The following is a 72,089-nucleotide window of genomic DNA, read 5'->3' on the forward strand; positions in this document are numbered from 1 at the left end:
CTAGTTGAATATCTGGAGCATCAGCATTTCTGGGTTTGATTACAGGCTCAAAATGGCCAGAAACAAAGACCTTTCTTCTGAAACCTGTCAGTCTATTCTTGGACTGTAAATCACAGAACATATATGTAGTGGCAGCTGCAGAGAAGTAGATGGCCATACAAGATCTGACTTCAGAAGAGTTACAGGGTGTGTTGAGTGGTGGTGTCAGGAATAGATATGGTCCAAGTAGTGGAATGGGGAAGTGAGTTTTTAATTTAGTGTAGAGTTATTTAGAATGGTGTTTTATTTTCTATTTTTCCCATTTTGTATTACAGTATAATGGATTTATATTCTAGTCCAGTTGGGGGCGGTAATGCAACATATTGGATGCCAACCGCCGTTAAACCCCAAAGAAGAAGTTAACATTACAGAAGTTAATGAAATGGCTTCGCTGTCGTTCGTTCGAGGCGCTCTACTCGTGTCGTTTTCAGTTCTTTTGACAGTAGTTCTGGGGTTCGGACTCCCAACGTTGCTGAATGCTGTCGCTAAATGCTGTGGTTTTCCTGAGACCAGCGTGACAGAGTGCATAGTCGGGGTGTATTTCATTTTTGTACTCTATGTCGCGACACCACGGATACCCAGAGGATCGATAGAGGTAACATATGTCACTATTGTAAACCACTGGAAATCGAATGCCTTTTATGTTGTTGGTTTATATTGTTTTCCACACTGGCTCTAAGCTATGCAGATTTTAAAGTTGAACAAAGCAGATAAGACATTAAATCATGCGATAATAAGCTATAAAAGTAGCCCACAATAGTCTGGAATTTAAATAGGTCAATTCCAAGCAGTGCAGTTTCTCAGCTTGCCGTTTCAACTTGCACTCTATTCAAACCCTTTCGAATGACACATTGTGTGTTGGGTGATATTACAGTTTGTCCATGTTGCAGGTAAAGGGAAAGGCAGTATTCATCACAGGCTGTGACAGTGGGTTTGGTCATGCCACGGCTAAGCACCTCCACAAACTGGGCTTCACTGTCTTCGCTGGATGTCTGTTCAAGGTAATGTTTATGTCCATGTAAACTGCCTGTTCAAGGTAATGTTTATGTCCAGGTAAACTGTCTGTTCAAGGTAATGTTTATGTCCAGGTAAACTGCCTGTTCAAGGTAATGTTTATGTCCAGGTAAACTGTCTGTTCAAGGTAATGTTTATGTCCAGGTAAACTGCCTGTTCAAGGTAATGTTTATGTCCAGGTAAACTGCCTGTTCAAGGTAATGTTTATGTCCAGGTAAACTGTCTGTTCAAGGTCATGTTATTAGTTTATGTCCAGGTAAACTGCCTGTTCAAGGTAATGTTTATGTCCAGGTAAACTGCCTGTTCAAGGTAATGTTTATGTCCAGGTAAACTGTCTGTTCAAGGTCATGTTATTAGTTTATGTCCAGGTAAACTGTCTGTTCAAGGTAATGTTTATGTCCAGGTAAACTGTCTGTTCAAGGTCATGTTATTAGTTTATGTCCAGGTAAACTGTCTGTTCAAGGTAATGTTTATGTCCAGGTAAACTGTCTGTTCAAGGTCATGTTATTAGTTTATGTCCAGGTAAACTGTCTGTTCAAGGTAATGTTTATGTCCAGGTAAACTGTCTGTTCAAGGTAATGTTTATGTCCAGGTAAACTGTCTGTTCAAGGTAATGTTTATGTCCAGGTAAACTGTCTGTTCAAGGTAATGTTTATGTCCAGGTAAACTGCCTGTTCAAGGTAATGTTTATGTCCAGGTAAACTGTCTGTTCAAGGTAATGTTTATGTCCAGGTAAACTGTCTGTTCAAGGTAATGTTTATGTCCAGGTAAACTGTCTGTTCAAGGTAATGTTTATGTCCAGGTAAACTGTCTGTTCAAGGTAATGTTTATGTCCAGGTAAACTGTCTGTTCAAGGTAATGTTTATGTCCAGGTAAACTGTCTGTTCAAGGTAATGTTTATGTCCAGGTAAACTGTCTGTTCAAGGTCATGTTTATGTCCAGGTAAACTGCCTGTTCAAGGTAATGCAGAAGATGCTAAGGAAATTGAAAGTAGGATTTGTGTCTGTGAAATAATGGGCTGGTGCAGTAGACTGAGTTTGTGCTGATTGTTGAAATATCCAGACAGCCGCTGACTATTGTCAGACAGTGTTCTGAGTTCTTCTGATTTAGATGCCTTTCCAGGAGAAGGGTGGGGAGGGGTCTATGGAGCTGGAGGAGATGCAGTCAGATCGGATGAAGGTGCTTCAGCTGGATGTCTGCAGTGAGGAACAGGTGAACAGAGCTGTGGAGTACGTTAACACACACCTGGACGACTCACAGAGAGGTACAGGACATTAGTCTGTCTCACTGCCACACATCATACCATATACAGGAACTGCATAAATACAGAACTCTTTGTACATTATCTAGAGTAAATGTGCTGATTTTGAATCTGAATTATTGGGTATAGTAAATGATTATCTGCATGACAGTGAAAGCAGATACACAGCCTTCAGAAAGTAGTCATCACACTTTACATATTCAATATTTCGTTACAGCCTGAATTCAAAATAATAAATCTCACTCATCTACACACAATACCCCATAATGACAAAGTGGAAACATGTTTTAAGACATTTTTGCAGATTGAAAATAAAGAAATATCTAATTTATTCACACCGAGTCAATACTTTGTAGAAGCACCTTTTGGCGGCGTTTACAGCGATGAATCGTCTTGGGTCTGTTTCAGCTTTGCACATCTGGATTTGGGGATTTTGGTCCCATTCTCCCTTTACTCAAGCTCAAAGTTAGATGGTGAGTGACGGTAAACAGCAATCTTCAAGTCTCTACAGATTTTTCAATGAGATTCATGTCTGAGCCACTAAAGGACATTCTTGTTCTAAAGCAATTCCACCATGCACAGATTAGAGGTCGACTGATTATGATTTTTCAACGCCGATACCGATTATTCAGCCGATTTTCTTTTTAATTTAATTTTTGAAATTTAAATAAAATGTATTTGTAATAATGACAATTACAACAATACTGAATGAACACTTATTTTAACTTAATATAATACATTTAAAAAAATCAATTTAGCCTCAAATAAATAATGAAACATGTTCAATTTGGTTTAAATAATGCAAAAACAAAGTGTTGGAGAAGAAAGTAAAAGTGCAATATGTGCCATGTAAAAAAGCTAACGTTTAAGTTCCTTGCTCAGAACATGAGAACATATGAAAGCTGGTGGTTCTTTTTAACATGAGTCTTCAATATTCCCAGTTAAGAAGTTTTAGGTTGTAGTTATTACAGGAATTATAGGACTATTTCTCTCTATACCATTTGTATTTCATATACCTTTGACTATTGGATGTTCTTATAGGCACTTTAGTATTGCCAGTGTAACAGTATAGCTTCCATCCCTCTCCTCGCTCCTACCTGGGCTCGAACCAGGAACACATCGACAACAGCCACCCTCGAAGCAGCGTTACCCATGCAGAGCAAGGGGAACAACTACTCCAAGTCTCAGAGCGAGTGGCGTTTGGAACGCTATTAGCGCGCACCCCGCTAACTAGCTAGCCATTTCACATCTGTTACACCAGCCTCATCTCAGGAGTTGATAGGCTTGAAGTCATAAACAGCTTGAAGCATTGCGAAGAGCTTCTGGCAAAACGCACGAAAGTGCTGTTTGAATGCTTACGAGCCTGCTGCTGCCTACCACCGCTCAGTCAGACTGCTCTATCAAATCATAGACTTAATTATAACATAACACACAGAAATACAAGCCTTCGGTCATTAATATGGTCGAATCCGGAAACTATCATTTCGAAAACATTTATTCTTTCAGTGTAATACGGAACCGTTCCGTATTTTATCTAACGGGTGGCATCCATCAGTCTAAATATTCCTGTTACATTGCACAACCTTCAATGTTATGTCATAATTACGTAAAATTCTGGCAAATTAGTTCGCAATGAGCCAGGCTGCCCAAACTGTTGCATATACCCTGACTCTGTCTGCAATGAACGCAAGAGAAGTGACACAATTTCACCTGGTTAATATTGCCTGCTAACCTGGATTTCTTTTAGCTAAATATGCAGGTTTAGAAATATATACTTCTGTGTATTGATTTTAAGAAAGGCATTGATGTTTATGGTTAGGTACACATTGGCGCAACGATTGTGCTTTTTTCGCAAATGCGCTTTTGTTAAATCATCCCCCGTTTGGCGAAGGTGGCTGTCTTTGTTAGGAATAAATAGTCTTCACACAGTTCGCAACGAGCCAGGCGGCCCAAACTGCTGCATATACCCTGACTCTGTTGCAAGAGAAGTGACACCATTTCCCTAGTTAAAAGAAATTAATGTTAGCAGGCAATATTAACTAAATATGCAGGTTTAAAAATATATACTTGTGTATTGATTTTAAGAAAGGCATTGATGTTTATGGTTAGGTACACATTGGAGCAACGACAGTCCTTTTTCGCGAATGCCACTGCATCGATTATATGCAACGCAGGACACGCTAGATAAACTAGTAATATCATCAACCATGTGTAGTTATAACTAGATAAACTAGTAATATCATCAACCATGTGTAGTTATAACTAGTGATTATGAATGATTGTTGTTTTTTATAAGATACGTTTAATGCTAGCTAGCAACTTACCGTGGCTTCTTACTGCATTCGCGTAACAGGCGGGCTCCTCGTGAGGCAGGTGGTTAGAGCGTTGGACTAGTTAACCGTAAGGTTGCAAGATTGAATCCCTGAGCTGACAAGGTAAAACTATGTCGTTCTGCCCCTGAACAAGGCAGTTAACCCACCGTTCCTAGGCCGTCATTGAAAATAAGAATGTGTTCTTAACTGACTTGCCTAGTTAAATAAAGGTGTAAAAAATACAGATTTCCGATTGTTATAAACTAATTAATCGACCTCTAGTACAGATGGTGTTGGTTTTCAGACAGTGTTTTACCTTCAGGCCAAAGTTACATTTTTGTCTCATCAAACCACAATCTTTTGCCTTATGCCCTTTCTTTCTTGCATTTTTTGCAAACTCCATGTGGGCTGTCGTGCCTTTTTCTCAGGAGTGTTTCTGTCCCATGAAGTCCAGATTGGTGACGTACTGTAGAGACTGTTGTCCTTCTGGCAGGTTCTCCCATCTCAACCAATAACTGTTAGAGTGGTCATTGGGTTCTTGGTCACCTCCTTGACCAATGACCTTCTTGCCCGGTTGTTCAGTTTGATCAGACGGCCAGCTCTAGGCAGTCTGGGTATTTCCATATTATTTCCAATGATGGAGACCACTGTGCTCTTGGAAACTTTCAACACTCCAGAAATTGTTTTACACCCCAGATATATACTTCATCACAATCCTGTCTCAGAGATCTACGGACAGTTCTTTCAACTTCATGGTATAGTACCTGCTCTGACATGCACTGTCAACTGTCAGACCTTATATAGACAGGTGTGTTTCTTTCAAAATCACGTCCAATCAATTGAATTTACCACAGGTTGGACTCCAAGTTGTAGAAACATCTCAAGGACGATCAATGGAAACAGGATTCGCCTGAACTCAATTTGGGGTGTCATATCAAGGGGGGGTGTGAATACTTACAGTACCAGTCAAAAGTTTGGACACACCTACTCATTCAAGGGTTTTTCTTTATTTTTACTATTTGCTACATTGTAGAATAATAGTGAAGACATCAAAACTATGAAAGAACACACATGGAACCATTCCATAGGATACTGAAAAGATTTGGCATGGGATCCTCAATGTTCTACAGCTGCACCATCGAGAGCATCCTGACTGGCATCCTACTTGTACAAATTACCTCAACTAACCTGTACCCCCCGCACATTGACCCTGTATATAGCCTCGTTATTGTTACTTTTTATTATTTTTTACTTTAGTTTATTTGGTAAATATTTTCTTTTGAACTGCATTGCTGGTTAAGGGCTTGTAAGTAAGCATTTCACAGTAAAGTCTACACTTGTTGTATTCGGCGCATGTGACAATTTGATGTAGTAACCAAAAAAGTGTTTAACAAATCAAAATATATTTGAGAGTCTTCAAAGTAGCCACACTTTGCCTTTGACAGCTTTGCACACTCTTGGCATTCTCTCAACCAGCTCATGAGGTAGTCACATGGAATGCATTTCAATTAACACGTGTGCCTTGTTAAAAATTTATAAATAGGATTTTATTATAATATAATTAAAAAAAAAGTAAATTTATTTTCCCCTTAATGTGTTTGAGCCAAACAGTTAGATTGTGACAAGGTAGGGTTGGTATACAGAAGATTGTCTTTTACCAAATAGGTCTAAGTCCATATTATGGCAAGAACAGCTCAAATAATCAGAGAAACGACAGTCCATCATGACTTTAATACATGAAGGTCAGTCAATGCAGAACATTTCAAGAATTCTGAACGTTTCCTCAAGTGCAGTCGCAAAAACCATCTAGCGCTCTGAAACTGACTCTCATGAGGACCACCACAGGAAGACCCAGAGTTACCTCTGCTGCAGAGGATAAGTTCAGCCCAAATAAATGCTTCACAGAGTTCAAGTAACAGACACATCTCAACATCAACTGTTCAAAGGAGACTGCCTGAATCAGGCCTTCATGGTCGAATTGCTGCAAAGAAAGCACTACTAAAGGACACCAGTAAGAAGAAGAGACTTGCTTGGGCCAAGAAACACGAGCAATGGACATTAGACCGGTGGAAATATTTCCTTTGTATGAGATTTGTTTCCAACAGCCGTGTCTTTGTGAGATGCAGAGTAGGTGAACGGATTGTGGTTCCACCGTGAAGCATGGGAGGAGGCGTGATGATGCTTTTCTGGTGACCGGGGCAGTATTGAGTAGCTTGGATGAAAGGTGCACAGAGGTGCCCAGAGTAAACGACCTGCTTCTCAGTCATAGTTGCATATTATTATTATTAGTATTGGATAGAAAACACTTTGAAGTTTCTAAAACTGTTTGAATTATGTCTGAGTATAACAGAACTCATATGGCAGGTAAAAACCTGAGAAGTTCCACTTCCTGTTTTGGATTTTTTCCTGAGGTGGCAGATTTTCAACCAAGCTCTCATTGAAATTACAGCGAGATATTGATTTTTCACTTCCTACGGCTTCCACTAGATGTCAACAGTCAATAGAACTTTGTCTGATGACTCTACTGTGAAGGGGGGCCAAAGGAGACAGGAATGATTCACCACTGCCATGAGGTGACCATGCTTTGACCATGCGCGTTCACGTGAGAGGCAGCTCCGTTCCATCGCTCAACTGAAGTCAATGTAATTCTCCGGTTGGAACGTTATTCAAGATGTACGTTAACAACATTCTAAAGATTGATTCAGTACATCGTTTGACATGATTCTACTGACTTATGGAACGTTTGGACATTTCGTCACGTTATAGTGGACGCGCTTTGTGACTTTGGAATTCTTTACCAAACGCTCTAAACAAAGTAGCTAATTGGACATAAATAACGGACATTATCGAACAAATTAAGCAATTATTGTGGACCTGGGATTCCTGGGACTACATTCTGATGAAGTTCATCAAAGGTAAGGAAACTTTTATCATGTATTTTCTGTTGAGTCCAACATGGCGGCTAATTTGGCTATTGTTCTGAGCTCCGTCTCAGATTATTGCATGATTTGCTTTTTCCGTAAAGTTTTTTTGAAATCTGGCACAGCGGTTGCATTAAGGAGAGGTATGTGTAGACTTGTATTATCATCTACATTTATGATGAGTAGTTCTGTTGAATGTGGCTATGCACTATCACTGGATGTTTTTGGAACTAGTGAATGTAACGCGCCAATGTAAACTCAGATTTTTTGATATAAATATGAACTTTATCAAACACAACATGCATGTATTGTGTAACATGAAGTCCTATGAGTGTCATCTGATGAAGATAATCAAAGGTTAGTGATTCAGCGTATTTGAAATCGGACACTTTGGTGGGATTAACAACAAGATTACCTTTAAAATGATATAAGACACATGTATGTTTAAGGAATTTTAAGTTTGAGGAATTATTTAATCATTTGAATTTGGCGCCCTGCACTTTCACTGGCTGTTGTCATATCGATCCCGTTAGCGGGATGCAGCCATAAGAAGTTAACCAGCATAGCTGCAGCGATACGCCATCCCATCTGGTTTGTGCTTAGTGGCACTATCAGTTTTTCAACAAAGGGCTAAGGACTATTTGACCAAGGAGAGTGATTGAGTGCTGCATCAGATGACCTGGCCTCCACAATCACCTGACCTCAACCCAATTGAGAGGGTTTTAGATGAAGTTGAACCGCAGAGTGAAGGAAAAGTAGCCAACAAGTGCTCAGAATATATGGGAACTCCTTCAAGACTGTTGGAAAAGCATTCCAGGTGAAGCTGGTTGACAGAATGCCAAGAGTGTGCAACGCTGTCAAGGCATAAGGTGGCTACTTTGAAGAATATAAAATATATTCTGTTTTGTTTAACACTTTTTTGGTTAGTACATGATTCCATATGTGTTATTTCATAGTTTTGATGTCTTCACTATTATTTTACAATGTAGAAAATAGTAAAAATAAAGAAACTCTTGAATGAGTAGGTGTGTCCAAACTTTTGATTAGTACTGTATGTAAATTTGATTTTCTGTATTTCATTTTCAGTAAATTTGCATACATTTCTAAAAATGTTTTCACTTTGTCATTATGGGGTATTGTGTGTAGATGGGTAATAAAAAAACAAAAAAAAACATTTTAATACATGTTGAATTCAGGCTGTAACACAATGTGGAAAAAGTTAAGGTGTAGACTACTTTTCAAGAAGAAAATGGGATATAGACCCTGAAGGAGACCTATATATATAATCAGTTATATACCCCTCTTTTCCCTGATCAGGTCTGTGGGCGGTGCTGAACAATGCAGGTGTGTCTACGTTTGGTGAGGTGGAGTTTACGACCATGGAGACGTACCGCCAGGTGTCAGAGGTCAACCTGTGGGGGGTTATCAGGGTCACCAAGGCCCTCCTGCCCCTCATCCGTAGGGCCAAAGGTCAGCCACCAACAGACACAACGGTTTCAGATACAAGTACTAAATAACTACCGACTCACATCTGTAGCCATGAAGTTCTTTGAAAGGCTGGTCATGGCTCACATCAACACCATCATCCCAGCCACCTTAGACCCCCTCCAATTTTCATACCACCCCAACAGTGCAATCTCATTTGCACTCCACACTGCCCTTTCCCACCTAGATTCTCACCTATGTGAGAATGCTGTTCATTAAATACAGCTTAGTGTTCAGCACTCCACGCTTGTCACCAAGCTTAAGACCATGGGACTGAAGACCTCCCTCTGCAACTGGATTCTGGACTTTCCGACGGGCCGCCCCCAGGTGGTGAGGGTAGGCAACATCACCTCCGCCACGCTGACCCTCAACACTGGGGCCACTCGGGTGCGTGCTTAGCCCCTCCTGTACTCCCTGTTCACCCACGGTTGCGTGGCCAAGCACGACTCCAACACCATCAAGTTTGCCTGATCACCGGCGACGATGAGACAGCCTACAGGGAGGTCAGTGACCTGGCAGTGTGGTGCTAGAACAACAAACTCTTCCTCAACGTCAGTAAGACAAAAGCGATGATCGTGGACTACAGGAAACGAGCACGCCCCCTTCCACATGGAAGCAGTGGAGCGTGTCGAGAGCATCAAGTTCCTCCGTGTCCAAATCACTAAGAACTTATAACAAACAGTTGTGAAAAAGGCGCGACATCTTTGCCCTCAGATCCTGAAAAAGTTCTACAGCTGCACCATCGAGAGCATCTTGACTGGTTGCATCACCGCCTGGTATGGCAATAGCACCGCCCTCGATCGCATGGCACTACAGATGGTGGTGCGGACAGCCCAGTACATCACTGGGGCCATCCAGGACCTCTTATCAGGCGGTGTAAAAGGAAGGCCCAGCCACCCAACCCATGGTCTGACACCCAACAGGCTCCCGAACAGCATCTATCCCCATAAGACCGCTAAATAGCTAACAGAATTGACCCTTGTATTTTCTCACACTGACACTCTATACACTAACGCACACTGACACACATTTATACTTACTCTACACACACACTCACATACAATCATCATATACACTGCTGCTTCTCTGTTTAACATATATGCTGATGCCTAGTCACATTACCACTCAAGGTACAGGGCATTCGGAAAGTATTCAGACCCCTTGACTTTTTCCACATGTTTTTACAGCCTTTATTCTAAAATATATACATTTAAAGAACTAAATATCCATCTACACACACTACCCCATAATGACAAAGCAACAACAGAAATTCATTATTTACATAAGTATTCAGACCCTTTGCTATGAATCAAAATTGAGCTCAGGTGCATCCTGTCATCCTTGAGATGTTTCTACAACTTGAATGGAGTCCACCTGTGGTAAATTCAATTGATTGGACATTATTTGGAAAGGCACATACCTGTCTATATAAGGTCCCACAGTTGACAGTGCATGTCAGAGAACAAAAAGCCATGAGGTCGAAGGAATTCGAGACAGGATTGTGTCGAGGCACAGATCTGGGGAAGGGTACCAAAAAATGTCTGCAGCGTTGACGGTCCCCAAGAACACAGTGGCCTCCATTCTTAAATGGAAGAATTTTGGAACCACCAAGACGCTTCCTAGATATGGCTGCCCGGCCAAACTGAGCAATCGGGGGAGAAAGGCCTTGGTCAGGGAGGTGACCAAGAACCCGATGGTCACTCTGACAGAGCTCCAGAGTTCCTTTGTGGAGATGGGAGCCTTCCAGAAGGACAACCATCTCTGCAGGACTCCACCAATCAGACCTTTGCGGTAGAGTGGCCAGACGGAAGCCATTCCTCAGTAAAAGGCACATGACAGCCCACTTGGAGTTTGCCAAAAGACACCTAAAGGACTCTCAGACAATGAGAAACAAGATTCTCTGGTCTGATGAAACCATGATTGAACTCTTTGGTCTGAATGCCAAGCGTCACGTCTGGAGGAAACCTGGCACCATCCCTACGGGGAAGCATGGTGGTGGCAGCATCATGCTGTGGGGATGTTTTTCAGCGGCACGGACTGGGAGACTAGTCAGGATTGAGGGAAAGATGAATGGAGCAAAGTACAGAGAGATCCTTGATGAACCTCTTCAGGACCTCTGACTGGGGGCGAAGGTTCACCTTCCAACAGGACAACAACCCTAAGCACACAGCCAAGACAACGCAGGAGTGGCTTCGATCAAACATCTCTGGAGAGACCTGAAAATAGCTGTGCAGCAACACTCCCCATCCAACCTGACAGAGCTTGAGAGGATCTGCAGAGAAGAATGGGAGAAACTCCCCAAATAAAGGTGTGCCAAGCTTGTAGCGTCATACCCAAGAAGACTCGAGGATGTAATCGCTGCCAAAGGTGCTTCAACAAAGTACTGACTAAAGGGTCTGAATACTTATGTAAATGTAATATAATATATGCAAAAATTTAAAACAAACTGTTTTTGCTTTGTCATTATGGGGTATTGTGTGTAGATTGGTAAGGGGTTAAATTCTTTATTTAAAATGTTTAGAAAGTCTAATGTAAGTAGAAAAGGTCAAGGAGTCTGAAGAGTTTCTGAATGCACTTTGCTTCTTCCTGTCTGTCGTGTGTTTGTTCTACCTTGTTGTCTTTAGTGCTACAGTGATATTGACTACTGCATTGTTGGGGTTGGAGCACATGACACAACTTGAACTGTAGTCATTTAGCAGAGACTGGACGGCATTCAAACAAAAGTTAATTCATGCTGAAGTCTGCAGCGTTTACTGTGAATGTGATGTCAAGTAGTGCAATGTTGGAGCCTGATAATATGGATGATGAAATGGGCTCTGTTTAGGCTGCGGTGGTGGTGGTGGTGAGCGGGCTCTGGTTAGGCTGCGGTGGTGGTGGTGGTGAGCGGGCTCTGGTTAGGCTGCGGTGGTGGTGGTGGTGAGCGGGCTCTGGTTAGGCTGCCGTGGTGGTGGTGGTGAGCGGGTTCTGGTTAGGCTGCCGTGGTGGTGGTGAGCGGGCTCTGGTTAGGCTGTGGTGGTGGTGGTGAGCGGGCTCTGGTTAGGCTGCCGTGGTGGTGGTGAGCGGGTTCTGGTTAGGCTGCCGTGGTGGTGGTGGTGGTGGTGGTGGTGGTGGTGGTGAGCGGGCTCTGGTTAAGCTGTGGTGGTGGTGGTGAGCGGGCTCTGGTTAGGCTGTGGTGGTGGTGGTGGTGAGCGGGCTCTGGTTAGGCTGTGGTGGTGGTGAGCGGGCTCTGGTTAGGCTGTGGTGGTGGTGGTGGTGGTGAGCGGGCTCTGGTTAGGCTGTGGTGGTGGTGAGCGGGCTCTGGTTAGGCTGTGGTGGTGGTGGTGAGCGGGCTCTGGTTAGGCTGTGGTGGTGGTGGTGAGCGGGCTCTGGTTAGGCTGTGGTGGTGGTGGTGAGCGGGCTCTGGTTAGGCTGTGGTGGTGGTGGTGAGCGGGCTCTGGTTAGGCTGTGGTGGTGGTGAGCGGGTTCTGGTTAGGCTGCGGTGGTGGTGGTGGTGGTGGTGAGCGGGCTCTGGTTAGGCTGTGGTGGTGGTGGTGAGCGGGCTCTGGTTAGGCTGTGGTGGTGGTGGTGAGCGGGCTCTGGTTAGGCTGTGGTGGTGGTGCGGGGGCTCTGGTTAGGCTGTGGTGGTGGTGGTGGTGGTGAGCGGGCTCTGGTTAGGCTGTGGTGGTGGTGAGCGGGCTCTGGTTAGGCTGTGGTGGTGGTGCGGGGGCTCTGGTTAGGCTGTGGTGGTGGTGGTGGTGAGCGGGTTCTGGTTAGGCTGCCGTGGTGGTGGTGGTGGTGGTGGTGGTGAGCGGGCTCTGGTTAGGCTGTGGTGGTGGTGGTGGTGGTGAGCGGGCTCTGGTTAGGCTGTGGTGGTGGTGGTGGTGGTGAGCGGGCTCTGGTTAGGCTGTGGTGGTGGTGAGCGGGCTCTGGTTAGGCTGTGGTGGTGGTGGTGGTGGTGAGCGGGCTCTGGTTAGGCTGTGGTGGTGGTGGTGAGCGGGCTCTGGTTAGGCTGTGGTGGTGGTGGTGAGCGGGCTCTGGTTAGGCTGTGGTGGTGGTGGTGGTGAGCGGGTTCTGGTTAGGCTGCGGTGGTGGTGGTGGTGGTGGTGAGCGGGCTCTGGTTAGGCTGTGGTGGTGGTGGTGAGCGGGCTCTGGTTAGGCTGTGGTGGTGGTGGTGAGCGGGCTCTGGTTAGGCTGTGGTGGTGGTGCGGGGGCTCTGGTTAGGCTGTGGTGGTGGTGGTGGTGGTGAGCGGGCTCTGGTTAGGCTGTGGTGGTGGTGAGCGGGCTCTGGTTAGGCTGTGGTGGTGGTGAGCGGGCTCTGGTTAGGCTGTGGTGGTGGTGCGGGGGCTCTGGTTAGGCTGCCGTGGTGGTGGTGGTGAGCGGGTTCTGGTTAGGCTGCCGTGGTGGTGGTGGTGGTGGTGAGCGGGCTCTGGTTAGGCTGTGGTGGTGGTGGTGAGCGGGCTCTGGTTAGGCTGTGGTGGTGGTGGTGGTGAGCGGGCTCTGGTTAGGCTGCGGTGGTGGTGGTGGTGAGCGGGTTCTGGTTAGGCTGCGGTGGTGATGGTGAGCGGGCTCTGGTTAGGCTGCCGTGGTGGTGGTGAGCGGGCTCTGGTTAGGCTGTGGTGGTGGTGGTGAGCGGGCTCTGGTTAGGCTGCCGTGGTGGTGGTGAGCGGGCTCTGGTTAGGCTGTGGTGGTGGTGGTGAGCGGGCTCTGGTTAGGCTGCCGTGGTGGTGGTGAGCGGGTTCTGGTTAGGCTGCCGTGGTGGTGGTGGTGGTGGTGGTGGTGGTGGTGGTGGTGGTGAGCGGGCTCTGGTTAAGCTGTGGTGGTGGTGGTGAGCGGGCTCTGGTTAGGCTGTGGTGGTGGTGGTGGTGAGCGGGCTCTGGTTAGGCTGTGGTGGTGGTGGTGGTGGTGAGCGGGCTCTGGTTAGGCTGTGGTGGTGGTGGTGGTGGTGAGCGGGCTCTGGTTAGGCTGTGGTGGTGGTGGTGGTGGTGAGCGGGCTCTGGTTAGGCTGTGGTGGTGGTGGTGGTGGTGAGCGGGCTCTGGTTAGGCTGTGGTGGTGGTGGTGAGCGGGCTCTGGTTAGGCTGTGGTGGTGGTGGTGGTGGTGAGCGGGCTCTGGTTAGGCTGTGGTGGTGGTGGTGGTGGTGAGCGGGCTCTGGTTAGGCTGTGGTGGTGGTGGTGGTGGTGAGCGGGCTCTGGTTAGGCTGTGGTGGTGGTGGTGGTGGTGAGCGGGCTCTGGTTAGGCTGTGGTGGTGGTGGTGGTGGTGAGCGGGCTCTGGTTAGGCTGTGGTGGTGGTGGTGGTGGTGAGCGGGCTCTGGTTAGGCTGTGGTGGTGGTGGTGAGCGGGCTCTGGTTAGGCTGTGGTGGTGGTGGTGAGCGGGCTCTGGTTAGGCTGTGGTGGTGGTGGTGGTGAGCGGGCTCTGGTTAGGCTGTGGTGGTGGTGGTGAGCGGGCTCTGGTTAGGCTGTGGTGGTGGTGGTGAGCGGGCTCTGGTTAGGCTGTGGTGGTGGTGCGGGGGCTCTGGTTAGGCTGTGGTGGTGGTGAGCGGGCTCTGGTTAGGCTGTGGTGGTGGTGCGGGGGCTCTGGTTAGGCTGCCGTGGTGGTGGTGGTGAGCGGGTTCTGGTTAGGCTGCCGTGGTGGTGGTGGTGGTGGTGAGCGGGCTCTGGTTAGGCTGTGGTGGTGGTGGTGAGCGGGCTCTGGTTAGGCTGTGGTGGTGGTGGTGGTGAGCGGGCTCTGGTTAGGCTGTGGTGGTGGTGGTGGTGAGCGGGCTCTGGTTAGGCTGTGGTGGTGGTGGTGAGCGGGCTCTGGTTAGGCTGCGGTGGTGGTGGTGAGCGGGCTATGGTTAGGCTGCGGTGGTGGTGCGCGGGCTCTGTTTGTGTGGAATGTAATGTACTGCATTGAGCGGGTAGTAAATGATGATGAAGTGACTGGCGCTTTGGTCAGTCAGTCGCTGTTCTGTCAAGCTCCTGAAGAATGTTTTTAAGATGTGGTTTTGAGGATAGTTGGACCGTAGAGGCCAGCTGCATGTCTCTGGGATGTTCACTAACAGGCTCGGAGTCATACTGCTTTTCTTCTTGAAATAAAAAGTTATTAAAGGTAGACTCGGCTTTATGTTGTCGCCGTCAGCAGCACCTCAGATATTCCTATGAGAGTGATGGCGTACTTTGCTCTCACACAGAGTATCTGTGCACGGCTTCACACTGCTACTACGTAGTAGCTACGGGACCAACGCAGCAGAGGCCAAGCTTCAACGCTCTTCGTTGTTTCAGAAATCGATTGCCGTTTACTTTGTGCATCGATGAATCTACCTTTTAATGTGTTCTAATGCCACTGTGTTAAATAGGTATTTATCTATGTAATAACCTAATGCCACTGTGTTGCAGGTCGTGTGGTCAACCTGGCCAGTATGTATGGGCGGATGGGCAATGCCCTGCGTTCTCCATACTGTGTGTCTAAATATGGTGTGGAAGCATTCTCCGACTGTCTACGTTACGAGATGAAGGCCTGGGGGGTGAAGGTCTCCGTCATCGAGCCGGGGAACTTCATTGTGGCCACGGGCATCCTGACCCGGGACATTGTGGCGACTACGGCTGATAAACTGTGGCGCGAGGCGCACCCTGGTGTCCAGGAGGACTATGGCCACGCCCACTTCGACAAACACATGGCTCTGATGAGGTCATACTGTAGCAGCGGACAGAAGGATGTCCAACCCGTCCTGGATGACATCACCGACGCCATCACGTCACGCCGCCCGTTCACGCGCTATAACCCCATGGAGCCTCATTGGTGGATCAGGATGCAGGTGATGACACACCTACCGGCCGCCATCTCCGACCGTCTCTACTTCTGAACTCGAGGATCTCTGTCTCTGATCGTCTCTACTTCTGGACTAGAGGAGCTCCGACCGTCTCTACTTCTGGACTAGAGGATCTCTGTCTCTCATCGTCTCTACTTCTGAACGAGAGGATCTCTGTCTCTCATCGTCTCTACTTCTGAACGAGAGGATCTCTGTCTCTCATCGTCTCTACTTCTGAACGAGAGGATCTCCGACCGTCTCTACTTCTGAACTAGAGGATCTCCGACCGTCTCTACTTCTGGACTAGAGGATCTCCGACCGTCTCTACTTCTGGACTAGAGGATCTCCGACCGTCTCTACTTCTGGACTAGAGGATCTCCGACCGTCTCTACTTGTGAACTAGAGGATCTCCGACCGTCTCTACTTCTGGACTAGAGGACCTCCGACCGTCTCTACTTCTGGACTAGAGGATCTCCGACCGTCTCTACTTCTGGACTAGAGGATCTCCGACCGTCTCTACTTCTGGACTAGAGGATCTCCGACCGTCTCTACTTCTGGACTAGAGGATCTCCGACCGTCTCTACTTCTGGACTAGAGGATCTCCGACCGTCTCTACTTCTGAACTAGAGTATCTCCGACCGTCTCAAACTTGTGAACTAGAGGATCTCCGACCGTATCTACTTCTGAACTCGAGGATCTCTGTCTCCGACCGTCTCTACTTCTGGACTAGAGGACCTCCGACCGTATCTACTTCTGGACTAGAGGATCTCTGTCTCCGACCGTCTCTACTTCTGGACTAGAGGACCTCCGACCGTATCTACTTCTGAACTAGAGGATCTCTGTCTCCGACCGTCTCTACTTCTGGACTAGAGGACCTCCGACCGTCTCTACTTCTGAACTAGAGGACCTCCGACCGTCTCTACTTCTGGACTAGAGGATCTCTGTCTCCGACCGTCTCTACTTCTGGACTAGAGGATCTCTGTCTCCGACCGTCTCTACTTCTGGACTAGAGGACCTCCGACCGTCTCTACTTCTGGACTAGAGGATCTCTGTCTCCGACCGTCTCTACTTCTGGACTAGAGGATCTCTGTCTCCGACCGTCTCTACTTCTGGACTAGAGGACCTCCGACCGTCTCTACTTCTGGACTAGAGGATCTCTGTCTCTGATCGTCTCCATATGTACAGTATATCATATTGCATTAGGGTTCCGTTCCACTTTAGAGTCTTACATTGGCATATTCTCCATGGAAAATAACAAGCTATTGATTCTCAATATGTAAATCTAATTTGAATGAATTTAGGGGTCCAGGGACCACTGTTGTAGGGGTCCAGGGACCACTGTTGTAGGGGTCCAGGGACCACTGTTGTAGGGGTCCAGGGACCACTGTTGTAGGGGTCCAGGGACCACTGTTGTAGGGGTCCAGGGACCACTGTTGTAGGGGTCCAGGGACCACTGTTGTAGGGGTCCAGGGACCACTGTTGTAGGGGTCCAGGGACCACTGTTGTAGGGGTCCAGGGACCACTGTTGTAGGGGTCCAGGGACCACTGTTGTAGGGGTCCAGGGACCACTGTTGGGGACCACTGTTGGGGACCACTGTTGTCGGGGACCACTGTTGGGGTCCACTGTTGTCGGGGACCACTGTTGTCGGGGTCCAGGGACCACTGTTGTCGAGGTCCAGGGACCACTGTTGTCGGGGTCCAGGGACCACTGTTGTAGGGGTCCAGGGACCACTGTTGAAGCTAAGGATTGTTTGACACTGAATCTGTGATTTGAGCCATTTAGAACATTATGCACTATTGTCTTATCTACAATATATACGTTATTCCACCCCCTTGGAAATGGGATTTTTTTTCCTTAAGTAATACATTAAGCTCTAATATTCAAGTGATAAAGCCTGAGAAGCCGATGTTTGGAGGATATATTGTCCCGAGGCGAACACCAGCTCCCAGGGCATTATCACCTTTATACGGGTTACCAACATATTCAAATAATGATTTACATATTTTCATTAAAAACATTATTTTGATGAATTTATTCATCCTTCCATAAGATATAGTCCCGACACAAATCTATGGGTGATACCCAAGCCGGTTGGTCGTTCGTTCTATCGGTTCGGTTGACAGAGACGCAACCCAGTCGCTGTCCTTTTGTTCTGTATCTATGGACACGACCCAGTCGCTGTCCTTTTTGTTCTGTATCTATGGAGACGACCCAGTCGTTGGCCTTTTTGTTCTGTATCTATGGACACGACCCAGTCGTTGCTCTGTATCTATGGACACGACCCAGTTGTTGCTCTGTATCTATGGACACGACCCATTCGTTGTTCTGTATCTATGGACACGACCCAGTCGTTGTCCTTTTTGCTCTGTATCTATGGACACGACCCAGTCGTTGCCCTTTTTGTTCTGTATCTATGGACACGACCCAGTCGTTGTCCTTTTTGTTCTGTATCTATGGACACGACCCAGTCGTTGTTCTGTATCTATGGACACGACCCAGTCGTTGCTCTGTATCTATGGACACGACCCAGTCGTTGCTCTGTATCTATGGACACGACCCATTCGTTGTTCTGTATCTATGGACACGACCCAGTCGTTGTCCTTTTTGCTCTGTATCTATGGACGCGACCCAGTCGTTGTTCTGTATCTATGGACACGACCCAGTCGTTGTTCTGTATCTATGGACACGACCCAGTCGTTGGCCTTTTTGTTCTGTATCTAAGGACACGACCCAGTCGTTGTTCTGTATCTATGGACGCGACCCAGTCGTTGTTCTGTATCTATGGACGCGACCCAGTCGTTGTTCTGTATCTATGGACACGACCCAGTCGTTGTTCTGTATCTATGGACACGACCCAGTCGTTGTTCTGTATCTATGGACGTGACCCAGTCGTTGTTCTGTATCTATGGACGCGACCCAGTCGTTGTTCTGTACCTATGGACGCGACCCAGTCGTTGTTCTGTACCTATGGACACGACCCAGTCGTTGGCCTTTTTGTTCTGTATCTATGGACACGACCCAGTCGTTGCCCTTTTTGCTCTGTATCTATGGACACGACCCAGTCGTTGTTCTGTATCTATGGACGCGACCCAGTCGTTGTTCTGTATCTATGGACACGACCCAGTCGTTGCCCTTTTTGTTCTGTATCTATGGACACGACCCAGTCGTTGTTCTGTATCTATGGACACGACCCAGTCGTTGCCCTTTTTGCTCTGTATCTATGGACACGACCCAGTCGTTGGCCTTTTTGTTCTGTATCTATGGACACGACCCAGTCGTTGCCCTTTTTGCTCTGTATCTATGGACACGACCCAGTCGTTGCCCTTTTTGTTCTGTATCTATGGACACGACCCAGTCGTTGCTCTGTATCTCTGGACACGACCCAGTCGTTGCCCTTTTTGTTCTGTATCTATGGACACGACCCAGTCGTTGCCCTTTTTGTTCTGTATCTATGGACACGACCCAGTCGTTGCCCTTTTTGTTCTGTATCTATGGACACGACCCAGTCGTTGCCCTTTTTGTTCTGTATCTCTGGACACGACCCAGTCGTTGCCCTTTTTGTTCTGTATCTATGGACACGACCCAGTCGTTGCCCTTTTTGTTCTGTATCTATGGACACGACCCAGTCGTTGGCCTTTTTGTTCTGTATCTATGGACACGACCCAGTCGTTGCCCTTTTTGTTCTGTATCTATGGACACGACCCAGTCGTTGTCCTTTTTGCTCTGTATCTATGGACACGACCCAGTCGTTGGCCTTTTTGTTCTGTATCTATGGACACGACCCAGTCGTTGGCCTTTTTGTTCTGTATCTATGGACACGACCCAGTCGTTGCCCTTTTTGTTCTGTATCTATGGACACGACCCAGTCGTTGCTCTGTATCTATGGACACGACCCAGTCGTTGGCCTTTTTGCTCTGTATCTATGGACACGACCCAGTCGTTGCCCTTTTTGCTCTGTATCTATGGACACGACCCCGTCGTTGGCCTTTTTGCTCTGTATCTATGGACACGACCCAGTCGTTGCCCTTTTTGCTCTGTATCTATGGACACGACCCAGTCGTTGGCCTTTTTGTTCTGTATCTATGGACACGACCCAGTCGTTGCTCTGTATCTATGGACACGACCCAGTCGTTGGCCTTTTTGTTCTGTATCTATGGACACGACCCAGTCGTTGCTCTGTTACTATGGACACGACCCAGTCGTTTGTTCTAAATGTTCCGTTGCCATGATGGCTGGCAATGATCTTATTCCTTGCTTGCTAGCTAGTCAACTTTGGCTAACAGTCATGTCAAAGTGTTGCCAGAATAACAACAGTAGCTGCGGTTGTTTTAATCTGTTTTCTAGTGATTGTTTCGGGATACGTCCATAATAATGATTTCTCCTGGCTGAGAACAATCTCTCTCCATCTACACAGCTAACAGTCACTTGAAACTGAAGATGGAATGACAGCAAACTAGCTACATTTACTGTCTTTCTATTGACATTTCTTCCTATAGATCCATAAAAATGATGCCGAGTCATGATTGACTGGCTGAGATAAGCTGCTTGTCTGTCCAGACACGTTCATTTACCATGGGACAGCTGGAGATCGAGTTTCAATATTGTCTTTTTTGTTGTTGTTCTTTTTGCAAACGCCGGAGAGGCAGACGTTATTACAAATCTCCGCTGTTGAAAACCAATTGTTCATCTAAAAGTAATGTGAGATAATGTCTAGATGCTTTTTATAGTGGGGATCAAGTTTATAAGTTGCCTGACTGGTCTGATGAGACAGTGGATTGAGCAGCCAGATGGAACAGACTAAATAGACATTTTAACGGCATAGATTTAGCTGGTTGCAACTTGTAGAATAGACAATGGCTGGAATGCGGTTTTAACCAATCAGCATCCAGGATTAGACCCACCCGTGTAAATCTTGATAAGTATTCAACTCTCTGAGTCATGTTAGAATCACCTTTCGTCAGCGATTACAGCCGTGTGTCTTCTTGGGTTGGTATCTAAGGGGCCGATTCAGACTGAGGAAATATACGCCTTTGCACTTCTCAGTTGGTGTTCAGACTTACACGCATTGTGTGCCCACAAATGTTTGCTTAGGTTTTTTTTTGTTGCCAAACTAACAATGTCTTACTGTATTTAAATTATTTGATTTGATTTCAACTAACTTATGTTTTAATTCAGAGCACGCATTGTGCTCTGCAGGTGTGGCTACCCTGCCTTCAATTAATAAATATAATTCAACCACTGAAAACCCTCCCACTTGCCAACCGATTCTTTTTTGTTGTGAAGTTTACATTCAATAGGGTTTTTGGTTTATTTTAATATTATTAATTTTATTATTTTATATTTATTAGAAAGCCATCCCTTTAAATACGTTGTATCTTTTTGATATTTTTTTATTTGAATTTTGTCTACAGACTCAGACTATATCGTGAGATGGGTTGAGAATATTACGGATCAATGAACTTAAGCATCTAAATATATTGATCTCTGTTTCAGCACCAACTCGTAGATTTTGTGGATTATTTCTGACGATGTTAACCTCTCTTGGGTACGTGAGACGTTAGCGTCCCACCTCTTCAACAGCCAGTGAAACTGCTGGGCGCCAAATTCAAATACAGAAATACTCATTATAAAAATTCAGAAAACAAAACATATTTTACATAGGTTTAAAGATTAACTTCTTGTGAATCCAACCACGGTGTCAGATTTAAAAAATGCTTTACGGGCGAAAGCATACCTTACGATTATTTGAGAACATAGCCCACTAGACAAATCATTACAAACAGTAACCAGCCAAGTAGAACAGTTACACAAGTCAGAAATAGAGATAAAATTAATCCCTTAACTTTGATCTTCATATGGTTGCACTCAGCAGACATTTACTCAATAAATGTTCCTTTTGTTCGATAAAGTCTCTTTATATCCAAAAACCTCAGTTTTGTTCAGTAATCCACAGGCTCAAACGCAGACAAAGTCAAAATTGTATCCATAAAGTTCATAGAAACATGTCAAACGATGTTTATATTCAATCTTCAGGTTGTTTTTTAGCCTAAATAATCGATAATATTTCAACCGGACAATAACGTTGTCAATATAAAAGGTAAACAAGAAAGGCACTCTCTCGGTCTTGCGCATGAAACACACTTTAGGGTCCGCTCTTACTTCCTCATTTTTCAGAATACAAGCCTGAAACAATTTCTGAAGACTGTTGACATCTAGTGGAAGGCATAGGAACTGCAATTTGAGTCCTAAGTCAATGGATACTGTAATGGCATTGAATAGAAAACTACAAAACCACAAAAAAATAACTACTTCCTGAATGGATTTTTCTCCGTTTTTTTGCCTGCCAAATCAGTTCTGTTATACTCACAGACACTATTTTAACAGGTTTGGAAACTTTAGAGTGTTTACTATCCAAATCTACCAATTATATGCATATCATATCTTCTGGGCCCGAGAGGCAGGCAGTTTAATTTGGGAATGCTTTTCATCCAAAACTCCGAATGCTGCCCCCTACCCTAGAGAAGTTAAGAAAATATGAATCATTCTAATCAGGTTTGGCCTTTACGTATTAAATATATTGATGAGTCAAAAATAGTGTTTTGATTCATCCTGAAAGTTGCCATACTCAAGTTCAATCCATAAAATATTGGAAGGTGAGAGAACGTGGACATGACCTACCCTGATCCTCACTAATCCTGGAACTGTGACGACACCAGTCCAGCCATCATTAACCTCCAGGCTCCAGGTTTAAACCGTCTGAGTTTCATAAGGACTCTAATAGGCTACACGTCCCAAATTATTCCACACCGTTAGTCTAATACGACCCTGGAACGACGACACAGACGTGACCGAGGAAGAAAAGTCAATGGAAGGATGCTAAAAGTAGGCTACAGATTTAAGGAAACTGAGTGATAAATGCATGTTGGTGTTACTGATGGTGACTCCCGATTAGTGGCTAATATTTAACATGATACTCACTGTAAAACTGAAAAGCCTGGCAATACAATTAAAACATTCTAATAAATCAACTGGAGGTTTTGGTCATATAAAAAGCCTATAGATTGGGTCTTCAAATGTTCAATCCCCGCAAGTTAGGGCATACAATTACATTTCTGAATAACAGCTATTTATAACCTATTTCACTGTGGAAAGGAGCAGTAATACATCTCATGTTGATAGGATTTTAATTTGGCCTCTATGTGACTGGTTTCACATTCGTCTCCCAGGGATCATAGGGAAGAATCTAAAACAGCCTACGTATAGTAACTGTCTCCAAACAGCGAACTAATTTTACCTAAATAATAAATTACAGTGAAGGGTGGTATTTCTAACAACAATAAAAGTATTTTATTTCTCCTCTCGACCGTAGTCATGGTTTCCTAAAGGAAATAAGTAAAGATCAGACGCCTCCAGTTCTGATCCAAACACTTTGAACAAATTAAAGGAGAGGGAGAGCAAGAGACATTGTTGTATTCCCCCTCTTAATTCATCTTTCACTTTAAGCGAAAAACTCACCAGAAGCAAAACCTCAACCTATTCAAATGAGCTCGTGGGGGGGAAAAAGTGAATGACATTTTGTATTGTTTTGTGACTACAGTGATGAAACGCACAAATAGAGACGTGTTGTAATTGAGCGAGATTGTACACGCAGATTGGTTTGTGGGTTTACTAACGTGTTCTAGTTTGTTGACTGTAGCGTTAATATGGCGCCTGTTCAGACAGCTGTTGTGCACTGAAGGGAAGAGGAGGAGAGTTTGTCGATGCGAGAAGGATTTAGGGCTCTAGGGCTCAGGATTTAGGGCTCTAGGGCTCAGGATTTAGGGCTCTAGGGCTCAGGATTTAGGGCTCTAGGGCTCAGGATTTAGGGCTCTAGGGCTCAGGATTTAGGGCTCTAGGGCTCATGATTTAGGGCTCTAGGGCTCAGGATTTAGGGCTCTAGGGCTCTGGATTTAGGGCTCCAGGGCTCAGGATTTAGCGCTCTAGGGCTCAGGATTTAGGGCTCTAGGGCTCAGGATTTAGGGCTCTAGGGCTCAGGATTTAGGGCTCTAGGGCTCAGGATTTAAGGATTTAGGGCTCTAGGGCTCAGGATTTAAGGATTTAGGGCTCTATTCAATCTGCTTTAGCTGACATCAACATAGCGGTTGTTTTGGCGGTGGAACTGCATTAGAGCTGTCAAATCCACAAGTGTTCCCCGGCATTATACCTAAAGCGGACATTGCCATTGGCTGCACGGAGTCTCCATTAACAGAAATCCAGTCTTGTTAACCAGTTGAAACAGGAATGTGGGGTGGAATCTCCACCTCCGTTAGTGGGGATTGGGTGGAATCTCCACCTCCGTTAGGGGGGATTGGGTGGAATCTACACCTCCGTTGGGGGGGATTGGGTGGAATCTCCACCTCCGTTAGGGGGGATTGGGTGGAATCTCCACCTCCGTTAGGGGGGATTGGGTGGAATCTCCACCTCCGTTAGGGGGGATTGGGTGGAATCTCCACCTCCGTTAGGGGGGGATTGGGTGGAATCTCCACCTCCGTTGGGGGGGATTGGGTGGAATCTCCACCTCCGTTAGAGGGGATTGGGTGGAATCTCCACCTCCGTTGGGGGGGATTGGGTGGAATCTCCACCTCCGTTAGGGGGGATTGGGTGGAATCTCCACCTCCGTTAGGGGGCGATTGGGTGGAATCTCCACCTCCGTTGGGGGGGATTGGGTGGAATCTCCACCTCCGTTGGGGGGGATTGGGTGGAATCTCCGTTAGGGGGATTGAAACCCTCATTATTTAGTCTGCTGATGTTTAATCTGAGCGTCATTATGTCTGTAGGCTGCACTTTCTCCTCCTGAACAGGTGGGGCAGGTGGGGCAGGTGGGGCAGGTGGGGCAGGTGGGGCAGGTGGGGCAGGTGGGGCAGGTGTCGTGACAATCGCAAGAGCAGCGCTCACTGATGAGATGCTCCAACAGCATTTCCACCTCCATCACTGCCAAAACATCTGTTATCATCGTTTAACACTTGGTCTGATTGACTCTAGGCCTTTATACAACAAGTTTTTACTTTAGTTCTGTTACAAAACGTTTCTTAAGCAAATGGACCGAAATGGGGAGGGACCTACCTGAATTTGTCCAATTAGAAACTCTTGTTTAATTAGCGAAACAGAACATTTTGCAACTGTTTGGACAAATGATTACACCCTAGATCAGCTAGATGCAAGAGGGTGCAAGGCAGTATTTAATGTGTCACTGTCTTCTTGATTACTCAAATTATTCTCTCGACCCTTTGTGCACCTATGTTGTAAACTTTCATTCATAGTCTAGGTTGTAGCAACCTCATGATGGGTAGAGGGAACATTAGAGTATCATGTAGTAGCCTAAACCTATCACTGTTACATTGAACTGGGTGAATATGAATGACAGTAACCTAAACCTGTCACTGTTACATTGAACTGGGTGAATATGAATGACAGTAACCTAAACCTATCACTGTTACATTGAACTGGGTGAATATGAATGACAGTCCCCTAAACCTATCACTGTTACATTGAGCTGGGAGAATATGAATGACAGTAACCTAAACCTATCACTGAGCTGGGTGAATATGAATGACAGTCCCCTAAACCTATCACTGTTACATTGAGCTGGGAGAATATGAATGACAGTAACCTAAACCTATCACTGAGCTGGGTGAATATGAATGACAGTCCCCTAAACCTATCACTGTTACATTGAACTGGGTGAATATGAATGACAGTCCCCTAAACCTATCACTGTTACATTGAACTGGGTGAATATGAATGACAGTCCCCTAAACCTATCACTGTTACATTGAGCTGGGAGAATATGAATGACAGTAACCTAAACCTATCACTGAGCTGGGTGAATATGAATGACAGTAGCCTAAACCTATCACTGTTACATTGAGCTGGGAGAATATGAATGACAGTAACCTAAACCTATCACTGAGCTGGGTGAATATGAATGACAGTAGCCTAAACCTATCACTGTTACATTGAGCTGGGAGAATATGAATGACAGTAACCTAAACCTATCACTGTTACATTGAACCGGGTGAATATGAATGACAGTAGCCTAAACCTATCACTGTTACATTGAACTGGGTGAATATGAATGACAGTAACCTAAACCTATCACTGTTACATTGAACTGGGTGAATATGAATGACAGTAACCTAAACCTATCACTGTTACATTGAACTGGGTGAATGTGAATGACAGTAACCTAAACCTATCACTGTTACATTGAACTGGGTGAATATGAATGACAGTAACCTAAACCCTATCACTGTTACATTGAACTGGGTGAATATGAATGACAGTAACCTAAACCCTATCACTGTTACACTGAACTGGGTGAATGGGAATGACAGTAACCTAAACCTATCACTGTTACATTGAACTGGGTGAATATGAATGACAGTAACCTAAACCTATCGATGTTACATTGAACTGGGTGAATATGAATGACAGTAACCTAAACCTATCACTGTTACATTGAACTGGGAGAATATGAATGACAGTAACCTAAACCTATCACTGAGCTGGGTGAATATGAATGACAGTCCCCTAAACCTATCACTGTTACATTGAACTGGGTGAATATGAATGACAGTAACCTAAACCTATCACTGTTACATAGACCTGGGTAATGAATGACAGTAACCTAAACCTATCACTGTTACATTGAGCTGGGAGAATATGAATGACAGTAACCTAAACCTATCACTGAGCTGGGAGAATATGAATGACAGTAACCTAAACCTATCACTGTTACATTGAACTGGGAGAATATGAATGACAGTAACCTAAACCTATCACTGTTACATTGAACTGGGTGAATATGAATGACAGTAACCTAAACCTATCACTGTTACATTGAACTGGGTGAATATGAATGACAGTAACCTAAACCTATCACTGTTACATTGAACTGGGTGAATATGAATGACAGTAACCTAAACCTGTCACTGTTACATAGACCTGGGTAATGAATGACAGTAACCTAAACCTATCACTGTTACATTGAGCTGGGAGAATATGAATGACAGTAACCTAAACCTATCACTGAGCTGGGTGAATATGAATGACAGTATCCTAAACCTATCACTGTTACATTGAACTGGGTGAATATGAATGACAGTAACCTAAACCCTATCACTGTTACACTGAACTGGGTGAATGGGAATGACAGTAACCTAAACCTATCACTGTTACATTGAACTGGGTGAATATGAATGACAGTAACCTAAACCTATCACTGTTACATTGAACTGGGTGAATATGAATGACAGTAACCTAAACCTATCACTGTTACATTGAACTGGGTGAATATGAATGACAGTAACCTAAACCTATCACTGTTACATTGAGCTGGGAGAATATGAATGACAGTAACCTAAACCTATCACTGAGCTGGGTGAATATGAATGACAGTCCCCTAAACCTATCACTGTTACATTGAACTGGGTGAATATGAATGACAGTAACCTAAACCTATCACTGTTACATAGACCTGGGTAATGAATGACAGTAACCTAAACCTATCACTGTTACATTGAGCTGGGAGAATATGAATGACAGTAACCTAAACCTATCACTGTTACATTGAGCTGGGAGAATATGAATGACAGTAACCTAAACCTATCACTGAGCTGGGTGAATATGAATGACAGTATCCTAAACCTATCACTGTTACATTGAACTGGGTGAATATGAATGACAGTAACCTAAACCCTATCACTGTTACACTGAACTGGGTGAATGGGAATGACAGTAACCTAAACCTATCACTGTTACATTGAACTGGGTGAATATGAATGACAGTAACCTAAACCTATCACTGTTACATTGAACTGGGTGAATATGAATGACAGTAACCTAAACCTATCACTGTTACATTGAGCTGGGAGAATATGAATGACAGTAACCTAAACCTATCACTGAGCTGGGTGAATATGAATGACAGTCCCCTAAACCTATCACTGTTACATTGAACTGGGTGAATATGAATGACAGTAACCTAAACCTATCACTGTTACATAGACCTGGGTAATGAATGACAGTAACCTAAACCTATCACTGTTACATAGACCTAGGTAATGAATGACAGTAACCTAAACCTATCACTATTACATAGACCTGGGTAATGAATGACAGTCATCCAAAATGCTGTAATAGAAATAAGGCTGTGATCATGAAATCAATCGTCCTCCTGAATCTTAAACGGCACCAACTGTCAGGATACGTAGACAGGAAAGTGCATTAAAGTATATAAAGCGATACGCTCTGGTCTGAATTCCCCCTAACAGCTTTCCACACCTCAATTGTGCAATATTTGCCCATTTATTATTTTCTAAATTCTTCAAGGTGTTGGGGATAATGGCTAGACAGAAAAGTCTCCATGTATTTTCAAGCAGATTTAAGTCTGTAAACTGTAACTAGGCCACTCAGCAACATGCAATGTCACCTTGGTTAGCAACTCCAGTGTATCTGGCCTTGTGTTTCAGGTTGGTGTCCTGCTGAAAAGTGAATTCATCTCCCAGTATCTGGTGGAAAGCAGACTGAACCAGGTTTTCCTCTAGGATATTACCTGTGTTTCAGGTTATTGTCCTGCTGAAAAGTGAATTCATCTCCCAGTGTCTGGTGGAAAGCAGACTGAACCAGGTTTTCCTCTAGGATATTACCTTGTTGGTTTAGGTTATTGTCCTGCTGAAAGGTGAATTCATCTCCCAGTGTCTGGTGGAAAGCAGACTGAACCAGGTTTTCCTCTAGGATCTGGCCTGTGTTGGTTTAGGTTATTGTCCTGCTGAAAGGTGAATTCATCTCCCAGTGTCTGGTGGAAAGTAGAACCAGGTTTTCCTCTAGGATTTTGCCTGTGTTTCAGGTTATTGTCCTGCTGAAAGGTGAATTCATCTCCCAGTGTCTGGTGTAAAGGAGACTGAACCAGGTTCTCCTGGAGGATGTTGCCTGTGTTTCAGGTTATTGTCCTGCTGAAAGGTGAATTCATCTCCCAGTGTCTGGTGGAAAGTAGAACCAGGTTCTCCTGGAGGATGTTGCTCGATTCTGTTTCTTGTTAACATGCAGCCACCGCCACGCTTGAAAGTAAGGAGGCAGTTACTCAGTGACCTGTTGGATTTTCCCCAAACATAAGACTTTGCATTTATGCCAATAAGCTTATTCCTTTTTCCCGTTGTCTTTTTGTTACTTCAGTGCCTTGTTACATACAGGATGCTCAAGTTTTCTGTTGATGTGGAGAAACTACAATGTTGTTGATCCATCCTCTCCTGTCACAGCCATTAAACTCTGTAACTATTTTAAACTCACCAAGGGCCTCATGGTATTATCCAGAGCATGTCTTTCCTGCCCTCCGTCCAGGAGGAGGACGGTATACCTCTTGTGTCTGGGTGACAATGAGACTTTCAAAAAAGCTCCCTGGTCTTTGTAGTTTAATCTGCGCTTGATATTCAATAGTTGACTGAGGGAGGTTTCGTATGTACCGGGGACATAGCAAGTCAATCAGAAATCATGGCAACCCCTACTATTTCATACAGTCCAGGTAACTTATGATTTGTTAAGCGCCAATTTAATCCTGAACTAATTTAAGTTTGCTAAAATAAAGGAGGTGAATACTTATGCAATGATTTATTTTAGTTATTTGTTTTTATTAATTTGTAGAAATGTATTTTCTTTGACATTATGGAGTATTTTGTGTGGAACAATAAATAAAATCACAATAAAATCCATTTCAATCCAACTTGGTACCAACAGAATCCAAGGGGCTGGGTGTTTGGTATGACCTGTTATAAATGATGGAATGCCTTGACATTCATACATGTTTCCATTCAGTCATGAAAAGAGGAGGATAACCTATCTGTTCTGAGGATAAACTCTCTGTTCTACTGTTGGTTCTGAGGAGGATCACCTCTCTGTTCTACTGTTGGTTCTGAGGAGGATCACCTCTCTGTTCTACTGTTGGTTCTGAGGAGGATAACCTCTCTCTGTTCTACTGTTGGTTCTGAGGAGGATAACCTCTCTGTTCTACTGTTGGTTCTGAGGAGGATAACCTCTCTGTTCTACTGTTGGTTCTGAGGAGGATAACCTCTCTCTGTTCTACTGTTGGTTCTGAGGAGGATAACCTCTCTCTGTTCTACTGTTGGTTCTGAGGAGGATAACCTCTCTGTTCTACTGTTGGTTCTGAGGAGGATAACCTCTCTCTGTTCTACTGTTGGTTCTGAGGAGGATAACCTCTCTGTTCTACTGTTGGTTCTGAGGAGGATCACCTCTCTGTTCTACTGTTGGTTCTGAGGAGGATAACCTCTCTCTGTTCTACTGTTGGTTCTGAGGAGGATAACCTCTCTGTTCTACTGTTGGTTCTGAGGAGGATCACCTCTCTGTTCTACTGTTGGTTCTGAGGAGGATAACCTCTCTGTTCTACTGTTGGTTCTGAGGAGGATAACCTCTCTGTTCTACTGTTGGTTCTGAGGAGGATAACCTCTCTCTGTTCTACTGTTGGTTCTGAGGAGGATAACCTCTCTGTTCTACTGTTGGTTCTGAGGAGGATCACCTCTCTGTTCTACTGTTGGTTCTGAGGAGGATCACCTCTCTGTTCTACTGTTGGTTCTGAGGAGGATAACCTCTCTCTGTTCTACTGTTGGTTCTGAGGAGGATAACCTCTCTGTTCTACTGTTGGTTCTGAGGAGGATAACCTCTCTCTGTTCTACTGTTGGTTCTGAGGAGGATCACCTCTCTGTTCTACTTTTGGTTCTGAGGAGGATCACCTCTCTCTGTTCTACTGTTGGTTCTGAGGAGGATCACCTCTCTCTGTTCTACTGTTGGTTCTGAGGAGGATAACCTCTCTCTGTTCTACTGTTGGTTCTGAGGAGGATAACCTCTCTGTTCTACTGTTGGTTCTGAGGAGGATAACCTCTCTCTGTTCTACTGTTGGTTCTGAGGAGGATCACCTCTCTGTTCTACTTTTGGTTCTGAGGAGGATAACCTCTCTCTGTTCTACTGTTGGTTCTGAGGAGGATAACCTCTCTGTTCTACTGTTGGTTCTGAGGAGGATAACCTCTCTCTGTTCTACTGTTGGTTCTGAGGAGGATCACCTCTCTGTTCTACTTTTGGTTCTGAGGAGGATCACCTCTCTCTGTTCTACTGTTGGTTCTGAGGAGGATCACCTCTCTCTGTTCTACTGTTGGTTCTGAGGAGGATAACCTCTCTCTGTTCTACTGTTGGTTCTGAGGAGGATAACCTCTCTCTGTTCTACTGTTGGTTCTGAGGAGGATAACCTCTCTCTGTTCTACTGTTGGTTCTGAGGAGGATCACCTCTCTGTTCTACTGTTGGTTCTGAGGAGGATAACCTCTCTCTGTTCTACTGTTGGTTCTGAGGAGGATCACCTCTCTGTTCTACTGTTGGTTCTGAGGATGATCACCTCTCTGTTCTACTGTTGGTTCTGAGGAGGATCACCTCTCTGTTCTACTGTTGGTTCTGAGGAGGATAACCTCTCTGTTCTACTGTTGGTTCTGAGGAGGATAACCTCTCTGTTCTACTGTTGGTTCTGAGGAGGATAACCTCTCTGTTCTACTTTTGGTTCTGAGGAGGATAACCTCTCTCTGTTCTACTGTTGGTTCTGAGGAGGATAACCTCTCTGTTCTACTGTTGGTTCTGAGGAGGATAACCTCTCTGTTCTACTGTTGGTTCTGAGGAGGATAACCTCTCTGTTCTACTGTTGGTTCTGAGGAGGATAACCTCTCTGTTCTACTGTTGGTTCTGAGGAGGATCACCTCTCTGTTCTACTGTTGGTTCTGAGGAGGATAACCTCTCTCTGTTCTACTGTTGGTTCTGAGGAGGATAACCTCTCTGTTCTACTGTTGGTTCTGAGGAGGATAACCTCTCTGTTCTACTGTTGGTTCTGAGGAGGATAACCTCTCTCTGTTCTACTGTTGGTTCTGAGGAGGATAACCTCTCTGTTCTACTGTTGGTTCTGAGGAGGATCACCTCTCTGTTCTACTGTTGGTTCTGAGGAGGATCACCTCTCTGTTCTACTGTTGGTTCTGAGGAGGATAACCTCTCTCTGTTCTACTGTTGGTTCTGAGGAGGATAACCTCTGTTCTACTGTTGGTTCTGAGGAGGATAACCTCTCTCTGTTCTACTGTTGGTTCTGAGGAGGATCACCTCTCTGTTCTACTTTTGGTTCTGAGGAGGATCACCTCTCTCTGTTCTACTGTTGGTTCTGAGGAGGATCACCTCTCTCTGTTCTACTGTTGGTTCTGAGGAGGATAACCTCTCTCTGTTCTACTGTTGGTTCTGAGGAGGATAACCTCTCTGTTCTACTGTTGGTTCTGAGGAGGATAACCTCTCTCTGTTCTACTGTTGGTTCTGAGGAGGATAACCTCTCTCTGTTCTACTGTTGGTTCTGAGGAGGATCAACTCTCTGTTCTACTGTTGGTTCTGAGGAGGATCACCTCTCTGTTCTACTGTTGGTTCTGAGGAGGATCACCTCTCTGTTCTACTGCTGGTTCTGAGGAGGAAAACCTCTCTGTTCTACTGTTGGTTCTGAGGAGGATAACCTCTCTGTTCTACTGTTGGTTCTGAGGAGGATAACCTCTCTGTTCTACTGTTGGTTCTGAGGAGGATAACCTCTCTGTTCTACTGTTGGTTCTGAGGAGGATAACCTCTCTGTTCTACTGTTGGTTCTGAGGAGGATAACCTCTCTGTTCTACTGTTGGTTCTGAGGAGGATAACCTCTCTGTTCTACTGTTGGTTCTGAGGAGGATAACCTCTCTGTTCTACTGTTGGTTCTGAGGAGGATAACCTCTCTGTTCTACTGTTGGTTCTGAGGAGGATAACCTCTCTGTTCTACTGTTGGTTCTGAGGAGGATAACCTCTCTGTTCTACTGTTGGTTCTGAGGAGGATAACCTCTCTGTTCTACTGTTGGTTCTGAGGAGGATAACCTCTCTGTTCTACTGTTGGTTCTGAGGAGGATCACCTCTCTGTTCTACTGTTGGTTCTGAGGAGGATCACCTCTCTGTTCTACTGTTGGTTCTGAGGAGGATCACCTCTCTGTTCTACTGTTGGTTCTGAGGAGGATAACCTCTCTGTTCTACTGTTGGTTCTGAGGAGGATAACCTCTCTGTTCTACTGTTGGTTCTGAGGAGGATAACCTCTCTGTTCTACTGTTGGTTCTGAGGAGGATAACCTCTCTGTTCTACTGTTGGTTCTGAGGAGGATAACCTCTCTGTTCTACTGTTGGTTCTGAGGAGGATAACCTCTCTCTGTTCTACTGTTGGTTCTGAGGAGGATAACCTCTCTGTTCTACTGTTGGTTCTGAGGAGGATCACCTCTCTGTTCTACTGTTGGTTCTGAGGAGGATCACCTCTCTGTTCTACTGTTGGTTCTGAGGAGGATAACCTCTCTCTGTTCTACTGTTGGTTCTGAGGAGGATAACCTCTCTGTTCTACTGTTGGTTCTGAGGAGGATAACCTCTCTCTGTTCTACTGTTGGTTCTGAGGAGGATAACCTCTCTGTTCTACTGTTGGTTCTGAGGAGGATCACCTCTCTCTGTTCTACTGTTGGTTCTGAGGAGGATAACCTCTCTGTTCTACTGTTGGTTCTGAGGAGGATCACCTCTCTCTGTTCTACTGTTGGTTCTGAGGAGGATCACCTCTCTGTTCTACTGTTGGTTCTGAGGAGGATAACCTCTCTCTGTTCTACTGTTGGTTCTGAGGAGGATAACCTCTCTGTTCTACTGTTGGTTCTGAGGAGGATCACCTCTCTGTTCTACTGTTGGTTCTGAGGAGGATAACCTCTCTCTGTTCTACTGTTGGTTCTGAGGAGGATAACCTCTCTCTGTTCTACTGTTGGTTCTGAGGAGGATCACCTCTCTGTTCTACTGTTGGTTCTGAGGAGGATAACCTCTCTCTGTTCTACTGTTGGTTCTGAGGAGGATAACCTCTCTGTTCTACTGTTGGTTCTGAGGAGGATCACCTCTCTGTTCTACTGTTGGTTCTGAGGAGGATCACCTCTCTGTTCTACTGTTGGTTCTGAGGAGGATCACCTCTCTGTTCTACTGTTGGTTCTGAGGAGGATAACCTCTCTCTGTTCTACTGTTGGTTCTGAGGAGGATAACCTCTCTGTTCTACTGTTGGTTCTGAGGAGGATCACCTCTCTGTTCTACTGTTGGTTCTGAGGAGGATCACCTCTCTGTTCTACTGTTGGTTCTGAGGAGGATAACCTCTCTCTGTTCTACTGTTGGTTCTGAGGAGGATAACCTCTCTCTGTTCTACTGTTGGTTCTGAGGAGGATAACCTCTCTCTGTTCTACTGTTGGTTCTGAGGAGGATAACCTCTCTGTTCTACTGTTGGTTCTGAGGAGGATAACCTCTCTGTTCTACTGTTGGTTCTGAGGAGGATCACCTCTCTGTTCTACTGTTGGTTCTGAGGAGGATAACCTCTCTCTGTTCTACTGTTGGTTCTGAGGAGGATAACCTCTCTGTTCTACTGTTGGTTCTGAGGAGGATCACCTCTCTGTTCTACTGTTGGTTCTGAGGAGGATCACCTCTCTGTTCTACTGTTGGTTCTGAGGAGGATAACCTCTCTGTTCTACTGTTGGTTCTGAGGAGGATAACCTCTCTGTTCTACTGTTGGTTCTGAGGAGGATCACCTCTCTGTTCTACTGTTGGTTCTGAGGAGGATAACCTCTCTGTTCTACTGTTGGTTCTGAGGAGGATCACCTCTCTGTTCTACTGTTGGTTCTGAGGAGGATAAACTCTCTGTTCTACTGTTGGTTCTGAGGAGGATAACCTCTCTGTTCTACTGTTGGTTCTGAGGAGGATAACCTCTCTCTGTTCTACTGTTGGTTCTGAGGAGGATAACCTCTCTGTTCTACTGTTGGTTCTGAGGAGGATCACCTCTCTCTGTTCTACTGTTGGTTCTGAGGAGGATAACCTCTCTGTTCTACTGTTGGTTCTGAGGAGGATCACCTCTCTCTGTTCTACTGTTGGTTCTGAGGAGGATCACCTCTCTGTTCTACTGTTGGTTCTGAGGAGGATAACCTCTCTCTGTTCTACTGTTGGTTCTGAGGAGGATAACCTCTCTGTTCTACTGTTGGTTCTGAGGAGGATCACCTCTCTGTTCTACTGTTGGTTCTGAGGAGGATAACCTCTCTCTGTTCTACTGTTGGTTCTGAGGAGGATAACCTCTCTCTGTTCTACTGTTGGTTCTGAGGAGGATCACCTCTCTGTTCTACTGTTGGTTCTGAGGAGGATAACCTCTCTCTGTTCTACTGTTGGTTCTGAGGAGGATAACCTCTCTGTTCTACTGTTGGTTCTGAGGAGGATCACCTCTCTGTTCTACTGTTGGTTCTGAGGAGGATCACCTCTCTGTTCTACTGTTGGTTCTGAGGAGGATCACCTCTCTGTTCTACTGTTGGTTCTGAGGAGGATAACCTCTCTCTGTTCTACTGTTGGTTCTGAGGAGGATAACCTCTCTGTTCTACTGTTGGTTCTGAGGAGGATCACCTCTCTGTTCTACTGTTGGTTCTGAGGAGGATCACCTCTCTGTTCTACTGTTGGTTCTGAGGAGGATAACCTCTCTCTGTTCTACTGTTGGTTCTGAGGAGGATAACCTCTCTCTGTTCTACTGTTGGTTCTGAGGAGGATAACCTCTCTCTGTTCTACTGTTGGTTCTGAGGAGGATAACCTCTCTGTTCTACTGTTGGTTCTGAGGAGGATAACCTCTCTGTTCTACTGTTGGTTCTGAGGAGGATCACCTCTCTGTTCTACTGTTGGTTCTGAGGAGGATAACCTCTCTCTGTTCTACTGTTGGTTCTGAGGAGGATAACCTCTCTGTTCTACTGTTGGTTCTGAGGAGGATCACCTCTCTGTTCTACTGTTGGTTCTGAGGAGGATCACCTCTCTGTTCTACTGTTGGTTCTGAGGAGGATAACCTCTCTGTTCTACTGTTGGTTCTGAGGAGGATAACCTCTCTGTTCTACTGTTGGTTCTGAGGAGGATCACCTCTCTGTTCTACTGTTGGTTCTGAGGAGGATAACCTCTCTGTTCTACTGTTGGTTCTGAGGAGGATCACCTCTCTGTTCTACTGTTGGTTCTGAGGAGGATAAACTCTCTGTTCTACTGTTGGTTCTGAGGAGGATAACCTCTCTCTGTTCTACTGTTGGTTCTGAGGAGGATCACCTCTCTGTTCTACTGTTGGTTCTGAGGAGGATAACCTCTCTCTGTTCTACTTTTGGTTCTGAGGAGGGTAGTCGCTCTCTGTTCTGAGGAGGGTAGTCTCTCCACAAAGCGTCTTTAAGAGTAGTCCCGGTCTAGGACCAGGTCCTCCTTGTCCCTAACAATCTGAATCATTTTCCATCTAAAACGCGAGACTCTCTGTGAATACGGCTCACAGGGTCCAGAGCTAGGGAGGGTTCCTGCTGTTCTGTTGTGGCCCGGTCCGGAACAGACCCAGGTTGCCTACTGTAAGACCATGTGAGACTTGGCTAGATTCACTCCAGGTTACATAATGACAACAGGCTGGCTTTGTGTTGTTGCCTGCTCTCAGAGTCTATTCATCCACACAGTTGGTTTTAAAAATGGGAGGACTTTGGCCTTTAGAACGTGTTTCAACAAGTCTTTCATACATTTATGCATTGAACATTTCCTGCTGTGGAAAATGTGTGTGGATTGGAATTTTGTCGATTTTTAAAGTTAATAGTAAAATGTTGTTAGAGTTTTTTGTTTATTATTTGAAATAAACAACTAAGTTTGAGTCAATTCTTTATTTCCTTCATTCCCATTTTGTTGTGGTTCATGTCGTTGACTTCTGTCCAAACCACCAGAGGAACGTGCACTACTATAGCTGGCCACTAGATGGTGGAACTGCACAGTACAACATGTCTGCATCAGCAGCAGCGTTCCAGTTAATGGGATCTTTTTATTCCATATATATATATGTATGTATTCCATATACACCACCGGTCAAAGGTTTTACAACACCTTATTCAAAGGCTTTAATTTATTTTCTACATTATAGAATAACAGTGAAGACATCAACTATGACATAACACATATGGAATCATGTAGTAACCAATAAAGTGTTAATCAAATCAAAATATATTGAACAATTTGAGATTCTTCAAAGCAGACACCCTTTGCCTTGACAGCTTTTCACACTATTGGCATTCTCTCAACCAGCTTCACCTGGAATGCTTTTTCCAACAGTATTGAAGGAGTTCCCACATTTGCTGAGCACTTGTACTTTTCCTTCACTCTGCGGTCCAACTCATCCCAAAACCATCTCAATTTGGTTGAGGTCAGGTCATCTGATGCAGCACTCCATCACTCTCCTTCTTGGTAAAATAGCTCTTACACAGCCTGGAGGTGTGTTGGGTCATTGTCCTGCTGAAAAACAAATGATAGTTCCACTAAGCCCAAACCAGGTAGGATGGCGTATCGCTGCAGAATGCTGTGGTAGCCATGATGGTTAAGTGTGCCTTGAATTGTAAATAAATCACTGACAGGGTCACCAGCAAAGCACCTCCACACCATTACACCACCTCTTCCATGCTTCACGGTGGGAACCACACATGCAGAGATCATCTATTCACCCACACCGCATCTCACAAAGACAGCGGTTGGAACCAAAAATCTCCAATTTGGACTCCAGACCAAAAGGACACATTTCCACCAGTCTAATGTCCATTGCTTGTATTTCTTGGCCCAATCAAGTCTCTTCTTCTTATTGGTGTCCTTTAGTAGTAGTTTCTTTGCAGCAATTTGACCATGAAAGCCTGATTCTCACAGTCTCCTCTGAACAGTTGATGTTGAGATGTGTCTGTTACTTGAACTCTGAAGCATTTATTTGGGCTGCAATTTCTGAAGCTGGTAACTCTAATGAACTTATCCTCTGCAGCAGAGGTAACTCTGTGTCTTCCTTTCCTGTGGCGGTCCACATGAGAGCCAGTTCCATCATAGCGCTTGATGGTTTTTGCGACTGCACTTGAAGAAACCTTAAAAGTTCTTGAAATTTTCCGTATTGACTGACCTTCATGTCTTAAAGTAATGATGAGCTGTTCTTGCCATAATATGGACTTGGTCTTGGCAATCTTCTGTATACCCCCCTACCTTGTCACAACACAACTGATAGGCTCAAAAGCATTAAGAAGGAAAGAAATTCCACAAATTAACTTGAGAAGTCACAACTGTTAATTGAAATGCATTCCAGGTGACTACCTCATGAAGCTGGTTGAGAGAATGTCAAGAGTGTGCCAAGCTGTTATCAAGGCAAAGGGTGGCTACTTTGAAGAATCTCAAATATAAAACATATTTTGATTTGTTTAACCCTCCCGTGGTCCTCGTGGTCAGAGTGACCCAGGCCCTGTGTTTAGAGGGTTCCTCCTCTGCGCTGGGGGTCAGAGTGACCCAGCCAGCCAATGGGGAGCCAGCAGGGAGCGGCGCATGCTATTGTGTGTACTGTGTGAGTTGGGGGCTCCCCCTCTGCGCTCTGCGCTGGGGGTCAGAGTGACCCAGCCAGGGCTACACACGTCCAGACATGCCCCGCTATGTGTGCAAGAGGACAGCCCAGTGGTGCACGGGTGGACTGCACACACGGCTACACACGCCCAGGGGCGCAACGTAGAGAGGATACTAATATTGTCAGCGGCACACAAAGTCATCGTTATCCCCGTGCTGCGTGCTCTTCCCCGCTTCTGCTGATCAGTGGACCCGCTCAGTGGACCCGATCAGTGGACCCGATCAGTGGACCCGATCAGTGGACCCGATCAGTGGACCCAAGCAGTGGACCCGCTCAGTGGACCCGCTCAGTGGACCCGCTCAGTGGACCCGCTCAGTGGACCCGCTCAGTGGACCCGAGCAGTGGACCCGATCAGTGGACCCGCTCAGTGGACCCGATCAGTGGACCCGATCAGTGGACCCGATCAGTGGACCCGATCAGTGGACCCGCTCAGTGGACCCGCTCAGTGGACCCGCTCAGTGGACCCGATCAGTGGACCAGATCAGTGGACCCGATCAGTGGACCCGATCAGTGGACTCGATCAGTGGACCCGCTCAGTGGACCCGCTCAGTGGACCCGCTCAGTGAACCCGATCAGTGGACCCGCTCAGTGGACCCGATCAGTGGACCCGATCAGTGGACCCGCTCAGTGGACCCGCTCAGTGGACCGGATCAGTGGACCCAAGCAGCCATTACCGTGCGTTTCACCGCAGCGCAGGTCCTAGAACAGATCTTCTCCGGCATCGACCAAGAAGACTACTCCGATTCCGAGGAGGAAGAAGACTACTCCGATTCCGAGGAGGAAGAAGACTACTCCGATTCCGAGGAGGAAGAAGATGTTTTGGAACACGAAGACGGGGAGTAATGCGACCCCGAGCACGAGGCCGACCAGGCGTCTTCGCGCTCTTCGGAGTAAGACCCCGAGGCCGAAGGCGAGGACGAACGCCAGGACGAACGCGAGGAAGAGATCGCCCCGGCCGTTGCTGTCGAAAAACGGCAAAATCAAATGGTCCCCCATGGCCAACGGACGAGACTCCGGGCCCCACCGTTTCTGGCTGGCTTGCTAACTAACGTTACGTCATGCTTTGGGATTCATTGTTTACCTAGCTAGCTATAATTCTTTAACGCCCGTTGAATGCTGTCCAGTGTCAGTATTGAATATGTCCATGCTTGTCACTTATGAACATTTTTGAACATCTTGGCATAGTTCTGTTATAATCTCCACCCGGCACAGCCAGAAGAGGACTGGCCACCCCTCATAGCCTGGTTCCTCTCTAGGTTTCTTCCTAGGTTTTGGCCTTTCTAGGGAGTTTTTCCTAGCCACCGTGCTTCTATACCTGCATTCTAGCTGTTTGGGGTTTTAGGCTGGGTCTCTGTACAGCACTTCGAGATATTAGCTGATGTACGAAGGGCTATATAAAATAAACTTGATTGATTGAGTAAACATTACCAACAAAGGTTAATTAAATTGTTGCCAGCAGCACAGTTACAGTCACCAACGCTCTGGATAACATGACAAAAGCCTAACCAGCTCTGCTAGGGGGAGTAAAATGGTCAGAGTGGGGTGTTCTCTCATTATGTGTCTGGAAGTAGCTAGCCAATGTTAGCCAGTTAACTTGGTGCTTGACTGTAGTTGTGAGGTTAGAGCTTTCAGAACAACCCTACTTATTGGCCACAGCGTCCAGTGTGCGCTCTGAACGCGGAACCACAGATAGGGTGAGTAATGTTCAGTGAGCTGTTCTCTCTCTCTTAGATGTCTAGAAGTACTGTAGCTGGCAAGTTAGTACAGAACACTTGGATCAACCCTTAAAGAGATGGGTGGGGCTAAGGCTAAGAGGGTGTGAACGATGTTGAATGGGTGTAGACAAAGAAGGGCTCTCCAATGGTAGTACCAAAACATTGAAAAACGGTTTTCTCAAAAGGGAGTTTACAAGTTGATCAACTTTCAAAGCAGAATTATTTTCCCATTGCTTCCTCAAATGCAGAGTATGATATACCATTTTGTAGCTCTGAGTCTCTACTTTTATCTAATGTAAAAAACAGAAGTTCAAATGTTGCTAGATGAGACCGAATCCAGGTAGTGAGTCACATATGTGGTTTCCAGTTGGCACAAATTCAAGTGTAGTTCCTTGAGAGCCTTCGTGGTATCGGCTTGAGGTGGAATATACACGGCTGTGACGATGACCGAAGAGAAATCTCTCGGGAGGTAATGCAGTCGGCATTTAATTGTGAGGTATTCTAGGTCAGGTGAACAAAAGGACATGAGTTGCTGTACGTTACCACAATCATACCAGGTGTACTTAATCATGAAACATACACCTCCGCCTTTCTTCCTGTCTGAGCGATGAACTGAGAACCCAGCTGGCTGTACGGACGGGGACAGTATATCCGGAGAGCCATGATTCCGTGAAACAGAGTACGTTACAGTCGTCTCTCTGGAAGTAGATCCTCGCCCTGAGCTCGTCTACTTTATTGTCCAGGGACTGAACATTAGCGAGTAATATACTCTGAAGCGGTGGATGGGTTGCACACCTTCTGAGTTGGACTAAAAATCCAATCCGAATACCTCTTCTCAACATGCGGCGTCTTTTGTATATATTTTGGGTTATATCTCACATTATTAGCTTTACAGCCGGAAATCACTTTTGAGTATTAGAGCAACGGTAACTCACCATTATTTCGACCAGAAATACGACTTTCCTAAATTGGATCCTTTGTTCGTATCCCCTAAGGCAATTCCACTTATCCCAGAGGCTGCTCCAAGACGTCGCATGTTGAGAAGAGGTATTCGGATTGGACTTTTAGTCCAACTCAGAAGGTGTGCAACCCATCCACCGCTTCAGAGTATATTACTCATAAACTGTATAAATCATTACTTTTCACAGCACATCCCAGTCCATCCTAGTCCATCCTTGTCTATCCCAGTCCATTCTACTGTCTAGCCCAGTCCATCCTAGTCCATCCCAGACCATCCCAGTCCATTCTAGTCCACCCTAGTCCATCCCAGTCCATCCTAGTCCATCCCAGTCCATCCCAGTCCACTCTACTGTCTAGCCCAGTCCATCCTAGTCCATCCCAGACCATCCCAGTCCATCCTAGACCATCCTAGTCCACTCTACTGTCCATCCCAGTCCATCCTAGTCCATCCCAGTCCACTCTACTGTCTATCCCAGTCCATCCTAGTCCATCCCAGTCCACTCTACTGTCTATCCCAGTCCATCCCAATCCATCCCAGTCCACTCTACTGTCTATCCCAGTCCATCCCAGTCCATCCTAGTCCATGCCAGTCCATCCTAGTCCATCCCAGTCCATCCTAGTCCATCCCAGTCCACTCTACTGTCTATCCCAGTCCATCCTAGTCCATCCCAGTCCACTCTACTGTCTATCCCAGTCCATCCTAGTCCATCCCAGTCCATCCCAGTCCACCCCAGTCCATCCTAGTCCATCCCAGTCCATCCCAGTCCACTCTACTGTCTATCCCAGTCCATCATAGTCCATCCCAGTCCATCCCAGTCCATCCCAATCCATCCTAGTCCATCCCAGTCCACTCTACTGTCTATCCCAGTCCATCCCAGTCCATCCTAGTCCATCCCAGTCCATCCCAGTCCATCCCAGTCCACTCTACTGTCCATCCCAGTCCATCCTAGTCCTCCTAGTCCATCCTAGTCCATCCTAGTCTATCCCTGTCCATTCCAGTCCATCCTAGTCCATCCCAGTCCACTCTACTGTCTATCCCAGTCCATCCTAGTCCATCCCAGTCCATCCTAGTTCATCCCAGTCCACTCTACTGTCTATCCCAGTCCATCCTAGTCCATCCCAGTCCATCCCAATCCATCCTAGTCCATCCCAGTCCACTCTACTGTCTATCCCAGTCCATCCTAGTCCATCCCAGTCCATCCTAGTCCATCCCAGTCCATCCTAGTCCATCCCAGCCCATCCCAGTCCATCCCAGTCCATCCTAGTCCATCCTAGTCCATCCTAGTCCATCCCAGTCCATCCTAGTCCATCCCAGTCCATCCCAGTCCACTCTACTGTCTATCCCAGTCCATCATAGTCCATCCCAGTCCATCCCAGTCCACTCTACTGTCTATACCAGTCCATCCTAGTCCATCCTAGTCCATCGTAGTCCATCCCAGTCCATCCTAGTCCATCCTAGTCCATCCCAGTCCATCCCAGTCCATCCCAGTCCATCCCAGTCCATCCCAGTCCACTCTACTGTCTATCCAAGTCCATCCTAGTCCATCCCAGTCCATCCTAGTCCATCCCAGTCCATCCTAGTCCACTCTACAGTCCATCCCAGTCCATCCTAGTCCATCCCAGTCCATCCCAGTCCATCCTAGTCCATCCTAGTCCATCCTAGTCTATCCTAGTCCATCCCAGTCCATCCCAGTCCACTCTACTGTTTATCCCAGTCCATCCTAGTCCATCCCAGTCCATCCCAGTCCATCCTAGTCCATCCTAGTCTATCCTAGTCCATCCCAGTCCATCCCAGTCCACTCTACTGTTTATCCCAGTCCATCCTAGTCCATCCTAGTCTATCCCTGTCTATCCCAGTCCATCATAGTCCACCCCAGTCCATCCCAGTCCACTCTACTGTCTATACCAGTCCATCCTAGTCCATCGTAGTCCATCCCAGTCCATCCCAGTCTATCCGAGTCTATCCCAGTCCATCCTAGTCTATCCCAGTCCATCCTAGTCTATCCTAGTCTATCCTAGTCCATCCTAGTCTATCCTAGTCCATCCCAGTCCATCCTAGTCCATCCTAGTCCATCCCAGTCCACTCTACTGTCCATCCCAGTCCATCCTAGTCCATCCCAGTCCATCCTAGTCTATCCCATTCCATCCTACTGTCTATCCCAGTCCATCCCAGTCCACTCTACTGTCCATCCTAGTCTATCCTAGTCCATCCCAGTCCATCCCAGTCCACTCTACTGTCCATCCCAGTCCATCCTACTGTCTATCCCAGTACATCCTCGTCCATCCCAGTACATCCTCGTCCATCCCAGTCCACTCTACTGTCCATCCTAGTCTATCCCAGTCCATCCCAGTCCATCCCAGTCCATCCTAGTCCATCCTAGTCCATCCCAGTCCATCCCAGTCCACTCTACTGTCCATCCCAGTCCATCCCAGTCCATCCCAGTCCATCCCAGTCCATCCCAGTCCATCCCAGTCCATCCCAGTCCATCCCAGTCCACTCTACTGTCCATCCTAGCCTATCCTAGTCTATCCTAGTCCATCCCAGTCCACTCTACTGTCCATCCCAGTCCATCCTAGTCCATCCCGGTCCATCCTACTGTCCATCCCAGTCCATCCTAGTCCATCCCAGTCCATCCTAGTCCATCCCAGTCCATCCTAGTCCATCCCAGTCCATCCTACTGTCTATCCCAGTACATCCTCGTCCATCCCAGTCCACTCTACTGTCTGTATCATAACACTCTCTCACATACTGTACATGCACACATACACCCCCCCCCCCCACACACACACCCCTCACACACACACACACACCCTCCCATACATACACCCCCCCCACACACACCCCTCACACACACACACACACACACACCCCTCACACACACCTCCCACACACACACCCTCCTATACACACCCCCTCCCACACACACCCCCTCCCACACACAGCCCCTCCCATACACACACACACACCCCTCCCACACACAGCCCCTCCCATACACACACACACCCCTCCCACACACAGCCCCTCCCATACACACACACACCCCTCCCACACACAGCCCCTCCCATACACACACACACCTCCTCCCATACACCCCCCCCCCCCCATACACACACACCCCAGACATACAGTATCCTCAGACACACCAGGTCCACCTCAGTTTATACAGTATCCTCAGACACACCAGGTCCACCTCAGTTTATACAGTATCCCCAGACACACCAGGTCCACCTCAGTTTATACAGTATCCTCAGACACACCAGGTCCACCTCAGTTTATACAGTATCCTCAGACACACCAGGTTCACCTCAGTTTATAGGTCATTAAAGATCCCATGGCACTTATCGTAAGAGTAGGGGTGTTAACCCCGGTGTCCTGGCTAAATTCCCAATCTGGCCCTCAAACCATCATGGTCACCTAATAATCCCCAGTTTACAATTGGCTCATTCATCCCCCTCCTCTCCCCTGTAACTATTCCCCAGGTCGTTGCTGCAAATGAGAACGTGTTCTCAGTCAACTTACCTGGTAAAATAACGGTACAATAAATAAATAAAAAATTATACAGTATCCTCAGACACATCAGGTCCACCTCTGAGGTGGACCTCAGACACATCCAATTCAAGTAAACCTTGCTAGAAAATACAATACATACCCATTCAGAAGCAGTTTTGACAAACTATCTCTGAAGAACAAACAAACAAAGATCAATTGTAAAGTTGGAATTGATGATGAGGGCAGTTGGTGTTTTGAGGCAGATTTTAAACTGGATCTTTACAGTAGCAAGGCTCTGCTTATGCAACAGGGTTGGGCTCCGTTTGAATTGAAGTTACTCAAGTTAGGAAGATATTTGAATTTAAAATTCTAAAATGTAAAAAAAACAAAAACAGAATTAAATAAATATCGTCTCATTTTCAGTTAGTTAAGAAATTATTGAAGAGAAATGTATATATATATTTTTTTAAATTATTGAATTGGAATTTCATTTGACTTCCTGAATGAACCCAGTCTCCATTGGCCCTGTATGTAACATACATGGAGACAGAAAGAAAATTCTATTAAAACATTTAAGGAACATTTAAAATACATTTCAGTGGCTGAACCAACCAGAAAAGTGAATACTTTACATCAGTGTTGAAATATGAAATAGATTTTTATAAAAGGGAGATGATTATAGACATACCAGTGTGGCTGTGTCGTTGATAGCTGTCATCACACCGGGGTTGGTAAATGTTCTAGCACTGCCAAGCTGCGCAGTAGATCGAGGCCTGTATCCACAAAGCAGCTCCGAGTAAGATCGAGGGGCAGTAGATCGAGGCCTGTATTCACAAAACAGCTCCGAGTAGGACCGAGGGGCAGTAGATCGAGGCCTGTATCCACAAAGCAGCTCTGAGTAGGACCGAGGGGCAGTAGATCGAGGCCTGTATCCACAAAGCAGCTCTGAGTAGGACCGAGGGGCAGTAGATCGAGGCCTGTATCCACAAAGCAGCTCCGAGTAGGATCGAGGGGCAGTAGATCGAGGCCTGTATCTACAAAGCAGCTCCGAGTAGGATCGAGGGGCAGTAGATCGAGGCCTGTATCTACAAAGCAGCTCCGAGTAGGATCGAGGGGCAGTAGATCGAGGCCTGTATTCACAAAGCAGCTCCGAGTAGGATAAAGGGGCAGTAGATCGAGGCCTGTATCCACAAAGCAGCTCCGAGTAGGATAAAGGGGCAGTAGATCGAGGCCTGTATCCACAAAGCAGCTCCGAGTAGGATCGAGGGGCACTTTTTCCTTTTGGATCACTACTTTTGACCAAACTCCAATGGGTTCCCGGTCAAAAGTAGTGCACTATAAAGGGAATAGGGTCTAAAGTAGTGCACTATATAAGGAATAGGGTCTAAAGTAGTGCACTATATAGGGAATAGGGTCTAAAGTAGTGCACTATATAGGGAATAGGGTCTAAAGTAGTGCACTATATAGGGAATAGGGTCTAAAGTAGTGCACTATATAGGGAATAGGGTCTAAAGTAGTGCACTATATAGGGAATAGGGTCTAAAGTAGTGTACTATATGGGGAATAGGGAACCATTTGGGACGTATTTGATCATCAGCTCGAGTTGATGCTTGATACAAACCACACAGTATTTAGCATGTCATATTTTTTAAGGGGAAGTTCCTGTTTCCTCATCTCCTGTCCCCTCCTCTCCTGTCCCCTCCTCGTCTCCTGTTCCCTCCTCGTCTCCTGTTCCCTCCTCGTCTCCTGTTCCCTCCTCGTCTCCTGTTCCCTCCTCGTCTCCTGTTCCCTCCTCGTCTCCTGTTCCCTCCTCGTCTCCTGTTCCCTCCTCGTCTCCTGTTCCCTCCTCGTCTCCTGTTCCCTCGTCTCCTGTCCCCTCGTCTCCTGTCCCCTCGTCTCCTGTCCCATCCTCTCCTGTTCCATCCTCTCCTGTTCCATCCTCTCCTGTTCCATCCTCTCCTGTTCCATCCTCTCCTGTTCCCTCGTCCCTTCCCGTTCCCTCCTCGTCCCTCCTCCCTTCCTGTTCCCTCCTCCCTTCCTGTTCCCTCGTCTCCTGTTCCCTCGTCTCCTGTTCCCTCGTCTCCTGTTCCCTCGTCTCCTGTTCCCTCGTCTCCTGTTCCCTCGTCTCCTGTTCCCTCCTCGTCTCCTGTTCCCTCCTCGTCTCCTGTTCCCTCCTCGTCTCCTGTTCCCTCCTCGTCTCCTGTTCCCTCCTCGTCTCCTGTTCCCTCCTCGTCTCCTGTTCCCTCCTCGTCTCCTGTTCCCTCCTCGTCTCCTGTTCCCTCGTCTCCTGTTCCCTCGTCTCCTGTCCCCTCGTCTCCTGTCCCCTCGTCTCCTGTCCCCTCGTCTCCTGTCCCCTCGTCTCCTGTCCCATCCTCTCCTGTCCCATCCTCTCCTGTTCCATCCTCTCCTGTTCCATCCTCTCCTGTTCCATCCTCTCCTGTTCCATCCTCTCCTGTTCCCTCGTCTCCTGTTCCCTCCCTTCCTGTCCCCTCGTCTCCTGTTCCCTCCCTTCCTGTCCCCTCCTCTCCTGTTCCCTCCCTCCTGTTCCCTCCCTTCCTGTTCCCTCCTCCCTTCCTGTTCCCTCCCTTCCTGTTCCCTCGTCTCCTGTTCCCTCCTCCCTTCCTGTTCCCTCCTCCCTTCCTGTTCCCTCGTCTCCTGTTCCCTCCTCCCTTCCTGTTCCCTCGTCTCCTGTTCCCTCGTCTCCTGTTCCCTGTCCCCTCTCCTGTTCCCTGTCCCCTCTCCTGTTCCCTGTCCCCTCTCCTGTTCCCTCGTCCCTTCCCGTTCCCTCCTCGTCCCTTCCCGTTCCCTCCTCGTCCCTTCCCGTTCCCTCCTCGTCCCTTCCCGTTCCCTCCTCGTCCCTTCCCGTTCCCTCCTCGTCCCTTCCCGTTCCCTCCTCGTCCCTTCCCGTTCCCTCCTCGTCCCTTCCCGTTCCCTTCCCGTTCCCTCCTCGTCCCTTCCCGTTCCCTCCTCGTCCCCTGTTCCCTCGTCTCCTGTTCCCTCGTCTCCTGTTCCCTCGTCTCCTGTTCCCTCGTCTCCTGTTCCCTCCTCGTCTCCTGTTCCCTCCTCGTCTCCTGTTCCCTCCTCGTCTCCTGTTCCCTCGTCTCCTGTTCCCTCGTCTCCTGTTCCCTCGTCTCCTGTTCCCTGTTCCCTCGTCTCCTGTTCCCTGTCCCCTCTCCTGTTCCCTGTCCCCTCTCCCGTTCCCTGTCCCCTCTCCCGTTCCCTGTCCCCTCTCCCGTTCCCTCGTCCCTTCCCGTTCCCCCCTCGTCCCTTCCCGTTCCCCCCTCGTCCCTTCCCGTTCCCCCCTCGTCCCTTCCCGTTCCCCCCTCGTCCCTTCCCGTTCCCTCCTCGTCCCTTCCCGTTCCCTCCTCGTCCCTTCCCGTTCCCTCCTCGTCCCTTCCCGTTCCCTCCTCGTCCCTTCCCGTTCCCTCCTCGTCCCTTCCCGTTCCCTCCTCGTCCCTTCCCGTTCCCTCCTCGTCTCCCGTTCCCTCCCCTCCTCTCTGGTTCTTTACATTCTTTCTGCTCTTTGTTTTATTGGGTCATTTTCCATTCCTCTGAATTCCCCAATCATCTTCCCTCTGTCTGGTCCAACTCACCCCAGCTGGAGAAGTCATCACCATTGCAGCCTGAACCAGGAACCAGCCTTCTGAATCTATACTGTTATAGGCTGGCTAGGTAGATCACTGCCCCCCCCCCGATCATATCACTGCTGTTGGCTGGCTAGGTAGCTCCCCCGATCATATCACTGCTGTTGGCTGGCTAGGTAGCTCACTGACCCCCCCCCCCCCCGATCATATCACTGCTGTTAGCTGGCTAGGTAGCTCACTGACCCCCCCCCCCCCGATCATATCACTGCTGTTAGCTGGCTAGGTAGCTCACTGAACCCCCCCCCCCCCCCCGATCATATCACTGCTGTTAGCTGGCTAGGTAGCTCACTGACCCCCAACCCCGATCATTTCACTGCTGTTAGCTGGCTAGGTAGCTCACTGACCCCCCCCCCCCCGATCATATCACTGCTGTTGACTTTTACGCGCTTCAGCACTCGGCGGTCCCGTTCTGTGAGCTTGTGTGGCCTACCACTTCGCGGCTGAGCCGTTGTTGCTCCTAGCCGATTCCACTTCACAATAACAGCACATCCTGTATGCATATTATTTTACTGCTCTATAATTATTGTTTGATAACCTTATTTAGTGCATAGATTTCTACATTATTTTTCCCTCTTCATGTGATGCGCAACACAGAGAACACAGGAAGAAGAATTATGATTTTAATTACCGCAGTGAATTAATGTAATGTTTGCAAATGTGTCAATTAATCCCATAAGGGATTTGACACAAAAATAACATTTAATTCATTAATACAGTTGAGCAGGGCAGACATTTGACAAACTGACTTGTTGGAAAGGTGGCATCCTATGACGGTGCCACGTTGAAAGTCACTGAGCTCTTCAGTAAGGGCCATTCTACTGCCGGTGTTTGTCTATGGAGATTGCATGGCCGTGTGCTCGATTTTACACACCTGTCAGCAACGGGTGTGGCTGAAATAGCCAAACCCACTCGTTTGAAGGGATGTCCACATACTGCTGTACATATAGTGTATCAATAACTATGATGGGTGAAATTAAACCAATAAATCAACTTTGGTTCACTTAATCATTTTTATTTAGGTTGAGCAGTTAGGAGAAGTGTGGATTATTGTCCACGACACGTCAGTTGTTGTACGACGTTGAAATAGATCGACAACGACACAACAAGTCCGTTGAAATGTGTCGCTAGGCGACCAAACCGCCTCATCACCACAACTCCTTGTTGTATGAGTTCAAAACATCACCTTTTGTTTTTTTAAAGAAACTTAAAAGAATATATATATATATATTATAAACAGAAACAGCCTATAACTAGAAGATGGCATTATGACCTAGAAGTAAACAGATGATCTGGGTAAGATAGGATGATTTACATAAAGGAGAGTCCAATGTCCTTTTCTCCCTCTCCACCTCTCTTTCTCTCATCCTCCCCCCTTTCCTAATGGAATGATCCCGGCTCCCTGCACACAGGAAGTCCTTGTGATGTGTAAAAGTCTGTTACTGTACGTTTGTCTGTGTGTGTGTGTGTGATCAAGACGCAGCCAGGGCCTTCACCAGGTAGAGCTTGTCTCCCTGCTCGCTGGTGAAGATGGGAGCCTTCTTGTAGTGGTCCACCAAGTCCTCCAGAGAACCGAACTTCCGCTGGCCAATGCAATACACAACATCCTTCAACTGAACCTTAAAATGCTTGTTCTTCCCCTGGGCCTTCAGGGAGATGGAGAAATCACTGGGCTGGAGGGAGGAAAGCAGGGGAAGGGAGGGAGAGAGAGAAAGAGGGAGACAGAGACAGAGAGGGGAAAGAGAAAGGGAGAGATAGAGAGAGAGAAAGAGAGAAAGAGAGAGACAGAGAGAGAGAGAGAGTGAGTCAATAAAAGCTGTAAACTGACCGTTAAAACACAGGGCTCAGCTGGGATGTTGCTAATCATCCTGCGATATGAAATCAATCCCCAGGTCTGAGACATTGTTCCTACAGTCCTTATGTCACCACTAATACCTCCACCCTCTAAAACCTCTGACTGCTCTACAGCAACACTAACCACCTCAGGTCAACACAATGCAGGACTTATGGCAGCAAACAACACAATGCAGGACTTATGGCAGCAAACAACACAATGCAGGACTGATGGCAGCAAACAACACAATGCAGGACTGATGGCAGCAAACAACACAATGCAGGACTGATGGCAGCAAACAACACAATGCAGGACTTATGGCAGCAAACAACACAATGCAGGACTGATGGCAGCAAACAACACAATGCAGGACTGATGGCAGCAAACAACACAATGCAGAACTGATGGCAGCAAACAACACAATACAGAACTGATGGCAGCAAACAACACAATACAGGACTGATGGCAGCAAACAACACAATGCAGGACTGATGGCAGCAAACAACACAATGCAGGACTGATGGCAGCAAACAACACAATGCAGGACTGATGGCAGCAAACAACACAATGCAGGACTGATGGCAGCAAACAACACAATGCAGGACTGATGGCAGCAAACAACACAATGCAGGACTGATGGCAGCAAACAACACAATGCAGGACTGATGGCAGCAAACAACACAATGCAGGACTGATGGCAGCAAACAACACAATGCAGGACTGATGGCAGCAAACAACACAATACAGGCTGTATAGTTCTACAGGTGGCTGTATAGCTCTACAGATGGCTGTATAGCTCTACAGATGGCTGTATAGCTCTACAGATGGCTGTATAGCTCTACAGATGGCTGTATAGCTCTACAGATGGCTGTATAGTTCTACAGATGGCTGTATAGCTCTACAGATGGCTGTGAAGCTCTACAGATGGCTGTATAGCTCTACAGATGGCTGTATAGCTCTATAGATGGCTGTATAGCTCTACAGATGGCTGTGAAGCTCTATAGATGGCTGTATAGCTCTACAGATGGCTGTATAGCTCTCTAGATGGCTATACACCTCTACAGATGGCTGTGAAGCTCTATAGATGGCTGTATAGCTCTACAGATGGCTGTGAAGCTCTACAGATGGCTATGAAGCTCTGCAGATGGCTGTATAGCTCTATAGATGGCTGTATAGCTCTACGGATGTCTGTATAGCTCTACAGATGGCTGTGAAGCTCTACAGATGGCTGTGAAGCTCTATAGATGGCTGTATAGCTCTACAGACGGCTGTATAGCTCTACAGATGGCTGTATAGCTCTACAGATGGCTCTATAGCTCTACAGATGGCTGTATAGCTCTACAGATGGCTGTGAAGCTCTATAGATGGCTGTATAGCTCTATAGATGGCTGTATAGCTCTATAGATGGCTGTATAGCTCTACAGATGGCTATGAAGCTCTACAGACGGCTGTATAGCTCTACAGACGGCTGTATAGCTCTACAGACGGCTATGAAGCTCTACAGGCGGCTGTATAGCTCTACAGATGGTTGTGAAGCTCTACAGATGGCTGTATAGCTCTATAGATGGCTGTATAGCTCTATAGATGGCTGTATAGCTCTACAGATGGCTGTATAGCTCTACAGATGGCTGTATAGCTCTATATATGGCTGTATAGCTCTATATATGGCTGTATAGCTCTACAGATGGCTATGAAGCTCTACAGATGGCTGTATAGCTCTACAGATGGCTGTGAAGCTCTATAGATGGCTGTATAGCTCTACAGATGGCTGTATAGCTATATAGATGGCTGTGAAGCTCTATAGATGGCTGTATAGCTCTACAGATGGCTGTATAGCTCTATAGATGGCTGTATAGTTCTACAGATGGCTGTATAGCTCTATAGATGGCTGTATAGCTCTACAGATGGCTGTATAGCTCTATAGATGGCTGTATAGCTCTACAGATGGCTGTATAGTTCTACAGATGGCTGTATAGTTCTACAGATGGCTGTATAGCTCTACAGATGGCTGTATAGCTCTACAGATGGCTGTATAGTTCTACAGATGGCTGTATAGCTCTACAGATGGCTGTATAGCTCTATAGATGGCTGTATAGCTCTACAGATGGCTGTATAGCTCTACAGATGGCTGTATAGCTCTACAGATGGCTGTATAGCTCTACAGATGGCTGTATAGCTCTACAGATGGCTGTATAGCTCTACAGATGGAGTTATAGATAGCGGTCAGGACTCACCGATGACTCAGAGTCTCTGATGAGGAAGTCTCCCTCCGCTCCTCTCTGGTTTAGAGCCACCTCTGCCTGATGACGCGTCACCTTGCCATAGTACCACTGCTTCCCCGCAAACCGCCCCACCGTGGCCGGAGAGATGTAGTCACAGTCGGGCGTGGGCGGCCCCGCGGGGCCCAGTGAGGCATTCTGGGTAGTAGAGTCCTGCTGGGGAGGCAGCACAGTGACGTAGTTTTTCGGCACTAGTCCCAGCTGTCCATCTGCTTTACGGCACTTCCACCACTCAGGGTCGTTGTCTGGTTTCTCCACCACCTCCATCACCTCTCCCTTCTCAAAGTTCAGCTCCTCCTCGTTCCCCGAGCTGAAAGGGTACAGCGCCTGCACCGTGTGGAGAACCTGGTTCCCGTTAGACGCACTGTGAACTACTGCCGCTAGCTTTTCCGTCAGCGACCCTGCCGGGTCCCCCAAACCTCCTCCCCCCGCCGTCCCGTCTGCGTCCTCTGTCACGTAGTTGGAGGGGAACCACCCGGAACGCCCCTGGTACCCCCCACGCCACCAGCCATCGCTACACTTCTCCATGACGATGACGTGGGTGCCCTTGACCAACGAGAGCTCGTCCTCCCGCTCGGCGGCGTAGTTGAACTTGACGAGCGCCGGCAGGTTGAGGTCGTACAGGCGCTCGCCGTTGTCGGAGTACATGTCGGCGTCGGCGTTGGATGCCGTGTCACGCATCCCCGTTTTACGCTTCACCTTCCCAATGCCTGTTGGGAAACACCAGGAAAGGTTGTTATGGTTACTGAGAGGGTATTCAGACAGTTATATTATGGTCTGTTAGGAGAGATGCACCATGAGCTCTTATAAAAAGGGACATTCTGATACCTGTGTGATCGGTAATATAACAATAAATACTCTATGCCAGTGTTTTCCCTCAGTACGTGGAGTAGTTAGCCAAATAGACTGAACACTGGTATATTTTAATGAGCCTGGTTTACTGGTCTGGTATCTCAGGCTTGTAAAAAGGGGAGGTTGGCTCAAATTTTGACAGACTTTTTGATTGGTTCTCATACAGTTTACGCGCTATTTGCATGCACAACACCTTCCTCGTCAATTTGCTATTGGAGAGGTAAACAAGCCAAGCTAAAGTTAGGCTAGCTGTCGGGCTAGTCTCGCTAACTAACACTGGTCTAGCTAGTCTAGCTAACTAACACTGGTCTAGTTGGGCTAGCTAGTCTAGCTAACTAACACTGGTCTAGTTGGGCTAGCTAGTCTAGCTAACTAACACTGGTCTAGTTGGGCTAGCTAGTCTCGCTAACTAACACCGGTCTAGTTGGGCTAGCTAGTCTAGCTAACTAACACCGGTCTAGTTGGGCTAGCTAGTCTAGCTAACTAACACTGGTCTAGTTGGGCTAGCTAGTCTAGCTAACTAACACTAAAAGAGAAAAACTCAGTGATGGATCTTTCTGAAAAGGAGATACTGCCACAAAGTAACCACCAATTGAGGGATCAAAACAGGAGCAACTAGAAGCATGTTGAGCCTTTGGGGAGGATCTATTAGTGGTTTTGACAACAGGCTTTGGGGAAAAGCCTCATTTAGCTCTAGTCTTCAAGAAGCTAGGAAAACAGCCTTGAATTCTGACATTCGTGTCCCTGCTAAAGACTGTGGTGGACGGAGGACCAAATCCACCAGGCAACAGCCCTGGGTCTGAGTGGTGGTTTTGGAGGAAAACAAGAACGCTATATGGGAGGGTGCATGAGACCTCGTCTTCGAGAAGTCTGGAAATCTGGTTGGGGAAGACCGGGAGAGATGTATAGGCCTCAGTCCTACACATGTCTGAGTGTCCTAGAACTGTACTTCAACAGTATAGAATGTTACTGTGATGGATACATGTCTGAGTGTTCTAGAACTGTACTTCAACAGTACAGAATGTTACTGTGATGGATACATGTAATGTCTGAGTGTTCTAGAACTGTACTTCAACAGTATAGAATGTTACTGTGATGGATACATGTAATGTCTGAGTGTTCTAGAACTGTACTTTAACAGTAGAGAATGTTACTGTGATGGATACATGTCTGAGTGTTCTAGAACTGTACTTCAACAGTATAGAATGTTACTATGATGGATACATGTCTGAGTGTTCTAGAACTGTACTTCAACAGTACAGAATGTTACTGTGATGGATACATGTCTGAGTCTTCTAGAACTGTACTTCAACAGTAGAGAATGTTACTGTGATGGATACATGTCTGAGTGTTCTAGAACTGTACTTCAACAGTACAGAATGTTACTGTGATGGATACATGTAATGTCTGAGTGTTCTAGAACTGTACTTCAACAGTATAGAATGTTACTGTGATGGATACATGTAATGTCTGAGTGTTCTAGAACTGTACTTTAACAGTAGAGAATGTTACTGTGATGGATACATGTCTGAGTGTTCTAGAACTGTACTTCAACAGTATAGAATGTTACTATGATGGATACATGTCTGAGTGTTCTAGAACTGTACTTCAACAGTACAGAATGTTACTGTGATGGATACATGTCTGAGTCTTCTAGAACTGTACTTCAACAGTACAGAATGTTACTGTGATGGATACATGTCGGAGTGTTCTAGAACTGTACTTCAACAGTAGAGAATATTACTGTGGTGGATACATGTCTGAGTGTTCTAGAACTGTACTTCAACAGTACAGAATGTTACTGTGATGGATACATGTCTGAGTGTTTTGGAACTGTACTTTAACAGTACAGAATGTTACTGTGATGGATACATGTCTGAGTGTTCTAGAACTGTACTTCAACAGTATAGAATGTTACTATTATGGATACATGTCTGAGTGTTCTAGAACTGTACTTTAACAGTACAGAATGTTACTGTGATGGATACATGTAATGTCTGAGTGTTCTAGAACTGTACTTCAACAGTATAGAATGTTACTGTGATGGATACATGTAATGTCTGAGTGTTCTAGAACTGTACTTCAACAGTAGAGAATGTTACTGTGATGGAGACATGTCTGAGTGTTCTAGAACTGTACTTTAACAGTAGAGAATGTTACTGTGATGGATACATGTCTGAGTGTTCTAGAACTGTACTTTAACAGTAGAGAATGTTACTGTGATGGATACATGTCTGAGTGTTCTAGAACTGTACTTTAACAGTATAGAATGTTACTGTGATGGATACATGTAATGTCTGAGTGTTCTAGAACTGTACTTCAACAGTAGAGAATGTTACTATGATGGATACATGTCTGAGTGTTCTAGAACTGTACTTCAACAGTAGAGAATGTTACTATGATGGATACATGTCTGAGTGTTCTAGAACTGTACTTCAACAGTAGAGAATGTTACTATGATGGATACATGTCTGAGTGTTCTAGAACTGTACTTTAACAGTAGAGAATGTTACTGTGATGGATACATGTAATGTCTGAGTGTTCTAGAACTGTACTTCAACAGTAGAGAATGTTACTGTGATGGATACATGTCTGAGTGTTCTAGAACTGTACTTTAACAGTATAGAATGTTACTATGATGGATACATGTAATGTCTGAGTGTTCTAGAACTGCACTTCAACAGTACAGAATGTTACTGTGATGGATACATGTCTGAGTGTTCTAGAACTGTACTTCAACAGTATAGAATGTTACTGTGATGGATACATGTCGGAGTGTTCTAGAACTGTACTTCAACAGTAGAGAATGTTACTGTGATGGATACATGTCTGAGTGTTCTAGAACTGTACTTTAACAGTATAGAATGTTACTGTGATGGATACATGTCTGAGTGTTCTAGAACTGTACTTTAACAGTATAGAACGTTACTGTGATGGATACATGTAATGTCTGAGTGTTCTAGAACTGTACTTCAACAGTATAGAATGTTACTATGATGGATACATGTCTGAGTGTTCTAGAACTGTACTTCAACAGTACAGAATGTTACTGTGATGGATACATGTAATGTCTGAGTGTTCTAGAACTGTACTTCAACAGTATAGAATGTTACTGTGATGGATACATGTCTGAGTGTTCTAGAACTGTACTTCAACAGTACAGAATGTTACTGTGATGGATACATGTCTGAGTGTTCTAGAACTGTACTTCAACAGTATAGAATGTTACTGTGATGGATACATGTCTGAGTGTTCTAGAACTGTACTTCAACAGTAGAGAATATTACTGTGATGGATACATGTCTGAGTGTTCTAGAACTGTACTTCAACAGTACAGAATGTTACTGTGATGGATACATGTCTGAGTGTTCTAGAACTGTACTTTAACAGTACAGAATGTTACTGTGATGGATACATGTCTGAGTGTTCTAGAACTGCACTTTAACAGTACAGAATGTTACTGTGATGGATACATGTCTGAGTGTTCTAGAACTGTACTTTAACAGTACAGAATGTTACTGTGATGGATACATGTAATGTCTGAGTGTTCTAGAACTGTACTTCAACAGTAGAGAATGTTACTGTGATGGAGACATGTCTGAGTGTTCTAGAACTGTACTTCAACAGTAGAGAATGTTACTATGATGGATACATGTCTGAGTGTTCTAGAACTGTACTTCAACAGTAGAGAATGTTACTATGATGGATACATGTCTGAGTGTTCTAGAACTGTACTTCAACAGTAGAGAATGTTACTATGATGGATACATGTCTGAGTGTTCTAGAACTGTACTTTAACAGTAGAGAATGTTACTATGATGGATACATGTCTGAGTGTTCTAGAACTGTACTTCAACAGTAGAGAATGTTACTATGATGGATACATGTCTGAGTGTTCTAGAACTGTACTTTAACAGTAGAGAATGTTACTGTGATGGATACATGTCTGAGTGTTCTAGAACTGTACTTTAACAGTATAGAATGTTACTATGATGGATACATGTAATGTCTGAGTGTTCTAGAACTGCACTTTAACAGTACAGAATGTTACTGTGATGGATACATGTCTGAGTGTTCTAGAACTGTACTTCAACAGTATAGAATGTTACTGTGATGGATACATGTCTGAGTGTTCTAGAACTGTACTTCAACAGTAGAGAATGTTACTGTGATGGATACATGTCTGAGTGTTCTAGAACTGTACTTTAACAGTATAGAATGTTACTATGATGGATACATGTCTGAGTGTTCTAGAACTGTACTTTAACAGTATAGAACGTTACTGTGATGGATACATGTAATGTCTGAGTGTTCTAGAACTGTACTTCAACAGTACATAATGTTACTGTGATGGATACATGTCTGAGTGTTCTAGAACTGTACTTCAACAGTACAGAATGTTACTGTGATGGATACATGTAATGTCTGAGTGTTCTAGAACTGTACTTCAACAGTATAGAATGTTACTATGATGGATACATGTCTGAGTGTTCTAGAACTGTACTTCAACAGTACATAATGTTACTGTGATGGATACATGTCTGAGTGTTCTAGAACTGTACTTCAACAGTACAGAATGTTACTGTGATGGATACATGTAATGTCTGAGTGTTCTAGAACTGTACTTCAACAGTATAGAATGTTACTGTGATGGATACATGTCTGAGTGTTCTAGAACTGTACTTCAACAGTACAGAATGTTACTGTGATGGATACATGTCTGAGTGTTCTAGAACTGTACTTCAACAGTATAGAATGTTACTGTGATGGATACATGTCGGAGTGTTCTAGAACTGTACTTCAACAGTAGAGAATATTACTGTGATGGATACATGTCTGAGTGTTCTAGAACTGTACTTCAACAGTACAGAATGTTACTGTGATGGATACATGTCTGAGTGTTCTAGAACTGTACTTTAACAGTACAGAATGTTACTGTGATGGATACATGTCTGAGTGTTCTAGAACTGTACTTCAACAGTAGAGAATGTTACTGTGATGGATACATGTCCGAGTGTTCTAGAACTGTACTTTAACAGTATAGAATGTTACTATTATGGATACATGTAATGTCTGAGTGTTCTAGAACTGCACTTTAACAGTACAGAATGTTACTGTGATGGATACATGTCTGAGTGTTCTAGAACTGTACTTTAACAGTAGAGAATGTTACTGTGATGGATACATGTCTGAGTGTTCTAGAACTGTACTTTAACAGTATAGAACGTTACTGTGATGGATACATGTAATGTCTGAGTGTTCTAGAACTGTACTTCAACAGTACAGAATGTTACTGTGATGGATACATGTCTGAGTGTTCTAGAACTGTACTTCAACAGTATAGAATGTTACTGTGATGGATACATGTCTGGGTGTTCTAGAACTGTACTTTAACAGTATAGAACGTTACTGTGATGGATACATGTAATGTCTGAGTGTTCTAGAACTGTACTTCAACAGTACATAATGTTACTGTGATGGATACATGTCTGAGTGTTCTAGAACTGTACTTCAACAGTAGAGAATGTTACTATGATGGATACATGTCTGAGTGTTCTAGAACTGTACTTCAACAGTATAGAATGTTACTGTGATGGATACATGTCTGAGTGTTCTAGAACTGTACTTCAACAGTAGAGAATGTTACTGTGATGGATACATGTCTGAGTGTTCTAGAACTGTACTTCAACAGTACAGAATGTTACTGTGATGGACACATGTCTGAGTGTTCTAGAACTGTACTTCAACAGTAGAGAATGTTACTGTGATGGATACATGTCTGAGTGTTCTAGAACTGTACTTTAACAGTAGAGAATGTTACTGTGATGGATACATGTCTGAGTGTTCTAGAACTGTACTTTAACAGTATAGAATGTTACTGTGATGGATACATGTAATGTCTGAGTGTTCTAGAACTGTACTTCAACAGTAGAGAATGTTACTATGATGGATACATGTCTGAGTGTTCTAGAACTGTACTTCAACAGTAGAGAATGTTACTATGATGGATACATGTCTGAGTGTTCTAGAACTGTACTTCAACAGTAGAGAATGTTACTATGATGGATACATGTCTGAGTGTTCTAGAACTGTACTTTAACAGTAGAGAATGTTACTGTGATGGATACATGTCTGAGTGTTCTAGAACTGTACTTTAACAGTAGAGAATGTTACTGTGATGGATACATGTCTGAGTGTTCTAGAACTGTACTTTAACAGTATAGAATGTTACTATGATGGATACATGTAATGTCTGAGTGTTCTAGAACTGCACTTTAACAGTACAGAATGTTACTGTGATGGATACATGTCTGAGTGTTCTAGAACTGTACTTCAACAGTATAGAATGTTACTGTGATGGATACATGTCGGAGTGTTCTAGAACTGTACTTCAACAGTAGAGAATGTTACTGTGATGGATACATGTCTGAGTGTTCTAGAACTGTACTTTAACAGTATAGAATGTTACTGTGATGGATACATGTCTGAGTGTTCTAGAACTGTACTTTAACAGTATAGAACGTTACTGTGATGGATACATGTAATGTCTGAGTGTTCTAGAACTGTACTTCAACAGTATAGAATGTTACTATGATGGATACATGTCTGAGTGTTCTAGAACTGTACTTCAACAGTACAGAATGTTACTGTGATGGATACATGTAATGTCTGAGTGTTCTAGAACTGTACTTCAACAGTATAGAATGTTACTGTGATGGATACATGTCTGAGTGTTCTAGAACTGTACTTCAACAGTACAGAATGTTACTGTGATGGATACATGTCTGAGTGTTCTAGAACTGCACTTTAACAGTACAGAATGTTACTGTGATCGATACATGTAACGTCTGAGTGTTCTAGAACTGTACTTCAACAGTATAGAATGTTACTGTGATGGATACATGTAATGTCTGAGTGTTCTAGAACTGTACTTCAACAGTATAGAATGTTACTGTGATGGAGACATGTAATGTCTGAGTGTTCTAGAACTGTACTTCAACAGTAGAGAATGTTACTGTGATGGAGACATGTCTGAGTGTTCTAGAACTGTACTTTAACAGTAGAGAATGTTACTGTGATGGATACATGTCTGAGTGTTCTAGAACTGTACTTCAACAGTATAGAATGTTACTGTGATGGATACATGTCTGAGTGTTCTAGAACTGTACTTCAACAGTACAGAATGTTACTGTGATGGATACATGTCTGAGTGTTTTGGAACTGTACTTTAACAGTACAGAATGTTACTGTGATGGATACATGTCTGAGTGTTCTAGAACTGTACTTCAACAGTATAGAATGTTACTATTATGGATACATGTCTGAGTGTTCTAGAACTGTACTTTAACAGTACAGAATGTTACTGTGATGGATACATGTAATGTCTGAGTGTTCTAGAACTGTACTTCAACAGTATAGAATGTTACTGTGATGGATACATGTCTGAGTGTTCTAGAACTGTACTTTAACAGTAGAGAATGTTACTGTGATGGATACATGTCTGAGTGTTCTAGAACTGTACTTTAACAGTATAGAATGTTACTGTGATGGATACATGTAATGTCTGAGTGTTCTAGAACTGTACTTCAACAGTAGAGAATGTTACTATGATGGATACATGTCTGAGTGTTCTAGAACTGTACTTCAACAGTAGAGAATGTTACTATGATGGATACATGTCTGAGTGTTCTAGAACTGTACTTCAACAGTAGAGAATGTTACTATGATGGATACATGTCTGAGTGTTCTAGAACTGTACTTTAACAGTAGAGAATGTTACTGTGATGGATACATGTATGAGTGTTCTAGAACTGTACTTTAACAGTATAGAATGTTACTATGATGGATACATGTAATGTCTGAGTGTTCTAGAACTGCACTTTAACAGTACAGAATGTTACTGTGATGGATACATGTCTGAGTGTTCTAGAACTGTACTTCAACAGTATAGAATGTTACTGTGATGGATACATGTCGGAGTGTTCTAGAACTGTACTTCAACAGTAGAGAATGTTACTGTGATGGATACATGTCTGAGTGTTCTAGAACTGTACTTTAACAGTATAGAATGTTACTGTGATGGATACATGTCTGAGTGTTCTAGAACTGTACTTTAACAGTATAGAACGTTACTGTGATGGATACATGTAATGTCTGAGTGTTCTAGAACTGTACTTCAACAGTACATAATGTTACTGTGATGGATACATGTCTGAGTGTTCTAGAACTGTACTTCAACAGTACAGAATGTTACTGTGATGGATACATGTAATGTCTGAGTGTTCTAGAACTGTACTTCAACAGTATAGAATGTTACTATGATGGATACATGTCTGAGTGTTCTAGAACTGTACTTCAACAGTACAGAATGTTACTGTGATGGATACATGTAATGTCTGAGTGTTCTAGAACTGTACTTCAACAGTATAGAATGTTACTGTGATGGATACATGTCTGAGTGTTCTAGAACTGTACTTCAACAGTACAGAATGTTACTGTGATGGATACATGTCTGAGTGTTCTAGAACTGTACTTCAACAGTATAGAATGTTACTGTGATGGATACATGTCGGAGTGTTCTAGAACTGTACTTCAACAGTAGAGAATATTACTGTGATGGATACATGTCTGAGTGTTCTAGAACTGTACTTCAACAGTACAGAATGTTACTGTGATGGATACATGTCTGAGTGTTCTAGAACTGTACTTTAACAGTACAGAATGTTACTGTGATGGATACATGTCTGAGTGTTCTAGAACTGTACTTCAACAGTAGAGAATGTTACTGTGATGGATACATGTCCGAGTGTTCTAGAACTGTACTTTAACAGTATAGAATGTTACTATTATGGATACATGTAATGTCTGAGTGTTCTAGAACTGCACTTTAACAGTACAGAATGTTACTGTGATGGATACATGTCTGAGTGTTCTAGAACTGTACTTTAACAGTACAGAATGTTACTGTGATGGATACATGTAATGTCTGAGTGTTCTAGAACTGTACTTCAACAGTATAGAATGTTACTGTGATGGATACATGTAATGTCTGAGTGTTCTAGAACTGTACTTCAACAGTAGAGAATGTTACTGTGATGGAGACATGTCTGAGTGTTCTAGAACTGTACTTTAACAGTAGAGAATGTTACTGTGATGGATACATGTCTGAGTGTTCTAGAACTGTACTTTAACAGTATAGAATGTTACTGTGATGGATACATGTAATGTCTGAGTGTTCTAGAACTGTACTTCAACAGTAGAGAATGTTACTATGATGGATACATGTCTGAGTGTTCTAGAACTGTACTTCAACAGTATAGAATGTTACTGTGATGGATACATGTAATGTCTGAGTGTTCTAGAACTGTACTTCAACAGTATAGAATGTTACTGTGATGGATACATGTAATGTCTGAGTGTTCTAGAACTGTACTTCAACAGTAAAGAATGTTACTGTGATGGAGACATGTCTGAGTGTTCTAGAACTGTACTTCAACAGTATAGAATGTTACTGTGATGGATACATGTCGGAGTGTTCTAGAACTGTACTTCAACAGTAGAGAATGTTACTGTGATGGATACATGTCTGAGTGTTCTAGAACTGTACTTTAACAGTATAGAATGTTACTGTGATGGATACATGTCTGAGTGTTCTAGAACTGTACTTTAACAGTATAGAACGTTACTGTGATGGATACATGTAATGTCTGAGTGTTCTAGAACTGTACTTCAACAGTACATAATGTTACTGTGATGGATACATGTCTGAGTGTTCTAGAACTGTACTTCAACAGTACAGAATGTTACTGTGATGGATACATGTAATGTCTGAGTGTTCTAGAACTGTACTTCAACAGTATAGAATGTTACTATGATGGATACATGTCTGAGTGTTCTAGAACTGTACTTCAACAGTACAGAATGTTACTGTGATGGATACATGTAATGTCTGAGTGTTCTAGAACTGTACTTCAACAGTATAGAATGTTACTGTGATGGATACATGTCTGAGTGTTCTAGAACTGTACTTCAACAGTACAGAATGTTACTGTGATGGATACATGTCTGAGTGTTCTAGAACTGTACTTCAACAGTATAGAATGTTACTGTGATGGATACATGTCGGAGTGTTCTAGAACTGTACTTCAACAGTAGAGAATATTACTGTGATGGATACATGTCTGAGTGTTCTAGAACTGTACTTCAACAGTACAGAATGTTACTGTGATGGATACATGTCTGAGTGTTCTAGAACTGTACTTTAACAGTACAGAATGTTACTGTGATGGATACATGTCTGAGTGTTCTAGAACTGTACTTCAACAGTAGAGAATGTTACTGTGATGGATACATGTCCGAGTGTTCTAGAACTGTACTTTAACAGTATAGAATGTTACTATTATGGATACATGTAATGTCTGAGTGTTCTAGAACTGCACTTTAACAGTACAGAATGTTACTGTGATGGATACATGTCTGAGTGTTCTAGAACTGTACTTTAACAGTACAGAATGTTACTGTGATGGATACATGTAATGTCTGAGTGTTCTAGAACTGTACTTCAACAGTATAGAATGTTACTGTGATGGATACATGTAATGTCTGAGTGTTCTAGAACTGTACTTCAACAGTAGAGAATGTTACTGTGATGGAGACATGTCTGAGTGTTCTAGAACTGTACTTTAACAGTAGAGAATGTTACTGTGATGGATACATGTCTGAGTGTTCTAGAACTGTACTTTAACAGTATAGAATGTTACTGTGATGGATACATGTAATGTCTGAGTGTTCTAGAACTGTACTTCAACAGTAGAGAATGTTACTATGATGGATACATGTCTGAGTGTTCTAGAACTGTACTTCAACAGTATAGAATGTTACTGTGATGGATACATGTAATGTCTGAGTGTTCTAGAACTGTACTTCAACAGTATAGAATGTTACTGTGATGGATACATGTAATGTCTGAGTGTTCTAGAACTGTACTTCAACAGTAAAGAATGTTACTGTGATGGAGACATGTCTGAGTGTTCTAGAACTGTACTTTAACAGTAGAGAATGTTACTGTGATGGATACATGTCTGAGTGTTCTAGAACTGTACTTTAACAGTAGAGAATGTTACTGTGATGGATACATGTCTGAGTGTTCTAGAACTGTACTTTAACAGTATAGAATGTTACTGTGATGGATACATGTAATGTCTGAGTGTTCTAGAACTGTACTTCAACAGTAGAGAATGTTACTATGATGGATACATGTCTGAGTGTTCTAGAACTGTACTTCAACAGTAAAGAATGTTACTATGATGGATACATGTCTGAGTGTTCTAGAACTGTACTTCAACAGTAGAGAATGTTACTATGATGGATACATGTCTGAGTGTTCTAGAACTGTACTTTAACAGTAGAGAATGTTACTGTGATGGATACATGTATGAGTGTTCTAGAACTGTACTTTAACAGTATAGAATGTTACTATGATGGATACATGTAATGTCTGAGTGTTCTAGAACTGCACTTTAACAGTACAGAATGTTACTGTGATGGATACATGTCTGAGTGTTCTAGAACTGTACTTCAACAGTATAGAATGTTACTGTGATGGATACATGTCGGAGTGTTCTAGAACTGTACTTCAACAGTAGAGAATGTTACTGTGATGGATACGTGTCTGAGTGTTCTAGAACTGTACTTTAACAGTATAGAATGTTACTGTGATGGATACATGTCTGAGTGTTCTAGAACTGTACTTTAACAGTATAGAACGTTACTGTGATGGATACATGTAATGTCTGAGTGTTCTAGAACTGTACTTCAACAGTACATAATGTTACTGTGATGGATACATGTCTGAGTGTTCTAGAACTGTACTTCAACAGTACAGAATGTTACTGTGATGGATACATGTAATGTCTGAGTGTTCTAGAACTGTACTTCAACAGTATAGAATGTTACTATGATGGATACATGTCTGAGTGTTCTAGAACTGTACTTCAACAGTACAGAATGTTACTGTGATGGATACATGTAATGTCTGAGTGTTCTAGAACTGTACTTCAACAGTATAGAATGTTACTGTGATGGATACATGTCTGAGTGTTCTAGAACTGTACTTCAACAGTACAGAATGTTACTGTGATGGATACATGTCTGAGTGTTCTAGAACTGTACTTCAACAGTATAGAATGTTACTGTGATGGATACATGTCGGAGTGTTCTAGAACTGTACTTCAACAGTAGAGAATATTACTGTGATGGATACATGTCTGAGTGTTCTAGAACTGTACTTCAACAGTACAGAATGTTACTGTGATGGATACATGTCTGAGTGTTCTAGAACTGTACTTTAACAGTACAGAATGTTACTGTGATGGATACATGTCTGAGTGTTCTAGAACTGTACTTCAACAGTAGAGAATGTTACTGTGATGGATACATGTCCGAGTGTTCTAGAACTGTACTTTAACAGTATAGAATGTTACTATTATGGATACATGTAATGTCTGAGTGTTCTAGAACTGCACTTTAACAGTACAGAATGTTACTGTGATGGATACATGTCTGAGTGTTCTAGAACTGTACTTTAACAGTACAGAATGTTACTGTGATGGATACATGTAATGTCTGAGTGTTCTAGAACTGTACTTCAACAGTATAGAATGTTACTGTGATGGATACATGTAATGTCTGAGTGTTCTAGAACTGTACTTCAACAGTAGAGAATGTTACTGTGATGGAGACATGTCTGAGTGTTCTAGAACTGTACTTTAACAGTAGAGAATGTTACTGTGATGGATACATGTCTGAGTGTTCTAGAACTGTACTTTAACAGTATAGAATGTTACTGTGATGGATACATGTAATGTCTGAGTGTTCTAGAACTGTACTTCAACAGTAGAGAATGTTACTATGATGGATACATGTCTGAGTGTTCTAGAACTGTACTTCAACAGTATAGAATGTTACTGTGATGGATACATGTCTGAGTGTTCTAGAACTGTACTTCAACAGTAGAGAATGTTACTGTGATGGATACATGTCTGAGTGTTCTAGAACTGTACTTTAACAGTATAGAATGTTACTGTGATGGATACATGTCTGAGTGTTCTAGAACTGTACTTTAACAGTATAGAACGTTACTGTGATGGATACATGTCTGAGTGTTCTAGAACTGTACTTTAACAGTATAGAATGTTACTGTGATGGATACATGTCTGAGTGTTCTAGAACTGTACTTTAACAGTATAGAACGTTACTGTGATGGATACATGTAATGTCTGAGTGTTCTAGAACTGTACTTCAACAGTATAGAATGTTACTATGATGGATACATGTCTGAGTGTTCTAGAACTGTACTTCAACAGTACAGAATTTTACTGTGATGGATACATGTAATGTCTGAGTGTTCTAGAACTGTACTTCAACAGTATAGAATGTTACTGTGATGGATACATGTCTGAGTGTTCTAGAACTGTACTTCAACAGTACAGAATGTTACTGTGATGGATACATGTCTGAGTGTTCTAGAACTGTACTTCAACAGTATAGAATGTTACTGTGATGGATACATGTCGGAGTGTTCTAGAACTGTACTTCAACAGTAGAGAATATTACTGTGATGGATACATGTCTGAGTGTTCTAGAACTGTACTTCAACAGTACAGAATGTTACTGTGATGGATACATGTCTGAGTGTTCTAGAACTGTACTTTAACAGTACAGAATGTTACTGTGATGGATACATGTCTGAGTGTTCTAGAACTGTACTTCAACAGTAGAGAATGTTACTGTGATGGATACATGTCCGAGTGTTCTAGAACTGTACTTTAACAGTATAGAATGTTACTATTATGGATACATGTCTGAGTGTTCTAGAACTGCACTTCAACAGTATAGAATGTTACTGTGATGGATACATGTAATGTCTGAGTGTTCTAGAACTGCACTTCAACAGTATAGAATGTTACTATGATGGATACATGTCTGAGTGTTCTAGAACTGTACTTCAACAGTACAGAATGTTACTGTGATGGATACATGTAATGTCTGAGTGTTCTAGAACTGTACTTCAACAGTATAGAATGTTACTGTGATGGATACATGTCTGAGTGTTCTAGAACTGTACTTCAACAGTACAGAATGTTACTGTGATGGATACATGTCTGAGTGTTCTAGAACTGTACTTCAACAGTATAGAATGTTACTGTGATGGATACATGTCGGAGTGTTCTAGAACTGTACTTCAACAGTACAGAATGTTACTGTGATGGATACATGTCTGAGTGTTCTAGAACTGTACTTCAACAGTACAGAATGTTACTGTGATGGATACATGTCTGAGTGTTCTAGAACTGTACTTCAACAGTATAGAATGTTACTGTGATGGATACATGTCTGAGTGTTCTAGAACTGTACTTCAACAGTAGAGAATGTTACTGTGATGGATACATGTCCGAGTGTTCTAGAACTGTACTTCAACAGTACAGAATGTTACTGTGATGGATACATGTAATGTCTGAGTGTTCTAGAACTGTACTTCAACAGTATAGAATGTTACTGTGATGGATACATGTCTGAGTGTTCTAGAACTGTACTTCAACAGTACAGAATGTTACTGTGATGGATACATGTCTGAGTGTTCTAGAACTGTACTTCAACAGTATAGAATGTTACTGTGATGGATACATGTCGGAGTGTTCTAGAACTGTACTTCAACAGTACAGAATGTTACTGTGATGGATACATGTCTGAGTGTTCTAGAACTGTACTTCAACAGTACAGAATGTTACTGTGATGGATACATGTCTGAGTGTTCTAGAACTGTACTTCAACAGTATAGAATGTTACTGTGATGGATACATGTCTGAGTGTTCTAGAACTGTACTTCAACAGTATAGAATGTTACTGTGATGGATACATGTCTGAGTGTTCTAGAACTGTACTTCAACAGTACAGAATGTTACTGTGATGGATACATGTCTGAGTGTTCTAGAACTGTACTTCAACAGTATAGAATGTTACTGTGATGGATACATGTCTGAGTGTTCTAGAACTGTACTTCAACAGTAGAGAATGTTACTGTGATGGATACATGTCCGAGTGTTCTAGAACTGTACTTTAACAGTATAGAATGTTACTATTATGGATACATGTAATGTCTGAGTGTTCTAGAACTGCACTTTAACAGTACAGAATGTTACTGTGATGGATACATGTCTGAGTGTTCTAGAACTGTACTTTAACAGTACAGAATGTTACTGTGATGGATACATGTAATGTCTGAGTGTTCTAGAACTGTACTTCAACAGTATAGAATGTTACTGTGATGGATACATGTAATGTCTGAGTGTTCTAGAACTGTACTTCAACAGTAGAGAATGTTACTATGATGGATACATGTCTGAGTGTTCTAGAACTGTACTTCAACAGTATAGAATGTCACTGTGATGGATACATGTCTGAGTGTTCTAGAACTGTACTTCAACAGTAGAGAATGTTACTGTGATGGATACATGTCTGAGTGTTCTAGAACTGTACTTTAACAGTATAGAATGTTACTGTGATGGATACATGTCTGAGTGTTCTAGAACTGTACTTTAACAGTATAGAACGTTACTGTGATGGATACATGTCTGAGTGTTCTAGAACTGTACTTTAACAGTATAGAATGTTACTGTGATGGATACATGTCTGAGTGTTCTAGAACTGTACTTCAACAGTATAGAATGTTACTGTGATGGATACATGTCTGAGTGTTCTAGAACTGTACTTCAACAGTAGAGAATGTTACTGTGATGGATACATGTCTGAGTGTTCTAGAACTGTACTTCAACAGTATAGAATGTTACTGTGATGGATACATGTCTGAGTGTTCTAGAACTGTACTTTAACAGTATAGAATGTTACTGTGATGGATACATGTCTGAGTGTTCTAGAACTGTACTTTAACAGTATAGAATGTTACTGTGATGGATACATGTAATGTCTGAGTGTTCTAGAACTGTACTTCAACAGTATAGAATGTTACTATGATGGATACATGTCTGAGTGTTCTAGAACTGTACTTCAACAGTACAGAATGTTACTGTGATGGATACATGTAATGTCTGAGTGTTCTAGAACTGTACTTCAACAGTATAGAATGTTACTGTGATGGATACATGTATGAGTGTTCTAGAACTGTACTTCAACAGTACAGAATGTTACTGTGATGGATACATGTCTGAGTGTTCTAGAACTGTACTTCAACAGTATAGAATGTTACTGTGATGGATACATGTCGGAGTGTTCTAGAACTGTACTTCAACAGTATAGAATGTTACTGTAATGGATACATGTCTGAGTGTTCTAGAACTGTACTTCAACAGTACAGAATGTTACTGTGATGGATACATGTCTGAGTGTTCTAGAACTGTACTTCAACAGTATAGAATGTTACTGTGATGGATACATGTCTGAGTGTTCTAGAACTGTACTTTAACAGTATAGAACGTTACTGTGATGGATACATGTAATGTCTGAGTGTTCTAGAACTGTACTTCAACAGTAGAGAATGTTACTGTGATGGATACATGTCTGAGTGTTCTAGAACTGTACTTCAACAGTATAGAATGTTACTGTGATGGATACATGTCTGAGTGTTCTAGAACTGTACTTTAACAGTATAGAACGTTACTGTGATGGATACATGTAATGTCTGAGTGTTCTAGAACTGTACTTCAACAGTACATAATGTTACTGTGATGGATACATGTCTGAGTGTTCTAGAACTGTACTTCAACAGTAGAGAATGTTACTATGATGGATACATGTCTGAGTGTTCTAGAACTGTACTTCAACAGTATAGAATGTTACTGTGATGGATACATGTCTGAGTGTTCTAGAACTGTACTTCAACAGTAGAGAATGTTACTGTGATGGATACATGTCTGAGTGTTCTAGAACTGTACTTCAACAGTACAGAATGTTACTGTGATGGACACATGTCTGAGTGTTCTAGAACTGTACTTCAACAGTAGAGAATGTTACTGTGATGGATACATGTCTGAGTGTTCTAGAACTGTACTTTAACAGTAGAGAATGTTACTGTGATGGATACATGTCTGAGTGTTCTAGAACTGTACTTTAACAGTATAGAATGTTACTGTGATGGATACATGTCTGAGTGTTCTAGAACTGTACTTTAACAGTATAGAATGTTACTGTGATGGATACATGTAATGTCTGAGTGTTCTAGAACTGTACTTCAACAGTATAGAATGTTACTATGATGGATACATGTCTGAGTGTTCTAGAACTGTACTTCAACAGTACAGAATGTTACTGTGATGGATACATGTAATGTCTGAGTGTTCTAGAACTGTACTTCAACAGTATAGAATGTTACTGTGATGGATACATGTATGAGTGTTCTAGAACTGTACTTCAACAGTACAGAATGTTACTGTGATGGATACATGTCTGAGTGTTCTAGAACTGTACTTCAACAGTATAGAATGTTACTGTGATGGATACATGTCGGAGTGTTCTAGAACTGTACTTCAACAGTATAGAATGTTACATGTCTGAGTGTTCTAGAACTGTACTTCAACAGTACAGAATGTTACTGTGATGGATACATGTCTGAGTGTTCTAGAACTGTACTTCAACAGTATAGAATGTTACTGTGATGGATACATGTCTGAGTGTTCTAGAACTGTACTTTAACAGTATAGAACGTTACTGTGATGGATACATGTAATGTCTGAGTGTTCTAGAACTGTACTTCAACAGTAGAGAATGTTACTGTGATGGATACATGTCTGAGTGTTCTAGAACTGTACTTCAACAGTATAGAATGTTACTGTGATGGATACATGTCTGAGTGTTCTAGAACTGTACTTTAACAGTATAGAACGTTACTGTGATGGATACATGTAATGTCTGAGTGTTCTAGAACTGTACTTCAACAGTACATAATGTTACTGTGATGGATACATGTCTGAGTGTTCTAGAACTGTACTTCAACAGTAGAGAATGTTACTATGATGGATACATGTCTGAGTGTTCTAGAACTGTACTTCAACAGTATAGAATGTTACTGTGATGGATACATGTCTGAGTGTTCTAGAACTGTACTTCAACAGTAGAGAATGTTACTGTGATGGATACATGTCTGAGTGTTCTAGAACTGTACTTCAACAGTACAGAATGTTACTGTGATGGACACATGTCTGAGTGTTCTAGAACTGTACTTCAACAGTAGAGAATGTTACTGTGATGGATACATGTCTGAGTGTTCTAGAACTGTACTTTAACAGTAGAGAATGTTACTGTGATGGATACATGTCTGAGTGTTCTAGAACTGTACTTTAACAGTATAGAATGTTACTGTGATGGATACATGTAATGTCTGAGTGTTCTAGAACTGTACTTCAACAGTAGAGAATGTTACTATGATGGATACATGTCTGAGTGTTCTAGAACTGTACTTCAACAGTAGAGAATGTTACTATGATGGATACATGTCTGAGTGTTCTAGAACTGTACTTCAACAGTAGAGAATGTTACTATGATGGATACATGTCTGAGTGTTCTAGAACTGTACTTTAACAGTAGAGAATGTTACTGTGATGGATACATGTCTGAGTGTTCTAGAACTGTACTTTAACAGTAGAGAATGTTACTGTGATGGATACATGTCTGAGTGTTCTAGAACTGTACTTTAACAGTATAGAATGTTACTATGATGGATACATGTAATGTCTGAGTGTTCTAGAACTGCACTTTAACAGTACAGAATGTTACTGTGATGGATACATGTCTGAGTGTTCTAGAACTGTACTTCAACAGTATAGAATGTTACTGTGATGGATACATGTCGGAGTGTTCTAGAACTGTACTTTAACAGTATAGAACGTTACTGTGATGGATACATGTAATGTCTGAGTGTTCTAGAACTGTACTTCAACAGTATAGAATGTTACTATGATGGATACATGTCTGA

At 44.1% G+C, this 72,089-nt stretch overlaps 2 protein-coding genes across 4 annotated transcripts in view; one reads left to right on the forward strand and one right to left on the reverse strand.

The window, feature by feature from the left end:
- Positions 1-381: 381 nt before the first annotated feature.
- bdh1 (3-hydroxybutyrate dehydrogenase, type 1) lies at positions 382-21,047 on the forward strand. Its single transcript, XM_055882209.1, has 5 exons — positions 382-634; positions 930-1,040; positions 2,176-2,317; positions 8,865-9,017; positions 15,386-21,047. The coding sequence occupies exons 1-5, from the start codon at positions 422-424 to the stop codon at positions 15,850-15,852; spliced, it is 1,086 nt and encodes a 361-aa protein (XP_055738184.1). The 5' UTR covers positions 382-421; the 3' UTR covers positions 15,853-21,047.
- Positions 21,048-48,748: 27,701 nt separating this feature from the next.
- Positions 48,749-72,089, reverse strand: part of nck1b (NCK adaptor protein 1b) — a 159,004-nt gene continuing 135,663 nt past the window's right edge. For all 3 annotated transcript variants that reach the window (XM_055882211.1, XM_055882210.1, XM_055882212.1), the window contains 2 exons: positions 52,208-52,962; positions 48,749-49,812 (listed from right to left, as the gene is read on the reverse strand). In XM_055882211.1, coding sequence (XP_055738186.1) covers positions 49,612-49,812; positions 52,208-52,962 — 956 coding nt within the window. In that variant the 3' untranslated portion in view covers positions 48,749-49,611. The remainder of the gene's footprint in view (positions 49,813-52,207; positions 52,963-72,089) is intronic.

The sequence above is a fragment of the Salvelinus fontinalis genome, chromosome 25 (genome assembly GCF_029448725.1).
Source record: "Salvelinus fontinalis isolate EN_2023a chromosome 25, ASM2944872v1, whole genome shotgun sequence".
NCBI lineage: Eukaryota > Metazoa > Chordata > Actinopteri > Salmoniformes > Salmonidae > Salvelinus > Salvelinus fontinalis.

What these genes read in the sequence shown, in the direction of transcription:
- bdh1 (XM_055882209.1), top strand. Translation starts at nt 422, where the DNA reads ATGGCTTCGCTGTCGTTCGTTCGAGGCGCTCTACTCGTGTCGTTTTCA. An exon ending in CCTGGACGACTCACAGAGAG is followed by an intron (nt 2,318 to 8,864) that starts GTACAGGACATT and finishes TTCCCTGATCAG; the next exon opens with GTCTGTGGGCGGTGCTGAAC. An exon ending in CCTCATCCGTAGGGCCAAAG is followed by an intron (nt 9,018 to 15,385) that starts GTCAGCCACCAA and finishes ACTGTGTTGCAG; the next exon opens with GTCGTGTGGTCAACCTGGCC.